The following is a 72,089-nucleotide window of genomic DNA, read 5'->3' on the forward strand; positions in this document are numbered from 1 at the left end:
AAGCAGAGAAAAAGGGATTTCAGCGCCGAACAGAATGTCATCATCCGGGCGAAAGTTGAGAAGCTTTTGGAGGTCGGCCATATACGCGAGGTTCAGTTCCCGAGCTGGTTGGTGAACGTAGTATTAGTCTCCAAGCCGGGCAACAAGTGGAGAGTGTGCATAGATTTTCGGGATCTCAACAAAGCTTGTCCGAAAGACTTTTATCCTCTGCCGCGAATCGATCAGCTGGTGGACTCCACCGCAGGCTGCGAGCTGATATGTATGCTCGACGCTTACCAAGGCTATCATCAGGTGCCGCTCGCCCGTGAAGATCAAGAAAAAGTCAGCTTCGTTACAGCCGATGACACCTATTGCTATAATGTGATGTCGTTCGGATTGAAGAACGCAGGAGCCACATATCAGCGGCTGATGAACAAAGTGTTCAAGGAGCAGATCGGGCGAAATCTGGAAGTATACGTGGACGACATTCTTATCAAGTCCGTTCGAGCGGCCAATCTCTTCGAAGACATGGAGGAAACTTTCCGAACGCTACGGAAATATGGAGTCAAGCTAAACCCCCAGAAGTGTCTGTTCGGAGCAAGAGGAGGGTGTTTCTTGGGTTACATAGTGACCGAGCGGGGTATCGAAGCAAGTCCCAGCAAGGTGAAAGCTTTACAAGATATGCCGCCTCCAAGAAATCTGAGGGAAGTGCAGCGTCTGACCGGTCAGATAACTGCTCTGTCCAGATTCATCTCCAAGACCGCCGATCGGAGCCTGCCCTTTTTCAAAATATTGCGCAAGGCCACTAAATTTCACTAGGACGAAGAATACGATCGGGCGTTCGAAGAACTGAAGGCATATCTGAATTCTCTGCCTGTGCTAGCCAAGCCAGCCGTAGATGAGCCTCTTTGTATCTATTTATCTTCAAATGAGCAAGCAGTCGACTCGGCATTAGTGAGGGCGAGCGGAGAAGAGCCTGTATATTTTTTGAGCCATATTTTAAAAGATGCTGAATCTCGCTACACTGGGCTCGAGAAGTTAGCCTTCACTCTAGTCCTTGCCGCTCGACGCCTTCATCCATACTTCCTGGCGCATACCATCATTGTCAAAACTAATAGCCTGCTCGGACGAGTATTATTGAATCCAGAAGCGTCCGGACGGCTTATTAAGTGGACAATGGAGTTGAGTGAATTTGACATTCAATATCAACCCCGCTCGGCAATCAAAGCGCAGTCCTTAGTAGATTTTGTAACTGAGGCGCAGAATTCGGAGCCGGAAGCTATGTGGAAAATATTTGTGGACGGATCATCCACTCGGCTCGGAAGCGGGATTGGACTACTGCTGCTCTCTCCCTAAGAAGAAAAGATGCACTTATCCGTTCGGCTGGATTATAGAGCTACAAACAATGAAGCTGAGTATGAAGCCCTCATAGCCGGCTTGCAGGCAGCTCGGCATGTGGGAGCCGGACGGGTGACTATACATTCAGATTCTCAGTTGGCTGCTCAGCAGCTCTCTGGTACTTTTGAGATTAACAACGCTCGGCTCAAACTCTATGCTGAAGCCTTTGAGAAGCTCAGAGCCAATTTCAGAGAGGTTATCATCCAAAAGATACCCCGAGCGGAAAATCAAGCGGCCGATGAGTTAGCCAAACTTGCAAGTGCAATAACGCCGTTCGTCACCCAGTCGCCAATCGAACAAGTGTCTTTGGTGGCGCACGTCGACCGGATGGAAGCCCTCACATTCCCAAGTGATTGGAGGACACCCATCATGGAGTTTCTCCGCTCGGGAGCTACGCCATCCGATCACCATGAAGCCTAACTTCTCAGGAGAAGGGCCGGTCGGTTCACACTTATTGGAGATCAACTCTACAAGAAGGCTTTCTCCCGTCCGCTGTTGAAATGCGTGAGCTCGGAAGATGCGGCGTACATCCTCCAAGAAGTGCACCAAGGATCATGCGGAGGACATCCGGGCGGGCGATCATTGGCTAAAAAGATACTGCTGGCCGAATACTTCTGGCCAACCCTGCAAACAGACGTCGCTCGGATCGTCGCGACGTGCCTTTCTTGCCAGAAGTATCATAATTTCTCACACCAACCGACAGAAGAAATGAAAGCAGCCACTGTGTCCTATCCCTTCGACCAATGGGGAATGGATATTGTGAGTTCATTCCCTATGGCGACCGGGCAACGGAAATTTTTACTAGTGGCAGTCGATTATTTTTCCAAATGGGTGGAGGCCGAGCCACTAGCCAAGATCACCGAGCAGATGGTCAAGAAGTTCATCTGGCAGAACATCATCTATCGGTTCGGCATCCCCCGTCGACTTATTTCCGACAACGGACGGCAGTTCACAGGAAAATTGCTTGAAGATTGGTGCAAAAGCTACGGCATCGAACAACACTTCACGTCCGTGGCATATCCCCAAAGCAATGGTCAAGCTGAAGTAGCCAATCGGGAAATTCTTCGCATTTTGCGGGCTTGGCTCGACCATATGGGAGGTAGCTGGGTGGATGAAGTGTCAGGCGTCTTATGGGCCATCCGAATGACACCGAAGGAAGGAACTGGCGTCACGCCCTTCCATCTGGTGTATGGCGGCGAAGCGGTTATTCCTGTCGAAGTTGGCGGCGAGTCCGCTCGGATCCAGAATTATGATGATGACAACGCCGAACGGAGGAACATGGAGCTGGATTTGGTCGAAGAAGAAAGAGCCAAGGCGTCCGTCCGGCTGATGGCGTACCGTCAACGGATGAAGCAAAACTACAACCGGCGCGTAATACCCAGATCATTTCAGGTCGGCGACCTTGTCTAGAAGAAAGTCAAGTCAGTCGGCGATGTCGGCAAGCTGGAAGCTCCTTGGGCGGGCCCCTTCAAGGTTATCGAAAAGCTCCGCTCGGGCGCTTATTATTTGGAGGATGAAGACGGGCGCTAGCTGGACCAACCTTGGAGCGCGAATCATCTCCAGCCTTATCGAGCTGGGTGAAAGGTGCACTGATGTAACTCATTTTTGTGTATATTCTAGTCGGCCATGTCCTTGTAATGCAGGAAGCAAAAATGATTTAAAGGATGGCTAATGTGTTCGCCGAGCGGCTGTGTTAAAGTTAGCCTTTAAGGCTGTCGAGCTCCGACGTTAAAAATCGAGAGACGAGCCGGCGTCTATAAACCCTCCGAGCGGAAGACCATCGAGCTCCGACGTTAAAAATCGAGAGACGAGCCGGCGTCTATAAACCCTCCGAGCGGAAGACCGTCGAGCTCCGACGTTAAAAATCGAGAGACGAGCCGGCGTCTATAAACCCTCCGAGCGAAAGACCGTCGAGCTCCGACGTTAAAAATCGAGAGACGAGCCGGCGTCTATAAACCCTCCGAGCGGAAGACCGTCGAGCTCCGACGTTAAAAATCGAAAGATGAGCCGACGTCTATAAACCCTCCGAGCGGAAGACCGTCTAGCTCCGACGTTAAAAATCGAGAGACGAGCCGACATCTATAAACCCTCCGAGCGGAAGACCGTCGAGCTCCGACGTTAAAAATCGAGAGACGAGCCGGCGTCTATAAATCTGGCGAGCGGAAGACCGTCGAGCCCCGATGGTAAAAATCGACGTTAAAAGGCGGGCAACCGGAGCCTATAAAGCCGCAGGACGGGTAGCTCTCTGCGTGGTCCTACTCGGTTGTAAAGGCCGACCTCAGATCGGGCATGCCGATGAGGCAAGAATAAAGAAAGCGTGGGGCCGAGCGGCTCCTTTATCAAATGTACTTGGGACGCGAGAAAACTGTGACCGAGACGAAAGTAAAGATGAGACGCTGGTCGAACAAACAAATAACAAAAGGAGACAATCCACTTACGCCGAGCGGCAGACAGACAAAAGTTATAATATTCGCCCCGAACGGCAGGCATACAAAAGATTACACAGAGAAATTACATAAACCCCTCATTCACTATCATCAAAGTTAAAGAGAGAGTCGGGGATGGAGCCCATCATGGCCGCCAAATCTTCGGGTGGGACGGACAGCTCGGCAGGTATGTGGCCTTTGGTCTTCAGATATTCCACTGCCACTTTGATCGCCTCTTCAAAAGTTAAGGACAGCTTGTCGCTAAACTTTTCGCCAAATTCATCCGAGCGGACGAATGCTTTGCGCGCTTCCGCCGACCGACCGGGCTCCCCATCTTGATATTCTTTAAGAGTGGCTCCGGAAGCGTCAAGGGCCGCCTGAAGATCTTTCAAAGCCCCTTCCGCTTTAACCTGGTCGGCCGAGCGGCCCTCCCGTTCAGTCTTGAGCAAGGCGTCTAATTCCTTCACTCGCTGCTCTAGCCCCCGGTTCTCTACCTTCATCATATCCATGTCGTCGATGGCTTGGCGCTTCCGGGTGGTCGCAGTCTTTATCTCCTTGTCCCGCTGCCTGACCAAAGCCTCGAGTCGAGCCACTTCGCTCGACAAGCTGGAGGACTTACCCCGTTCAACTTCCAGCAGCTTTTTGGCCTTCTCCAGAGCGGTCGTTGACTGTCTGCTTTCTCCCACTGCTTTGAGCTTTTTCAGCTCATCCTCCGATTCGGCTAGGCGATTGCTGATAGCAATCTGCTCCACCCAATTCTGCAAATGAACAGGAGCAAGTTAGAAACTAAATCCAAACAACTAACAAGGCAAAGAACATACCCCGGTCGCCTGTTGTAAATTGCTGTCGCCTAGCTGACCGGGAGTCATCATTGCAATTCGGAGCCGAGCATCCTCCCAGGCATTGGCAAGAGGACCCGTGAGGGTGATCTGCTGCTCGGGGACCACGGGCCGATCAGCAGCCGCCATATATTCCTCCGACGGAAGGCGCAGGACAGTTTTTATCAATCTCGGGCCGCTCGGATCGCCTTGGGACAAAGCCGCTTTACCAGACGGCTCACCGCTTGAGGAAGGAAGGTTGCCCAATCGCCTAAGGTGACGCATGGTTCGAGGAGGACTAGAGGGTGGCACCTCAGAGGTAGCCCTAGGAGAGCCGCGCGGTGTGGGGGTACTCTCTATAGAGACCGTCCCGGACAGCACTGGAGCTTCATCGCCCCGCTCGGACTGCGGTTTATCAGATGGAGTTGGTTGAGAGGCTGGCTCTGGCCGTCTGCATTTCCGAGCTGCCAGGGGAACTTCGTCGGCCGAACGACCCTCTACCTCGACTTGAGTAGAGGGCTCTATATCGCCCGCAGCCTCGTCTAGAGAGGCAGAAGCGTCTAAGGCTTCGGGGACACTCTGAGTCCCCTCACCCTCTCCGCTAGCCGGACCAGCTGAGGCCAAGCTCCGCTCGGCGACCTCCCTATTCTTGGTCGCCTCGATCTCAGCAGCTCGCAGTTTCAGCCGCTCGGTAGCCTTTGCGCGCCACATAACTTCGGCTGCAGAAACAAAGAATAAATCAGTTAGAACAAAAGAAACGGGAAGATAAGAGAACTTACTCATGCTGCAAGGCAGATCGGCTGGGATAGAAGACAAGCCGAATATATACAGTACTCCCGGAAGGAGCAGCTTGTCGATGTGATAGCGCTGGCCGACCAGCCGGTCGGCTGCATGAAGGTAGGCCGGATCGCCCCTAAACTTGCCGAGCTCCAGTTGCGCTGGCATCGCCGTCTGCCATTTGATACGGAAGGCCGGTGGCTCGGGGAAACGCACGTAGAAAAAATGCTCCTTCCAGTGTTTGTTAGAGCTCGGCATCTTATCAAAAAGGACAAAACCTATCCTAGATTGGAAAACGAAAATACCCCACTCGGCTTGCTTAGGGTAGTAGAAGTAGTGGAACACTTTGGGGTCCAACGGGATATTGTTCAGGTTAAACAGAACTACCACCCCGCTCAGCAGCCTGATTGAATTCGGAACTAGCTGGCCGAGCGGGATGCGAAAGTAGTTGTAAACTTGCAAGAAAAACTTATGGGGTGGAAAGCGTAGCCCGGCCAAAAATTGGTCTTGGAAGAAAAGAACGGTGCCTGGCGGCGGTTCATGAGGCCGGTTGGCGGGAGTGGCTAATACTATGTGGTGGTCGGCAGGGATTTTATAGGTCCGAGCGAGGCGCAGCGCGTCCTCCTCGTCAAACCGGCTCTCCATGGTCGTGTACCAAAGACCGGGAGCGCCGGCGGTCAGCTGTGAGGTACTAGTCATGGTATAAAGCAAGGAACGAACGCGGAATGAAAGGAAAAGGAAATAAAGCAAGGAAAGAAGGGGGCAGAATGATAGAGACAACTAACAGGAAGAAAAGGAGGGAGGAAGCGAGGAAAAGAAAGACTTACGAGCAAAAGGATGGTCGCAAGGGGCCTCGAGGTCGCCGGAGAAGAAAGAGCAGCGGGGCGTCGGGGATCGATAAAGCAGAAATACGGCGGAGAAGAGAGGTCCCGAGCTTTATAACGTCGGCTTCGAGCAGCCTCCACCGTCCGATTCAGGTCGTAAAGAACGAGGCCATCATCCAGCCGTTCATTTCAAATGGCGGCTGTCCCATCGGACATAACGCCACCACCATACGCTGACAGAAGCGAGATCGCCACGTGTCAGCAGGACACGGGTCGCATTTAATGAGCGCCCCTTACTGGACGCAGCGCACGTGATTGGCAGTAGGGGAGAGGATTCTGCATGGATTCCAAGGGAGTACAAGGCACAGGCAAGACACCGCCGAACGGATGAGCATCCCTAAGCCTGGCCGAGCGGACTAATGCAGCGGCCGTTACTCAGTCTGATCGGCAGTCCAGTCAGTCAGACTTCGCCTCCTTTGACTAGACTTGAGGGGGAGGCAAATGATCCGGTGGTTAGAACAGGGGACCCCCATTTTTGAGGGGTCAACGTCACGTGGAAGTCAAAGGGCCAGGTGGCCGACTGGAGAAGGGCGGACCGGTCGGCCGACCGGAGAAGGATGGGCCTACCTCCCGGCCGGTCGACCGGTGAATAATCGATGGCAAAAGGCGCCCCGACAGGGGTCGGGGTTCCAGCGCTCGATTGAACAGTAACGAAGGGCCGAGTGGAAGTCATGCTCGGCCGTAGACATAAAGTAACATACTGCTAGCAGTCCCCACATAGCACCTTACCGAGGATCTCCCCAGCATACCGATGCATATGGAGGGCCGGACGTGACGTGAGTGTCGGCCGGCCGGACGTGAGATGAGTGCCGGCTGGCCGGACCGGCCGGACGGGAGATGAGTGCCGGCCAGCCGGACGCCCCGGCATGGAATAGGGAGAGAAGGAACATCTTATGACAGCTGTCAAGTCTTATGACTAGGCCATACTCCAAATCTGGCGCTAAGGTGTTCTGCTGTTCCATCGAAGATGTGCCGGGACTATAGCAGTATGGTGTCAGGTAAGCTTTCTGACAAACACATACCGAGGTATGGGCTAAGGACACGTATTTGCCTCGGTAGGTGTGCGTGAGCTCTTTCACCGCTCTATATAAAGAGCCTTATACTTCGCCGGAGGTACGCGTTCTACAATTTTGGGAGCCACTTCTTCACTGTTAGCTTGCCTGACTTGAGCGTCGGAGAGTCGCCGCTGGGAACCCCTTCCCGGCCCGACTTCTGTGCAGGTTCGTTGGAGATTCGTACGATCAGCCGACTATCTACGTCAGCGACTCGGAGAGCGCCACGTGCCCAGCGTCCGTTGATTCAACTTTCAGACAGGATCAAATCCCTTTGTGGATGGCTGTAAAAGGAAAGTTTTAAAATTAAAATCTCTCTTTTAAATTCTTTAGAGGATGACTATAAAAGGAAAGATTTTAAAATTAAAACATCTCTTTTAAATCCATTTTATGGATGGCTATAAAAGGAAAGTTTTAAAATTAAAATATCTCTTTTAAATCTTTTGGAGGATGGCTATACAAGGAAAGTTTTAAAATTAAAATCTCTCTTTTAAATCCTTTAGAGGATGACTATAAAAGGAAAGATTTTAAAATTAAAACATCTCTTTTAAATCCCTTTTATGGATGGCTATAAAAGGAAAGTTTTAAAATTAAAATATCTCTTTTAAATCTTTTGGAGGATGGCTATACAAGGAAAGATTTTAAAATTAAAACATCTCTTTTAAATCCCTTTTGTGGATGGCTATAAAAGGAAAATTTTAAAAATTAAAATCTCTCTTTTAAATCCTTTTGGAGGATGGCTATAAAAGGAAAGATTTTAAAATTAAAATACCTTTAATTCCTTATGGTCGGCCCCTTACTTGGGCACCAAGCAAGGCTTGGCCGGCCACCTATTGGGCTCCAAGCAAACCTTGGCCGGCCCTTGCTTGGGCACCAAGCAAGGATGTGGCCGGCTCATTACTTGGGTAAGAAGTGGATTTGTTTGGATATGAGGCTTTATACATAGAGGCTACAACATGGACTTGAATGGTGCATTAGTCTCCCTGTGTTTAATGAGTGCATATTACATCAATCCCATATTACATTATGGGCTCCTTCTTATCATGAGTGCATTAGTCTCCCTGTGTTTAAGATATCGAATGTCCATTAATTAAATGAGTTACTGACAACTCACTTAATTAATATCTAGCTCTAAGAGTAGTATCACTCAACTTCATTATCATGCTGGACTAAGTCCACCTACAGGGTTTACATGATAATCCTTATAAGCTCCTCAAGGGGACATCATCAACCTAGATAACTAGGACACAATTTCCTTCTATAATCAATAATACACCATATAAATAATATTATTTCCCAACTTATCGGACCTATTGATTTAACGAATAAATCTCATCCATTGATAAATTAAAGAAATAAATACTAAGTATATGTGCTTGTTATTATACCGAGATTAAGAGTATGCACATCTATAATAACAGAGGTTCTGTTCTTTTATGTAGTCAGTATAAAAAGAAACAACCTCAAATGGTCCTGCTCAATACACACATAGTGTACTAGTTAATTTTATAGTCAAGACAAACTAATATCAAATTGCACTACAACCATTCCAATGGTTTGTCTCAATCCATTTTGGTTGTGAGCTACTATTTATAATTTATAAGGAACTGATAACATGATCTTCTGTGTGACACCACACACCATGTTATCTACAATATAAATTAAATGGACAACTGCATTTAACTAAATGCAGACATTTAATCAATGTGATTCTTATTACAAAATAAATGTTCATACAAAAAGCTAGGTTTTTAGTATACATCCTAACAATCTTCCACTTATACTAAAAGACTATGCTGTCATATATGCTGTCATACATCTGATTCTCATCCCCTCAATATACCCATCAAAAGCTCTCGCTAGAAGGGCCTTAGTGAAAGGATCTTCCAGGTTATCTTCTGATGCAATCTTGGCGACAACAACTTCTCCTCGTTTCACGATGTCTCGTATCAGGTGGTACTTACGCTCAATGTGTTTACTTGCCTTATGGGCTCATGGTTCCTTCGAGTTTGCTATTGTATCACTATTATCACAATAAATTGTGATAATTTTGGGCAAACCAGGAATCACATCTAAGTCCATTAAGAAGTTTCTGAGCCATACAACTTCTTTGGCTACCTCAGAGGGTGCCACATACTCAGCTTCCATGGTGGAGTTCGAAACGTATTTCTGCTTAACACTCCTCCATGTTATGACTCCACCTCCCAAAGTAAACATATACCCTGAGGTTGACTTACTATTGTCCCTATCTAATTGGAAGTTTGAATCCGTATAACCCACAGAGAGCAAATCATCTGCCTGGTAAACCAACATATAATCTCTAGTTCTTCTCAGGTACTTTAATATATGCTTAACGACAGTCCAATGTCCCTGTCCTGGGTTACTTTGATATATGCTAACCATGCCCACGATAAAACATATATTTGGTCTCGTACATACATTGCATACATTAGGCTTCCTACTGTCGAAGCATAAGGAACCAACTTCATTTCCTCTATCTCCTTTGGTGTCTTAGGAGACATCTCTATAGATAAAGGTACTCGATGCCAAAAAGGTAGAAGACCTTTCTTGGAGTTTTACATGCTAAAACGAGCAAGGATAGTATCGATGTATGAAGCTTGGGATAAGTACAACATTCTTTTCTTGCAATCCATTATTACTTTGATCCCAAAAATATGTCCACATTTTCCCAAATCCTTCATATCAAACTGCTTAGACAACCATACCCTTACGTATGACAACACTTTGACATTGTTGCCAATGAGCAAAATGTCATCTACGTATAGTACAAGAAATACCACCACATTTCTGTCACTCTTCTTGTATACACAAGACTCATCTGGACACTGAATAAATCCATAAGACTGTCATTAAACCAGATGTTTCAAGATCTCGAAACTTGCTTCAGTCCATAGATAGATCGATTGAGCTTACATACAAGATGCTCTTTGCCCTTCGCAATGAATCCTTCTAGTTGCATCATATGGATATTTTCTTCAAGACTTCCATTAAGGAAAGTTGTCTTGACATCCATTTTCCAAATCTCATAATCCATATGAGTGGCAATAGATAAAAGAATCCGGATAGACTTAAGCATGGCTACCGGCGAAAAGGTTTCCTCATAATTGATTCCCTCTTTCTGAGTATACCCTTTTGCAACAAGCCTTACGTTGAAGGTTTCCACCTTCCCGTCTGTCCATCTTTTTCTTTTGTAGATCCATTTACATCCAATGGCTTTTACACCATTTTGTGATTCTACAAGCTCCTAGACCTGATTAGAGTACATAGATTCTATTTCAGAGTTCATTGCACTTTGCCAAGATGCTGCATCTTTATCTTGGAGTGCTTCATCATATGTCCAGAGATCAGGTTCATGTTCACCAGGGATCAAGTCCAAAGATTCTCTCAAAAATATGAATCTATCAGGTTGCCTAACGACCCTCCCACTACGACGAGGCACTACATGTAATTGTGCATCATTTGTGACACGTGTTGCAGTTTCTTGTGGTATCTCATCTTGTACCATTGGTACTAAAGTAGACGTGTCTTCTCTTATTTCCTTAAGAATAATTTTACTCATGAGCTTGTTGTTCATTACATAGTCCTCTTTTAAAAATCGGGCATTAGTGCTAACAATGACCTTCTGATCTTTAGGACTATAAAATAAACCACATTTCGTTCCTTTAGGATAACCCACAAATAAGCGAATTTCTGTACATGATTCCAATTTATCAGCGTCTCCCTTCAGCACATGTGTTGGACTACCCCAAATCCAAATATGTTTCAGACTAGGCTTACGCTCATTCCATAATTCTGTGGGAGTAAAAGTTACTGACTTAGAAGGTACCAAGTTTAGAATGTATACTGTCATTTCCAGAGCATATCCCCAAAATGAATTTGGTAATTCTGAATAACTCATCATTGATCTAACCATTTCTATAAGAGTCATATTCCTTCGTTCTGCCACACCATTCTGTTGGGGTGAACCAGGTGCAGACAGTTGAGATTGAATCCCGGCCTCTGATAAGTAACTCTTAAACTCTCCTAAGAGGTACTCGCCACCACGATCAGACCGTAGTGTCTTGATACCTTTACCATGACATTTCTCCACATCAGCCTTATATTCTTTGAACTTATCAAAGCACTCAGACTTGCGGCGCATCAAGTAAATGTACCCGTATCTCGAATAGTTGTCTATAAAAGAGACAAAATATTCGAAACCACCTCTTACTTGGATAGTCATAGGTCCACACAAATTAGAATGAACCAGTTCTAACACATCTTTGGCTCTATACCCCTTGGCCTTAAAAGGTCTTTTGGTCATTTTTTCTTCCAAGCAAGATTCGCAGGTTGAAAAATTTTCCACCACTAATGAACCCAAAGGTCCATCGGCTATTAGCCTTTGAATCATACTCAAGTTAATATGACCAAGCCTTAGATGCCAAAGATATGTTTGGTTTATTTTTGAAGGTTGCTTTCTTTTATTAGAATTAGAAGATGTGTTATTAATTTCCATTTGTTGTATCATGGGAGTTATTGGATTTAGAGTATACAAATTGCCAACCAATGTACCAGAACAGATAACTACCCTATTTTTCTTGATAACTACTTTGTCATCAAAAGAAATAGAATATCCATCCATAAATAGTTTAAAAACTGAAATCAAGTTCTTTCTAAAACATGGTATGTAAAGACAATTTCTCAAAATCAATGTTTTATTTCAATCAAAAGATAAATAAACATCTCCCACTGCAACAGCCGCCACTTTCGTAGCATTGCCCATGTAGACAGTGATCTCCCCTTCATGTAGTCGTCGGGCTTCCTGGAACCTCTGCAATGAATTGTAGACATGATCAGTGGCTCCCGTATCTACACACTAGTTACTGGTAGATAACACCGCTAAACATGTTTCGACAACTAATGAATAAGATACACCTTCATTGTTCTCGTTTCTGTGAGGACAGTCCATCAAATGAGCCATCATCTTGAGGATACGATCCCTTACGGGTGCCCCCTCAATCATGGTGGTCATCATTAAGTTTCTCATGACCTCCTGCCTGGTAGCCCGATTTTGGTGTTCGAAGAGTTCCTTGAGATTGAGTATCATGTCATAGGCAGTGGGTAAGGCCTGATGCTGATGTTGTAGCACATTTGACAGAGAAGCCAAAATGTGACACCGCACCATCTCATCTACCTTGTCCCATTTCCTATGATACTCAATCTCCTCTTCACTATAATCCTTATCAGACCCGCTAGGACAGACCTCAAGAAGTACGAACTTGTATTTCTCAACAGTTAAGACAATATCCAAGTTTTGTTTCTAATCAATGTAATTGGAACGAGTAAGTTTATTTTCTTTCAATATAATAGTAAGAGGATTGAAAACCATTTGAAATCCTAAGAATCACAAAATATTTAGTCAAAACTTTAGAATTTAAAATAATATTGATTCCTCAAACAATATCATTTAAATTCACTAACACCTCAAAACACCGTGAATTTTGTATGCCACGATAGTGTGGACGTATACAAATTCAAACATTTGTAAGAGGGGGTTTTACCCATTAATTTTATTATCTTATCAACCTAACTTTATGACAAATAAAATTAATAGTTGGTTTTTCTTCGATCACACAAATAATAGCAGTGACTCCGATGGAGAGGATACTATTAAATGCGCCTAATTGTATACCATTACTTAATACTTAGTCCATTAAATAGGATTGTGCCCCTTCAGATGGAGAAGATCACACAAACCTAAATAATTTTCTATAATCATCCATAAAAGAAGTTTGATCTAGTGATCTGCAAACAAACTCATCCAATGTGGAGGAAGGCACTCAAAGCCAATGCGCAAGTTTGAATGCATAACTTACAAACCAGTAATGGAGACCGTGGAATTTAAATAATTCCTCTCCTACTTAGTTATTTAAAACGAGGAATTTTAACATGCGTACACACACACAGCACATATAAACCATATAAAAGGCAATAAATATGAAAAATAATTTTCCAACTATTATGGCCACATCCATAGCTGTCTTCCGTATGCCGCTAACCTTAGCCGCCGCCAAAAGGTTTATGTTATCGCGTCTACCTTGCTTCCTTTTTCCACTGCGCCTCTGGTCCTCAAATAACACCAAACCTCGCAAGGATACAGTCCGAGACAAAAATAAAATTTTACATTTATCGATCCTATATTCCACGAAGGAATGTACATGTAATTTAGATCGAACAGAATGTAAAATCCTAAAACTAATACAGCTCCTGCTGTATTTAATAATTACAATCATGCACACAGATAAAATGCCCTCGACATACCCGAGGGTCCAATCACACACAAAGATAATAGGGTCATAATAGTTGGAATTAGAATGCCTACAACCACAAAGTTAATCTATTTGCACATCATACTATTATCCTGCAAAATTTATATATGAAAAGTGCATAATTTAACTAAAAACCAAACATACAGAGGCAGAAAACTAGCTCTGATACTAATTGTTGGGTTCTACTTGGAATTCCGTTCTGTTTCCCTTGTTCAAAAATTTGTACAAGAACAGAACTTTTCTTAACATCCCATGTGCTCTACAGAAGTTAAACTTGGATTGCAAACGAAACTTAACATTTTTAATCCAAGTTGTTCTTCAGAAGTTAAACTTGGATTGAAAACGGAACTTAACATTTTTACTCCAAGTTCAACTCATGTATTCTTCAGAAGTTAAACCATATTACAGAAGTTGATTAAATATCTATTTCAAAGATTGGCTTCCAGATTAAACATAGCGAAACACTCGGCCTTCTTGGGTATGAGATCTGTTAGGATCTTGGATGGCTAGAGGGGGGTGAATAGCCTCTTCAAAAGCTAAAACTTAAAGATAAAACTCACACGAGTGGTTAGCGCAGCGGAAAACAAGTTAAGAACAGAATAAGAATAAGAGAAGAAACAAAGCAAATCACAGTGACTCAAGTGTTTACGAGGTTCGGGGATAACTTGCCCCTACTCCTCGGTGTCCGTAAGGTGGACAAGCCGATCTTCGGTAGATCAACCCCGGTGAACACCCGGCTATGAACTTTCTCCTTCTCGGTGGAGTGACCTCTCAACAAAATCTCAACAGGTATGTAGAATATAGCACAAGACTTACTGAGCTTGGTGACTTAGGAGAATGAAAATTAAGCTTACAGTCACGCGAAGGTCAGTGAAACAGAGAGCAAGTCGAGACAGCCGCTTCTCAGCCCCGAGCGTCAAAGCTTTTTCACCGATCGACAGAGAGTGTTTTTTTTCTTCCCAAAGAAACCCTCTCTTCAACCAGCCTTTTATGTCTCTTCCATCTCTGCCTTTCGCCCGCAACGGATCCCTGCCAAACTGCAGCAAATCTCTGCATCCAGCCATAGCATCGCCAATCACGCTTCTTTCTCATCTGATCATCTGAGCTCACACCAATGGAATTCTGGTCTTCACTGGTGTCTCTGAGCTCCACCCAATCACCATGAGTTGAGCTGATCGATGCCAGATCACCGCCAGATCGCAGCCACGACTTTGCTGCTTTAACAGGTTTACAGTGGAACATAGCAAAAGTCTCTCTGGTATCCTCTACTAATGAAGCTCAATTTGAAATCAACCAATTGCAAATTACCAGTAACCTGCACCTCAAAATCTTGCAGCAGATGGTTAGAAATATTTAGGCAAAAGCAACTTTGAATCAGAAAGAATCAGAGAAAGTGCATGCAAAACAGACTATAGTATGGATCGGTCTGCAGACCGATCCATACGTTCAAATCTCTTTTTCGATCGTTAATGATCGGTCTGCGGACCGATCAGGAACTAACCTGATCGGTCCTCAGACCGATCAGGTGTCGCGCGCACAAGCCTGATCGGTCTCCGGACCGATCAGGCATCAATCTGACCGGTCCCGAGACCGGTCAGTATCGATACAGTAGCATTCGCAGTATTCTACTGAGTTCTCACTGATCGGTCGGCGGACCGATCAGTAACAACACAGTATGCTACTGAGTGTTTACTGATCGGTCCGTAGACCGATCAGGACACACTTAGTGTCATGGATCGGTCTGCCGACCGATCACCAGTGCCACTTGTGCCACTGGATCGGTCATCAGACCGATCCAAGGCTGTGATTTAAGAGGCAAGCTTCCAAGCTTGCTACCCTTAATCCTGACAGTCCAGAGACCGAGCTACCGAGCTCTTCTCCGACTATACATGCCAAGTTTCCATACTTGGACTTCCCAACACCAGATGTCCGATCACCCTTGATCCATCTGGATTTTCCCTTGCCTGGCTTCACTCACCAGGACTTTCCAATTGCCTGGCTTCACTCACCAGGACTTTCCAATTGCCTGGCTTCACTCACCAGGACTTTCCAATTGCCTGGCTTCACTCACCAGGACTTTTCCAATTGCCTGGCTTCACTCTCCCGGACTTTTCCCATTGCCTGGCCTCCCTCCCCCGGACTTCTCCAATTGCCTGGCTTCACTCACCAGGACTTCTCCCGTGCCAAGCTCCTTGCTCGGACTTTTCCCAATCAGATTAATCAGGTCAACCAAGTCAACCCTGATTTGTCTGAGTCAATTCAATATCTGATTGAAACTTAAATCAGTGTCAACATCAAAACAACATCCAGGTCAGACTGTATCAACAATCTCCCCCTTTTTGTTGTTTGACAACACGATTTAAGTTTAGATCAGAAATGCTTTCATATCCATAATTTTAGGGAAATCGGGACCCTCCCCCTAAGACGGATATATCTCAAATATCTTCTCCCCCTTTTTCATATTGAGTTTACAATTCGTCTCTAAACTTCAAATACTCTCTCCCCCTTTGTCAAACACCGAAAAGGTATATATAAAAAATATGAGGACTGACAAACACCTCCCCCTTAAACCCATATCATAATCCACAAAAAGAAGTAAGATATGATAGAACTCAAGCAATGTCATATACATAGCATGAAAAAGATATCATAGGAGTACAAAACGCATGAAAATAAACATAATGTCTAAAATAGCAACCATCCAGGACAGGCAATCAACATCGTATCTAGAACAAAGTAGCACAATCAACAATCAATCACATAATCAAAATCAACTCGCATCCTCATCATGAGGAGCAGTGTCATCAGCAACAGGATAAGAGAATCCCTGAGGGGGCACGCCGCTGCCTGAAGATGGATCGTCTGTAGAAGGCTGAGGTGGTGGGTGGATGGCCATCCATCCTAGAAATGCCTGATGTGTCGCCAACTGCTGTCTCTGTAGAGTATCGAAGCGCTGATCAATCTGGAGGCGCAGGCCATCGAACTCTGCAGCCACCATCTCCTCGTGGCGGTCAAACCGGCTCTCCAGCTCAGCGATCTGCCAGCGCAGATCTGGATCCTCCTCGCCATATGCAGCAGCAGGAGGACGAGCAACCTGTCGTGGAAGTGGTAGCTCACCCAGTGCCCTCCCATCCTTCCACCTAACCGTCCCATCCTGACTTAGGATTCCGGACTTGGAAAATGCACGTTTCCCAAGTCGACAATCCTGCCTGACCATCTTCACTATCCTCCCCCTAGAGACGTCAATACCCATGGACTCGAGCCAATCAGTAATTATATGCCCAAAAGGCATATAGATGTTGTCGCCGCTCGGTTCGCTATGGGAAATGATAGACATATAGACACTCGACATAATATCAAAATCTAGACGTCGACGTAACCCATAAAGCATCAGACAGTGATATGGTCGAATTTCTGCCAACGGTTTAGAGGTGATAGGTAGAAGACATTGTGTGACAATTTTGAAAAGAATGTAGTCAGGAGCAGAGAGTCTAAGGGCTGCAAATGTAGGAAAGTCGTCATCTAACTCATCTAAACCATCCAGTCTCGGATGACCAAAGAAGTACTCATAGATTGAGTCAGAAGAGACATTAAGAGGATGAGGTACGGGTTCAGGCAAAACAGGATAGATGGAGAACACCGTCCCCGAACACAAACGACAACCTAAATACCCAAAGAAGGCAATTATGTCGAGATCAATGTTTTGCTTAGCCACTCTTGTTCTATAACTACCATCAGGAGTCGGATGAAGGTTGTTATAGAATTCAGATACAAGATCGAAGTTGATGTCCCTTTCTAGAAAAACCAAAGAATCGAGCTTGTAGTAGGCAATGGTTTCTAAAATAGAGGGACAAGATTCCTGCATGAACTTCTTATCAACAGATCGACAAGGGAGTAATTTGAAAGTCCTGTCCTTAAAGTTTTTCTCAAACTGTTGGTTCGGGAATCTCCCCGAACTGGATGGTTGAGGTCGGGAAGAGGTAGGAACCTTAGATTTGGACTTATCCGACTTAGAGGTACCCTCCCCTGTAGATTTCTTCCTAAGGATGGGAAATGGGACATGACCGGGGTACACATGGGAGCACAAGACCACAACAGATGAGTATCGACCCAAAAACGCAAATGCAGTGAGAACTAAATTAAAAAAAAAAAAATGCTCAGGATGAATAGAATGGGAAGAGGAAGTTACCTTGGAGGCATTACTTCGTTCGTCGGAGAAAGAAACGAGGGTCGGCCGGCGCTGGGAAGAAGAAACGAGAGAAGCGGAGAGGTAGGGTTCGCGTGAGACGCCAAAGAATGGGAGGTTTTAAGAGGGTAGGTGACCAACCCGATCGGACGGCCGTCCGATCAGGAGAAGGATTGAACGATCAGATCCTTGGATCGGAGATAGCGGATCGGTCCCTGGACCGATCAGGCATCCTTCAGATCGGTCTCCGGACCGTTCAAAACGCGAACAGAACCTATCGAAATTTCCTGATCGGTCGGCAGACCGATCAGGAAACCTCCTGATCGGTCCGCAAACTCTCTGTTCGATATCTGAACGGTCTGCAGACCGTTCAGATATGATTGTCGCAAGAGAGCCCCTGACCGGACTGTGGACCGATCAGGGAGTCTCCTGACCGGTCCAGCGACCGATCAGTGTCTGATACTTCAGACTTCTGATATCTGAAACTCGTATCAAAAGTCCTAAATTTTGTTCCAACAACTTCCTAGGATCCTAGAAGCCCATAGATTATAGTTAGTGATATCAGATGGATAATTCCTAATGATTTGCTCTCAAGAATTGAACTCATTCAAGGCTTAGAAATTCAAAATTTAAACCTTCTCGATTCTTAGCTTCAAAATCAGTGAATCTCCACAAACTTAGGAAATTGCTGAAACTACAATCTGTAGTGAAGCAAAGTCCCAAAACTGACATAGGCTACCTATAACCTATTCCAAAATTCGTCCTCTCTATGATTAGTTTCAAGTTTGTCAAAATAAGTCTTAGTTCCTAATACTTCTTTATCAACTTGTCCTAACATCAATCAAAGTCATGAAATGTATCAAGCAAAAAGTATCAACCAAACACATTAACTATGTTAGACAATTTCTAGACAAAAGTCCAACCAAGATTCCTTGGTTGGAATGTATGAGTAAGATCTAGGAACCAAATACACATGAATTGTGTAATGGTGTTCCCCAAACTCAATTAATGTCTCTTCAACCTAATTATTCAAGGGATGCATGATACATTTTGAATAATTTGGTTGATCCTAGCATCTCACCCCATTTCTAGCAAACAAAAACATTTTGTTAAACCTTATAGTGTATGTGAGATGTTCCCAAGTTGCCCAAATTTTTGTCCCAATTACTCTTGTCATCTTAATAGTCCTTATTGATCATGGTGAAACTCTAATGACCTAAGGAGCCAAACACATTCCCAACTCCCTCCTTAAATGACTAAATTCATTTTCCGGAAGGGGTTTGGTGAAAATATCAGCTAGGTTTGACTTTGACTCAACATATGTGAGTGCAATGTCTCCCCTAGCTACATGATCTCTAATGAAGTGATGACGCACTTCAATGTGTTTTGTCCTTGAATGATGGACTGGATTTTTAGTTAGGTTAATCGTGCTAATGTTATCACATAGCACTTGTACACCCTTGTAAGAAAATCCATAATCCTCTAAGGTGTGTATCATCCACAACAATTGCGATACACTCTCTCCCATGGCAATATATTCAGCCTCGGTGGAGAGAGCAACACAATGTTGCTTCCGACTTGACCAACTAACTAAAGATGACCCTAAAAATTGGCAACCCCCACTCGTACTTTTCCGATCCAATTTGCACCCAGCATAATCGGAATCGGTGTAACCTATCAAGTCAAAAGACTCGGTACGAGGATACCAAAGACCTACTCTTATTGTGCCCTTAAGATATCTCAAAATTCTTTTAACTGCAATTAAATGAGATTCCTTTGCACAGACTTGATACCTAGCGCACATGCCCACAGCAAAAAGTATATCGGGTCTACTGGCTGTGAGATATAGAAGACTACCGATCATGCTTCTATATTGCGTTAGATCAATTGGTTTTCCACTCTCATCATTGTCAAGGCGAGTGTTTGTCGCCATTGGAGTGGACACTTCCTTAGAGTCACTCATATTGAATTTTCTGAGCATCTCTTGAGTGTATTTTGCTTGATGGACATAAATACCATCTCTAGTTTGTTTGATTTCGAGTCCAAGGAAGAAAGTCAATTCTCCCACTAGACTCATCTCAAACTCACTCTCCATGTGAGTGATGAACTCATTTAAATAGCCCTTGTTGTTTGAGCCACAAATTATGTCATCGACATATACTTGGGCTACAAAAATATTTTCACCATCTCTACGTAGAAATAGTGTTGGGTCTATTTGTCCTCTAACAAAGCCCTTCTCTAGTAGATATGTTGACAACCTTTCGTACCAAGCTCGTGGTGCTTGTTTAAGCCCATAAAGTGCTTTCTTGAGCTTGTACACGTGATTTGGAGATTCGGTATTCACAAATCCCGGTGGTTGTTCAACATAAACTTCTTCCTTAATGAGACCATTTAAGAAGGCCGATTTTACATCCATTTGATAGAGCTTGAAACCTCTATGTGCAGCAAAAGCTAGCATTAAGCGAATGGACTCTAATCGGGCCACTGGAGCATATGTCTCATCATAATCAAGGCCTTCAACTTGACTATAGCCCTTGGCTACAAGTCTTGCCTTGTTTCTAACTACCTCTCCCTTTTGGTTCAATTTGTTCTTGAAGACCCATTTGGTTCCAATAATGGTGGTCTTCTTAGGTCTGGGAACCAAGTCCCATACTTGGCTCCTTTCAAATTGACCTAATTCGTCTTGCATAGCTATGATCCACTCAGGATCATGCAATGCCTCATCAATTAATCTAGGTTCAATTTCTGAGATCAAGGCGACCTCATTGGACTCATTTCTAAAGAATGACCTAGTCCTAACCCCTTGATGGATGTCTCCCACAATCTGGTCTTGGGGGTGACTAGTGTCTAACCTAGACCGCCTTGGTGCTGATGGTGCCTCATGAGTGGTCTCACTTGGCACAGACAAGGACTCAATATCAGACAATGGATCCACCTGAGTTCTTTGTTGTCCTTGCTCATCATTATCAGAGTCAATTTCGACTCTTTCGATGTTTTGGTCATTCAAACTTCGCCTTCTAAGTTCGAATTGAATTTGTTCTACATCCCTTGATTGATCATTTAAATTAGGGATTTCTTCAAAAGCTACATCAGAGGACTCTTCAATCAATTTAGTCCTACTGTTGTAGACTCGATAGGCTTTGCTGGTGAGTGAATACCCGACCAGTATCCCTTCATCAGCCTTAGCCGTGAACTTCCCAAGATGATCCTTTGTGTTCAAGATAAACACCTTACAACCAAACACCCTAAGATGTTTAATTGTAGGTGGTTTCCCAAACCAAAGTTCATGAGGGGTCTTTCCTAAAAATCTGTGTATTAGGACTCGATTTTGCACATAGCAAGTTGTACTCACAGCTTCGGCCCATAAGTAGCTCGGCAAAGAGTACTCATGAAGCATGCTTCGTGCAGCCTCTGTAGGACTCGGTTCTTTCTCTCCACAACCCCATTTTTTTGTGGGGTCCTTGGAGTAGAGAACTCATGTCTATAACCCTTCTCTTGACAAAACTCTAAAAACCTATGGTTTTGGAATTCACCACCATGATCACTCCTAATGGTTTTAATTGTGGTTGATTTTTCATTTTCCGTTCTTCTACAAAAAGAAATGAAAATATCTATGGTTTGGTCCTTATGTTTCAAAAAGAAGGTCCAAGTATATCTAGTGAAATCATCAATAATCACAAGACAATATCTACTTCCATTCAAAGATATTACACTACTGCAATCAAATAGGTCCATGTGCAATAAGTCTAACGGAGTAGAAGTACTTACAATGCTTTTACCTTTATGAACCGCTTTTGTTTGCTTACCCTTTTGACATGCATCACATAGTTTGTTCTTTTGATATTTGATGCTTGGTAAGCCTCGCACTAATCCTTTGTTTGCTAGCTTCCGGATGTTCTTCATGTTTACATGTGCCAACCTTCTATGCCATAGCCAAGACTCTTCTTCTTTTGACATGAAACACTTAATCAAAGCATTAGTAGCACTTTTAAATGATACTTGATAAATATTGTCTACCCTTGTGCCTACTAGTACTGTGTCAAGTGTGTCAATGTTTTTAACCAAACATTGACTTGAATGAAATTCAATTGTGTAACCCGTATCACACAATTGACTGACACTTAGGAGATTAAAAGTCATTCCCTTGACTAGAAGGACATTCTTGATATGAAGGCATTCGGATATATGAATGTCTCCAACTCCTATTACCTTAAGACTACCATTGTTACCAAAGGACACATTACCTCTACTTTTGTTTTGAAGAGAAGCAAATAGAGATTTGTCCCCGGTCATGTGCTTGGAGCATCCACTATCAACAAACCAAGTTGATAGGTGCTCCCCCTCGATCAATGCCTACAAGATACGAAAGATAGATGTTTTAGGTACCCAAATCTTGGGACCTAATGCATCTACAAGAAGTGACCTAGGAACCCATGCTTTGGTCATACCCTTCCTAGTTCCATGAACCCTAGAATCATTTGATCTATGGTATTGGGTCCTAGACACTAATGAGATAAAACTCGATTCTTTGGGTTGATAACCTATCCCGGCTTTGTTGTAGACTGCCCTTTGGGCATTTAAGATCATGTCTAATGTCTTAGAGCTAGTTGAGAATTTCTCAAGCATTTTCTTGAGCTTCTCAACCTCACTCTTCAAAGCCTTGTTCTCATCTTCAAGAAGCTCTAGATGAAGGTCATCAACCTCATCTTCCCTAAGAGCCTTTAGCATTTCTACTTCTTCTTTTAACAATTTATTTTCTGTTTTCGACTTTTTAAGCAATGTAGATAAATGAGTAATAGTCTTATAACATTTTTCTACATGAGAAGAGGTTACCTCTTCATCATCCGAGGATGATGAGGCCGCGTTTGAAGCATCACTTGAGTTGCCATCGCTTCCGGAGTCCTCCCTTGCCATGAGTGCTAAATGGCGAGTGCTCTTCTCCTTCTTCTCTTCTTCCTCGGATGAGCTTGAAGATGACTCATCCCAAGTGGCCTTAAGGGCCTTCTTCTTTTTGCTTCTTTCTTCTTTCTTCTTGGCTCGTTCTTCCTTCTTCTTGGCTCGTTCTTCCTTCTTGAGCTTAGGACACTCACTTCGGTAGTGCCCTTTCTTACTACATTCATAGCACGTAACGTTAGATTTATCTATGTTCGGATCATTAGGTTTACCTTTGTATCTTCGGCTTCTTCTCATGATCCTCCTCACGAAATTCGCCATTTCGCTTGATGACGATGATTCGCCTTCGTCATCGGACTCGGAGGAAGAGGTGGATGAGGAGATCTCCTTTTCTTTCTTCTTTTCCTTCTTCCTTCTCCCATCCTTGCTCCTTTCTCCTGCAACAAGAGCAATACCTTTCTCCTTTTGGCCTTTGTTAGCAAGTTCATGTAATTCCATTTCACAGAAAAATTCATCTAACTTGACAATTGAAAGATCCTTGGATACCTTGTAGGCATCTACCATAGATGACCACAAGGCATTCCTAGGAAAAGCTTTAAGTGCATACCTTACAAGATCGCGGTTTTCTACATGTTCATCTATGGAATGGAGACCGTTAATGATCTCTTTAAACCTACCATGAAGTTCACTTACATTCTCATTTTCCTTCATGGTGAGGTTCTGGAGTTGGTTGAGGAACAAGTCTCTCTTGGCAATTCGAGAGTCCCGAGTTCCTTCTTGAAGCTCAATGAGCTTGTTCCATAGATCTCTTGCACTAGTAAAAGGACCTACCTTGACTAGTTGGTCCTTGGCGATTCCACATTGCAAGGTGACCATGGCCTTGGCATCGGCTTGTGCTTTGCGGAGTTGTTCGGTAGACCACCTTGACGATTCGAGCTCCTTACCTTCCTCATCTCTTGGTGGTGTGTAGCCTTCCTTGACTGAGAACCACATGGCAATGTCCGTCTTTAGGTAATACTCCATGCGTCCCTTCCAGTACTGGAAATCTGCCCCTTCAAAGTAAGGTGGTCGATTTGTGCTAAAACCTTCCCTCATGGCCATCTCTTTGCTCTTAGGTTGTTAAGCCGGATGAAGAGCTCCAAGCTCTGATACCACTTGTTAGGATCTTGGATGGCTAGAGGGGGGTGAATAGCCTCTTCAAAAGCTAAAACTTAAAGATAAAACTCACACGAGTGGTTAGCGCAGCGGAAAACAAGTTAAGAACAGAATAAGAATAAGAGAAGAAACAAAGCAAATCACAGTGACTCAAGTGTTTACGAGGTTCGGGGATAACTTGCCCCTACTCCTCGGTGTCCGTAAGGTGGACAAGCCGATCTTCGGTAGATCAACCCCGGTGAACACCCGGCTATGAACTTTCTCCTTCTCGGTGGAGTGACCTCTCAACAAAATCTCAACAGGTATGTAGAATATAGCACAAGACTTACTGAGCTTGGTGACTTAGGAGAATGAAAATTAAGCTTACAGTCACGCGAAGGTCAGTGAAACAGAGAGCAAGTCGAGACAGCCGCTTCTCAGCCCCGAGCGTCAAAGCTTTTTCACCGATCGACAGAGAGTGTTTTTCTTTTTCTTCCCAAAGAAACTTCTTATTAACCCTCTCTTCAACCAGCCTTTTATGTCTCTGCCATCTCTGCCTTTCGCTCGCAACGGATCCCTGCCAAACTGCAGCAAATCTCTGCATCCAGCCATAGCATCGCCAATCACGCTTCTTTCTCATCTGATCATCTGAGCTCACACCAATGGAATTCTGGTCTTCACTGGTGTCTCTGAGCTCCACCCAATCACCATGAGTTGAGCTGATCGATGCCAGATCACCGCCAGATCGCAGCCACGATTTTGCTGCTTTAACAGGTTTACAGTGGAACATAGCAAAAGTCTCTCTGGTATCCTCTACTAATGAAGCTCAATTTGAAATCAACCAATTGCAAATTACCAGTAACCTGCACCTCAAAATCTTGCAGCAGATGGTTAGAAATATTTAGGCAAAAGCAACTTTGAATCAGAAAGAATCAGAGAAAGTGCATGCAAAACAGACTATAGTATGGATCGGTCTGCAGACCGATCCATACGTTCAAATCTCTTTTTCGATCGTTACTGATCGGTCTGCGGACCGATCAGGAACTAACCTGATCGGTCCTCAGACCGATCAGGTGTCGCGCGCACAAGCCTGATCGGTCTCCGGACCGATCAGGCATCAATCTGACCGGTCCCGAGACCGGTCAGTATCGATACAGTAGCATACTGAGTATTCTACTGAGTTCTCACTGATCGGTCGGCGGACCGATCAGTAACAACACAGTATGCTACTGAGTGTTTACTGATCGGTCCGTAGACCGATCAGGACACACTTAGTGTCATGGATCGGTCTGCCGACCGATCACCCGTGCCACTTGTGCCACTGGATCGGTCATCAGACCGATCCAAGGCTGTGATTTAAGAGGCAAGCTTCCAAGCTTGCTACCCTTAATCCTGACAGTCCAGAGACCGAGCTACCGAGCTCTTCTCCGACTATACATGCCAAGTTTCCATACTTGGACTTCCCAACACCAGATGTCCGATCACCCTTGATCCATCTGGATTTTCCCTTGCCTGGCTTCACTCACCAGGACTTTCCAATTGCCTGGCTTCACTCACCAGGACTTTCCAATTGCCTGGCTTCACTCACCAGGACTTTCCAATTGCCTGGCTTCACTCACCAGGACTTTCCAATTGCCTGGCTTCACTCACCAGGACTTTTCCAATTGCCTGGCTTCACTCACCAGGACTTCTCCCGTGCCAAGCTCCTTGCTCGGACTTTTCCCAATCAGATTAATCAGGTCAACCAAGTCAACCCTGATTTGTCTGAGTCAATTCAATATCTGATTGAAACTTAAATCAGTGTCAACATCAAAACAACATCCAGGTCAGACTGTATCAACAAGATCATCCACCACTTCCTAGACAAAGCGTTTCAAAGAAATTGAATATTTAAACTTCTTATAGTAACCTTAGGTTTAACTATAGAGACCACAATAGAAATACAAAATTGAAACACAAAATCGATAGCCTCTTGTGTTGGTATTTCAGGATCCATACAAAGAACATAAACTAATTATGCAGCGGAAACAAATAATTAGTTATACCTTTCTTTGTATCTTAAAGACCTCTTGATCTTCTGCTGTATTCCTCTCCTCCTTTTGGACGTCATGTGGACGACGATCTTCCAAGACAACACCACCCGAACCACTTCTTTTCCTCCATGAATTTCGGCCACCAAAGGGATGTTAGAATAGGGAGTCTCCTTGTCTTCTTCTTCTCCTCTAAGCAGGGGTAGCTGCTCGGCCAAGATTCTAGCTATAGTCTTCTGACTCTTCTCCTTTATTTGGCGTCCGCCAACCGACTCGAGCGTTGGCTATCTGTCATATCCCCCTGAGTCAAAGGTGGAGTCAGACCGGAACCCTCTTCTCCAGGTCGACCATATGATAATATTCGAACGTTGACCACCTTGACTTAGACCTCCATCATGATAACTAACTCTGCTGGGTGGACCCTTCTTTATCATCGCATCACCAATGAATATTTTTATATTCCATGTTTTAAGTGTAAGATTTTATAATATTTATTGTTATCTGACTGAAAACTCTTGCATATTTAATTACATATCTAAACTCTCGTAGAAATGAAACGATTTTTATCGATACATTTTAATCAGACCTGTAATATAAACTCTTAAATATTTAATATCCTATCCAAATTCTCATAAAAATATAACCATCTTTATTAAGACGACCTTATGTTCCTTCCAAAAACCATCCTAACAATAGTACAATACATTTATTTATTGAATATTTACCTGAACTAACAACCTAACACGAGTGGCCGAACTGGCCTGTACATAAAAAATACCCGCACGAAGTCCTATCAAAATTCAGAGAGAGTCTATTAAAAAATAACTTACACAATATCATGTATTATAGAAATAACTTACAAAATATTATTATAGTCTTCAAACTATTCCAACTGGTTCAAATTTAACGTGCTTAACATATTACCCAAAGAGTGATGTAACAAGGCAGCCAACGAGCATTACAGCGAGAAAGGAAAACAAAGCAAACCAAAAATCCAGAACAGACTCATTTATAAAATCCAGAGCATCTAAAAGCACTTCCGATGAACAATAGCAGGGCCAGATTCTTCATACTCTGCCTTCGAAATCCACATCTGCGACAAAGAACAAATATCATTTGGCTAAAGATGATATTGTGGAAAAAGGTGCCATAATAAGTTGACCAGAGCTTACCTGCTGGAATGTACTCAGTGAGGCCAAGATAGAACCACCAATCCAGACACTGTACTTCCTCTCAGGAGGAGCTACAACCTTTATTTTCATGCTGCTCGGGGCCAATGCAGTGATCTCCTTGCTCATTCGATCAGCAATGCCAGGGAACATAGTTGAACCACCACTAAGAACGATATTACCGTACAAATCTCGACGAATATCGACATCACACTTCATGATGGACTGGTATGTCGTCTCGTGGATACCTGGGGATTCCATTCCAATGATAGAAGGCTGGAAGAGCACCTCTGGGCAGCGGAATCGTTCTGCTCCGATGGTGATGACCTGCCCATCAGGTAGCTCGTAGGTCTTCTCGACTGATGAGCTTGTCTTGGAAGCCTCTAGTTCTTGCTCATAGTCAAGTGCCACATAGGCAAGCTTCTCCTTGATGTCACGGACAATTTCTCGCTCGGCACTAGTTGTGAAGGAGTATCCACGTTCAGTTAGAATTTTCATGAGGGAATCTGTCAGGTCTCTTCCAGCAAGGTCAAGACGTAGGATAGCATGCGGAAGCGCATAACCTTCATAGATCGGAACAGTATGACTAACCCCATCACCAGAATCCAACACAATACCTGAGGAGAGACAACATCAAAGCTTAATTTAACCCAAGATCTTGCCTTACAACATTGCTAACAGACACACTGTTACCACATATACAAGTTTGTTGATATAGAAAGATTTCACAATAACAGCACTGCTGCAGTAAGGATTTCTACAATTTTTCAAAAGAATAAGGAAAATGTTTTGACAGAGTGGTAAAAGTATGACTGCTTGGATAGCTAAATTTTTCCTGTGAACATAAATCAATTGCAAAGAATAAGGAAATAGAAATTAGCTAAGGTTTGATCATCAAAAATGTACTTTGGCATTTCATAAAATATTTAGCCAAAATTATTAGGATCCTATCATATATTTGAGTAACTGTATCCAATACCCTGTGTAGGGTTTGGTGCTGTATCCTATTTTTGAGTAAGATGAGCAATTTATGGTAAATAAATAAAGTAAATGAACTACTGTATCTTGTAGAGAGCTTATGTGAAAAATTACCTGTGGTTCGTCCACTAGCATAGAGAGAGAGGACAGCTTGGATAGCAACATACATGGCAGGGACATCAAAAGTTTCGAACATGATTTGCGTCATTTTCTCCCTGTTCGCTTTAGGATTCAAAGGGGCTTCTGTGAGAAGAATTGGATGTTCTTCCGGCGCGACACGAAGCTCATTGTAAAAGGTATGATGCCAGATCTTCTCCATGTCGTCCCAATTACTAACAATTCCATGTTCAATTGGGTACTTCAAAGTCAGAATACCTCGTTTAGATTGGGCCTCATCTCCTACATAAGCATCTTTCTGTCCCATCCCAACCATCACACCAGTGTGCCGAGGTCGTCCAACAATACTAGGAAAAACAGCCCTCGGAGCATCATCGCCGGCAAACCCAGCCTATTGCAATGAAGATAATGAATTCCATTCTAGAAATAAAATACCAACTGAATAAAAAAAATAATAATCAGATGAAAATATCCCTAACCTTCACCATTCCCGTTCCATTATCACAAACAAGAGGTTGAATGTCTTCATCAGCCATTGTTTAATTGAACTGTACATGTTATGAAGAAACTCTTATCAAATGAAAATTAGGCAGAGCTACTTGAAATATCTATATATATCTATATATATAAATTTGATATGTTACGGACCTTCTGCTGTGGATTCGTCCGAACTTAGACTCGGGACGCTTGATGTTGATCCAAGTGCCCGTGCCGTGCGCGACATAACACAAGCGCTTGGATTCATTCAGTATTTTTTTAAAAAAATTTTTGTTTTATTTTGGGGTATATTATATGTATTTAAGGTTCAAGATTTTAGGATTTAGAAGTTGAGTTATAATAAATTTGAGCCAATAAAATTTTTCTCTAGGGTTCAGACTTCTCTCTTAGTTTATAGTGTTCAAGATTAAAAATTTTAGATACTCACGAGGTATATTATATGTATTAAGCGTTTAAGATTTTAGAATTTAGAGGTTGTGTTATATTGAATTTAAAGCTAATAAGATTTTCCCTTTAGGATTCAGGGACACACCCTTCTTAAGTTATAGCGTTAAAGATAAAAAATTTTAAGAGCTTATGGGGTATAATATATATATTTAGAATGTTTCGGGTTTAAGATTTAAGATTTTTTTTATTTTAAAATTTTTTTAAAAATAATAAAAGAAAAGAATAGAGACACTTGGATTAAAAATTAAAAATAAAAACCGAATCGAGGCGCCTGGATTAATTCAATGCGCCTCAAACAACTTGTCACGGACCGTTCCACAACGAACATATATATATATAAGAGAAAGAATCGGCAGACTTACATTTTGACTGCTTTAGGTGCATATTGAAATCACCTAGAGCATCTAATATTCAATAATAGGAAACAACTATAGGTCTCATGACAGGGGGAAACTAAGAATGTATGGCTATTGGCTAGATATCTTAAATAACTACCATATTGTGGAACTTCAGCTCTAATTCATTGTTCTGTCAACAAAATGCCAATAATTTGATTACATTCTAACACCAAATCATATTAAACCCAGAAGGATCCTTTTTGCTCCATATATTCAAAGATAAAAGATTTTATTTTGATGTTGTCTCCTCACGATCCATATGCTACCCTGTGCTAGTCTGTTAGAGAGCCTACTGTATTAAGAGAACTATGCATGTGAGGTTCTTAGATAATACATACCAAGTCAAACAAATATAGATCAAACAAAAACTTTGTGCAGCATAGCGTAGAATGAATCAAAGAAACACACACACACACACACAAAAACAGTGAACAAAACAGCGCCGAGAGAAAACCAAAAGAGAACAATCTATAGGTAAATGACAAGAATCCTCCTTTCACTGTTAACTGAACTAGATCCAGAAAGTTCACAATATCTATCAGTATTTTCCACTACTACCAGTCAATAGAGCGAATTCAGCATCTGCAAAGCCATCATATATCAATAAAAGTCAATAAACAAAAAAGGTCTTTCCACAAAAATTACTGCTTCAAATACATCACTTCTTGATCCAGCCATCACAAGTTTGTGTTGACGCTAGGCAGACTATAGAAACCAAAGAAAGAAACCCTAGACAAGTATGAAGGAAAGGAAGATTTTATCCCAAACTATCCACCGATCAAAAAAAAAAAAATCAGAAACTGTATTTTCAAGCAAAGCATCCAAATAGAAAAAAAAAACAAGATCGACAAAATACCAGAGAGAGTAAATAAGAGTTTCTTACGTATCGCAGAGATCGAAGGAGATGGAAGAACGTGGAAGACCGATCGTGGCAGAACCAGGGAGGAGAGCAAAGATGCAGGAATGAGGAAAGAAACGGCAGGTTTCAGCTATTTATTTAAAAAAACGTTTTTTTATTTTATTATATTTTTAAAAAAACAAACAAATGGAAAGTCCCGAGGACGGTGGCAATCGAGGTCTCGATTCCCTGACCCATTAAATGTACAAAACAGGGGAAAATAGCCGTTACATGTGGGTCCTTAAGAAAATCACCCAATGGAAACCAGAACTTCTATGTTTCCTGTTCGAACAGACTGGCAATGCCCAAGTCTATAAAGGGCAAAAATTAAAGAGCCCAGCTTTTAAATCTTCTAAAGGATCCGCTCCAATCTAGGTTGCAACTGGCAACCAATCGCCAACGTTAACGTAAGAAACAAGTGGGTCCGAAAGCAAAGCGTCCAATAGCAGTAACAATAAGATGAGTGGAATCCACGTGTAGATTAGTGGATTCAAATTGTCGTATCGATTACTTTAAGCGAGATGGCTGGCAGTGACGGCAAAAGAGGAAGGCGGCAGATGCGTGTAAGTTTTTTTTTTTAAAAAAAATGATGTGATCATTTTTAAATATATTACATATAATTGAATTATTTAAAATAATTCAATCAAATATATATTAATTAAAATAAAAAAACAATATTATATTTTATCCAATGCAAAATTAAATGATATTAGTTCTCTCCCGGCAAACAAAGTCTTATAAAGCATTTAAGGTTCGGGCTACAGTGCCACATATATTCAGATTATCTATATATTTAGATTTTGAATTCTAATATTTATAAGAATATTTCTTTTAAATAGGGAGAAGATACAATAAAGGATATTAGATTGACCGTCATATGTATTTTCTAATTTATCTTAATATTTGATAAAAATCTTTTATAAAATCAGACTCATCACTTAGAATATTCAATGAAATTAATTAGAATTATATTTTTTTATAAAACATTTAGTGCCTTACTAAAGATAATAGCAATTAAAAAATACTATTGGGATGTCTTTGTTTCACCGTAATCAAGTAATTAAGGTGAGAAAAATAAAATATTATTTAATATTATTTAATTAAATTTAAGTATCTTCTCTTTATCTGATTTATCATTATATTAAGTGTAGTCGTGGCAGGGGAAATCTCTTAGTCTATATTATTATGAATTAGGGGATGTCCTAGAGACTTCTTGATTCATCATGCTATTGCTCTAGGTTTGCATATAAGTATATTGATTTTAGTAAAAGGTGTTTTAGATGGACGTAGTTCTAAGTTACTGTCAGATAAAAAGGATTTTGATTATAGTTTTCCTTGTGACAAGCTAGGGCACGATGGTACTTGTGATATTTCTGCTTATGATGCATTTTATGTTGATCTATTTCATCAATTCCTTCTTGATTTCTTTCATCGTTGTAAACAGATTTATTGATAATTTTTTCTTTTTTGTTGAAAGTTATGCATTGACCTTCAAAATACTAACCATACATAGTAGGGTATACATGTATATTTTTTTAATGAAAAATTTCATAAAATAATTGATTTGTATATTAATCAAGTATTTATTCTTTTGAATATCTGTCAACTATCTTTCTTTAATTCTAGTCTTTTATCATCATAGGCTAGAACTGTAGAACCCTTGGCGGCTGACTAGAGGGAAGTGAATAACCCTGCAAAGAAAAATGAACCTTCCTCGAACTTTATAGCTTTATAAGAATCAACATTTGCATAAAAGAAATAAGAGACTAAATAAAGAAAGGAAGAGGCACAAAAAAATTTACTGGGTTACAACCAGGGAGGTTGTCAATGCAAGGAAGATGAAAAACTTATTAATATTTCCTTCAAGCGGAGAAACTTCTTACATCAGTTGAAGCACTCAATTACAGAACAAGACTGAAAAGAAATCAATTACAAGTGTTCTATTTAAGCTTTTTGGACCAGGGCTATATTTATAGTCCTGGTCGGAGTGTCTGGAAGAGTTCCAGGCGCCTGAGGGATAAACTTTTATCCCCGTCATAACAAAACGCGCTACATCGCTTTCCAGATAAAATTCTGCTCCAGGTATGCGGAGGGTTCCGAGCAGCAGGAGTCTGAGCACCCGAATTCAGAAAGTCAACATTTTATTGACTTTTTGTCTCGGTCTTCCACTCCAATTCCGCTCACATTGGTCTGGGTCTTCCGCTCTGGCTCCGCTCGCTAGGATGATTTCGGCCAGATGGAATAGGGCTCACCCGTACTCAACTTCCGACCTTTGAGCAATGTTCCACTCCAGCTTCTCGTGTCACGCCCCAGAGGAGTCTCTGTCCGAAGAAATTTCGGCAGCATCTCCCCTGTACGGCGGACAATCTGAAACTTTTCTACAAGCACTATATACCTCAGCCACATGCGGCTGGAATAATAACAATAAAAGAAAACAAACACCACGCAGTTAATAATAAAGCAGCCCACTCGGCTGTACCAAAACCAAAACACAAAACTGCTAGCCGGCTAGGCTTACACAACCATTAACAAATACAAAACACCACATAACAACATCAACTCTCCAAAAATAAAACCAAAGTACAGAGCTAAACAAAACTGATACATAAAACAAACAAAACATACGTGAATCCGATAAGTCCTCTGATGTGACGTGGGGACCAGCAGACAGGATACTCCAAGCGACACCAAAACCAAACCTGGTACCTGAAAAAAAATAGTATCAACGGGGGTGAGTTCAACAACTCAGCGAATACCAATGGACATGAGTAGTAAGATATATCTAACAGCAACAATCATGGAATACAGCTTCCTAATCATATATAGGGAATACGCAAAACTGAAAGGTAACTGACGAAGCTGTACTCACCAGGAACTCCTATTCCGACAAAAAGGTCGTCAAACCGAAAGTGTCAATAATCCTGTATGCAGGTCAAAAGTATGTATCCAACCAAAATGCAGCAATCAAATGCAGCAAACACAATCATAAAAATATAAATGCATCAATGCATATGATGCTAATGATGCGTCCTGGTCACCCCTGACGCCAGTCAGTCATCTCGCACACAAATGGTGAGACCGAGTGGGTAGGGCTGTGACAACCGTGCACTCTGTCGTCACTACTCCTGATGAATGACCGAGTGGACGGGATGCTGTCGGAGTACTCCTGTCCTGTGACCCCAAATCATAAATGGGGGAGCTCAATGCTCTCATCTCCCGGTACACGATGACGGGGAGGTATCTCTGCCGGCTACCACGCTGAGTCACCTGACCAACGGAGCCAAACAGAGTCCACCGTCTGCTGGCTACTACGCTGCTACACTAAATGCCAGCGGAGCCAAACAGAGCGGAACTGTCTGCCGGCTACCACGCTGAGTCCTCAGACCAACGGAGCCAAACAGCAGAACCGCCACACACCTGCCTGATATACCACTAAACCATGAGTGGGGGTGTGTGCAGTACATGTAACTGGCGATGGGCTCAACCATAGTGGAGCCGACAATCGCACAGCATGCAATCATGATGCATGTCACTATGCATAACAAAAACTGATCAATATAACCATATCCATAAATACAAAATGGGTACTGTAAAAGCGATGGTCACATACCAAAATCTCTAGTACACAGGTCAGATAAAATATCAAAAACTCTATGTCCTGAACATAATAAGTATGGAATATCCTGATCAGCATAGAAAAATCCATATATACATAATATGGGTACCACAGTATCAGTAAGCCAAATCCACGGATCTAGGGTATACAGGTCCTCTATGATAGAACAACCTAGATCCTAAACATATCCCCCTTCCATAGCATATGTACCATCAATATGCACAGATCAAAGAATCAAAGTCTAGGTACACGAATCATATATGATATACAAATAGAGATACACAAGCCAGGTATGGCATAAAAACCTAGGTATCATAAAATCTAGATACACATGCCAGAAATAAAATCCAGTACCTAGTCCTAACCTTAGTAGAGCATGGTATGTCACTTACTCTAGGAACTAAAGTACTCATGGCAATAATCACGAGGTATAAACATGGATACCTAGCAAGCAACTAAACAGAACATGCTATGGATATCAAACTAACATACCAAAGACAAACATGATTATTGCTTGTAGCTATAAAATACTATGCATATCCAAATGACAATATCATAAAAGATAAGTCAAGAGGTACCCGCCTCCAATCGAAAAGTCCAATCCGGTCCAAATACGACGTCGAGATATTCGTCTCGCGTCAAAGTCCTGTGTCCAATAAATAAATATTTTATTTAACTACACTCAAATGCATAACCAAATAAAAATCCTTGAGGCTCAATTAGGGTAAAACCCTAATAAATCTAACCATCTAGTAATCCAATTTATCCATAATTCGATACATAACCATACCTCAAGCTCAGCCAAAACGTGTACTGCCTGAAGGAGGTCCTGTCGAATCCAAGGTGCTGCTGGATCAAAGAGCAACCCACAACACAAAAATCTTGCTGAAATCTTTCCTCACCGATATCAACCGAATCAAGCAAGAAGTCACTAATCAAGCAACCACCTTCTAGTCTCTGCCAAACAGCCCAAGCACACCTCACTGATAAAAAAAAAATAAAATCCCTCTAGAACCAGTCGGTGGAAATCATAGATCAAACAACAACCTAACTCACCTTGCTGTCACCTTCACCGTGATCAAACCATCCAAACCTAAACAATATAGGTGTGTCGATCTGCCGTGAAAAGAGACCTTCCTGCCACAGTGTCGGATCAAGGCAGAATCAACAATTCCAGACACCAACAAACCCTATAAAGATCAGCTACCCAATCATAGACAGTGTTGGGGTACAAGCTAGAGAGGATCAAGTGAAAACAACTCAAGAACCTACCCTTGTCATCAACACATGTTTCCGATCCCTGGCGATCTAAAGCATGGTGACTGCGGCTAGGGCACAGAAGGTGGCCGTTGTGCTGCCAAATCATTGCAAAGAGGCTAGGGCATGATCTCCGCGATAGAAAGGCTTCGCAGCTCCGACGATAGCCGACGACATCGTTGATCAAAGAAGAACCGGATATCAGCAGATGGAAGAGGCGTTCGGCTTTGGGCAGAGAAGGCGTCGGGAAGGAAGAAGTCGGCTAGGTCACTCGAGATGGAGGAAGAGGAGAAGGAAATAATTGGTCGATGGTGGCTCAAAAGTCTCGCCGGCGGCAAAACTCTAGGGCTCAGCACAAGAAGGGGAAGAGAAGGAAGGGTTGCAAAAACCCTCAGCCACAGCTTTTATATCGCAGGAGGAGAACCGGCGGGGAAGGGCGGCGGCGACGCGTCGGTGGGCAGCGTCGGCACCTTAAGGTACGGGTCGGTTGAAGAAAGGGGGTGCGGCATGCGGGGGAAAAGAAAATGGGAAAAAGAAAAGAAAAATGGGAAAAGGAAATATAAATTAAAACTTTTCCTCATTAAAACAGGGTCGCCTAAACAGGCTTTTCCGGACCCCATTTTTGTCCCTGTTAACTCGTTCATACGAGCTCCGAAAAATTCTCAGAAAATTCCTAAAAATTTCGAAAAATTCCCCTATCGTTGTTCGCCATTTTTAGGTATTTTACATTCTCCCCCACTAATAAAATTTGGTCCCCAAATTTCGTTATCTACCATCAGCAAATACTAACAACAAGTAACGAGTATAAATGCTGAACGGTAAATAAAATCACATATCCCAAATGAAAAATGGGGTATCGAGCTCGGATAGTATCATCGAGCTCCCAAGTAACCTCCTCGTCCAAATGATATTGTCATCCGACTTTAACCAGTCGGATAGTCTTGTTCCGCAACTGACGCTCTTCCCGGTCTAGAATTCGTACCGGAACCTCCTCATAGGTGACGTCAGGCTGAATAGGAACTGAGATATCTGCCAACAAATCTGTCGAGTCGGATATATACCACACATGGAATACATCGTGAACACCTGACAGGAACGATGATAGTATCAAACGATAAGCTACCGCTCCAATCCTCTCCAAGATCTGGAAAGGTCCAATGTATCGCGGAGCTAGCTTACCTCGGGCCAAATCTCTTTACTCCTTTCGTGAGTGAATCTCGCAGAAATACATGATCGCCAATAGAGAACGCTAGGGGTCTGCGTCTCCGATCAACATAACACTTCTGGCGATCCTGCGCCTCTAACATTCTCCGTCTGATAATACGGACCAACTCTTCGTTCTGCTAAGCTCTATGAGGTCCCAACAACTGGGCCTCCCCAACCTCATCCTAGAGGTTTGGTGTCCGACAAGGTCTACCATATAATGCCTCAAACGGTGCCATCTAGACAGGCGAATGAAAACTGTTGTTGTAGGCAAACTCTACCAATGGCAAATGGTTCTCCCAACTGCCTCCAAAATCTAATACACAAGACTTCAGCAAGTCCTCTAGAGTCTGAATGGTCCGCTCTAACTGTCCATCGGTCTGCGGATGGAAAGTTATATTGAAACAGTACTGAATGTCCAAGGCCTGCTGCAGACTCTGCTAGAATCGAGACGTAAACCGAGGGTCTCTATCCGAAATGATAGTCAAAGGGACACCATATAATCTGATGATCTCCCGGCAATATAGATCTGTCAATCGATCCAGGGAATCAGTCTTTCAGATCGCTAAGAAATACTCGGATTTGGTTAATTGGTCAACGATTACCCAAATCGCGTCATGACCTCGTCATGTCCTCCGCAAACTCACTACAAAGTCCAAAGTAATATGTTCTCATTTCCACTCGGGAATAGAAATCCACTGAAATAAATCGACAGGTCTCTGGTGCTCTGCCTTCACTTGCTGACAGACAAGACATCTAGCTACAAAATCCACGATGTCTCCCTTTATGTCGTTCCACCAATAGAAACACCTCAAATTCTAGGTACATACGGTACCGCCAGGATGGACAGCAAATCATGAGCGATGAGCCTCCAGAAGTAACTTCTATAAGACCGGATGAGACTGAAATACACAAAATCTATCTCGAAAGTGTATAACACCCTCCTCGTCTCGTGTGAACTCGGTCTGCTGCCCGGAAGCTATCTAGCTGCAAATAAACTGCAAATACTGATTAGCAGCCTAGGGCTCTCGGATCCTCGTCCTGATCGACGACTAAGCAGCCATGGTAACAAGAATACCTTGCTCTGTCTGTAGCCACAACTCGATGGCAAGCCAAAGTCACTCTAGACTTCCGGCTAAGTGCGTCGACAACCACATTAGCTTTTCCTGGGTGATAGCTAATGGTACAATCAAAATCCTTCAGGAACTCCATCCATCTCCTCTGTCGGAGATTAGGTTCCTTCTAAGTAAAATAGATATTTGAGACTCTTATGGTCAGTGAGAATCTCAAATGTAACGTCATATAAATAATGTCACCAAATCTTCATGGCAAAAATAATGGCGACTAGCTCCAGATCATGTACAGGGTAGTTCTTCTCATGCTCCTTCAACCGACGAGAAGCATATGAGACTACTCTATCGTACTGCATCAGAACAGCGCTCAAACCCTGAATAGATGCGTCGGTGTAGAGGACATATCCGTCCTCTCTAGAAGGTAAAAACCAAAATCGGAGCCGACACTAGTCTCCGCTTCAGCTCCTGGAAGCTGGTCTTGAAATCCTCAGTCCAAGTGAACTTCACGCCTTTCCTGGTCAGGCGTGTAAGTAGCATAATTATACGAAAGAAACCCTCGACGAAAGGTCTGTAATATCCTGCCAGTCCCAAAAGACTGCGGATCTCCTACACTGATTTCGACTGTTCCCAACGGTAACAACCTCTATCTCCTGTGGAACCACGGTACACTCCTACTGGTGACCGTGTGTCCCAAACATCATCACAAAAGGCAATCCAAATCAGCACTACTGATAATCACATCTAGATATTCTCGTCGAATCATCTCTAGATCTATGCAAAGGTGATGCACGTGTCTCACCTCGGATCCGTAATAAATCACAACATCGTCAACAAAGACAATGGGCACAGATCCAAACATCCTGGGAATACTAAAATCATCGAGTCCATGATAACATCTAGGGCACCACAAGCACTAATGGTAAAACCAAGACACATAATGTCCGTATCACAGACATTCCTAACCATAAGATCCTCAACAACAAATCAGGAATCTGATCACCAACGATATATAATCACCAAAGAATAGAACCTCGAGTGTGAGAGCAATGCTCTATCACACGAAATACCACATATGTGAGAGCAACGCTCTACCACAAACAATCCGTAATATGTGGGAGCAACGCTCCACCACAAACAAACAATAATATGTGAAAATCCAGAATATGTGGAAGCTACGCTCTACCACAAACGATCCATAACATGTGGGAGCTACGCTCTACCACAACAATACAAAAGTGCCCAAAGTACCTAACTATCTAGCTAGAGACTACACAAGATCTCTCTACCACAGATCACTGCGGGTAGCCTAGGGTATAACCCACCCAATAAGCAAATCAAATCCATAGTCAACTCTATCATCCTCCTAGTGGGTCGGTCACCTACTAATGGGAGAATTAGTTGACAGGGTAAAACAACCAATATCATAATGTAGACATTTAACCTTCTACATTCAACATAGGTATAATCATCATGATTCTACCAACCATACATCTGGCACACGTGCACACACAACATAAGTATGATCGACATACTCCTCCAATTAGTACACACCAAAAATACTCACATCATAGGTATAAATCACCGTGATACCTCCAACAATGTATACCGAACCCGTGCGCATATATCATCGTAGGTAAAATCAACAATACCACTCAAACAATACTCACATGACAAATATACACATATGCCAAGAGTATAATCAACATATACTTCCAATAAGGCATACTAAAACCCCGGTGCATTCACAAATCACACATAATCAACAAGATACCTCAAATATGTCAATCAGGCACGTACAACTAACTAAATAGCTATAATCCACAAGAAATCTACAATAACCATATCTAGATGGGAATATCTCACTATTCACAAATGAACTATCCATCATAGAACTTCTTCCACTCATATCAATCATATACATACTTCATAGATATGCAAAATCAGCATATTTAATCCAATCTACCACATAAACCCTATGCCATCTTTTAAGTTATCCAATTAGGTACATACAGTCTAAAATTACAGTACCCATGGAATAGGATACATCGATCCTCTATCGACTGACCAAATCATCAATAGTATATGGCTAGTTCAACCCTTTCCCACATCAGTATAAGCTAGGTACTCGTTGTGCTCAAGTTATCCAACTAAGCACGAATAACCCAAGATTCAAACATCTAAAAGTAAAGTAGGTCAATCCCCTACTGATCGGATCAACAAAACTAATCGGTCATCTACTAACTAATCAAGAACCAATAAAACCTCTACAAGCGTCTAGGGTAAATCAACCCACGACTAACCCAAGTCAATATGTGTAAATCAGTTTTCTATTGACCGATCTAACCAGAGTACAATGATCATCTACCGACGAAAACTAACTAAAGTATATCGGTATTCTACTGACTAGTCAACATGAATATGAAGGTACTATCTACTACACACTAATAACAACAGAGGCTGGTATGTGCCTCCATCTCCTAACCAATTAGTAGTAACTAAAGCTAATACTACTAATGGTAAAATATGAAAAATCAACAGAGACTATATACCTTAATCTCTATTAAGGTCGATCAAGATCAGTGACTATCCCATCACATATAATATGGCTACAACATCAGACAGATACCAGATACAAAGTGTCATAACTATCACAGTCAACAATGTATACACTAACTAAATAATAGGATAACAGTATACCAACATACCTTCTATAGCTTGGAGATGTCCTGCTGCTGCCAGGTCCCGAAAAGTCACATCGAGAAAACCAAAACACAAAATCCGAAACACCGAAAAAATAAGACACGTAAGTCGATCTCTGATACCAAATAAATTGATATCAGATAAATCTCGAAAGTCCAGAACACATAGCAAGTATCGTATACCTGCTCTGATACCACTAAATTGTCACGCCCCAGAGGAGTCTCTGTCCGAAGAAATTTCGGCAGCATCTCCCCTGTACGGCGGACAATCTGAAACTTTTCTACAAGCACTATATACCTCAGCCACATGCGGCTGGAATAATAACAATAAAAGAAAACAAACACCATGCAGTTAATAATAAAGCAGCCCACTCGGCTGTACAAAAACTAAAACACAAAACTGCTAGCCGGCTAGGCTTACACAACCATTAACAAATACAAAACACCACATAACAACATCAACTCTCCAAAAATAAAACCAAAGTACAGAGCTAAACAAAACTGGTACATAAAACAAACAAAACATACGTGAATCCGATAAGTCCTCTGATGTGACGTGGGGTCCAGCAGACAGGATACTCCAAGCGACACCAAAACCAAACCTGGTACCTGAAAAAAAATAGTATCAACGGGGGTGAGTTCAACAACTCAGCGAATACCAATGGACATGAGTAGTAAGATATATCTAACAGCAACAATCATGGAATACAGCTTCCTAATCATATATAGGGAATACGCAAAATTGAAAGGTAACTGAGGAAACTGTACTCACCAGGAACTCCTATCCCGACAAAAAGGTCGTCAAACCGAAAGTGTCAATAATCCTGTATGCAGGTCAAAAGTATGTATCCAACCAAAATGCAGCAATCAAATGCAGCAAACACAATCATAAAAATATAAATGCATCAATGCATATGATGCTAATGATGCGTCCTGGTCACCCCTGACGCCAGTCAGTCATCTCGCACACAAATGGTGAGACCGAGTGGGTAGGGCTGTGACAACCGTGCACTCTGTCGTCACTACTCCTGATGAATGACCGAGTGGACGGGATGCTGTCGGAGTACTCCTGTCCTGTGACCCCAAATCATAAATGGGGGAGCTCAATGCTCTCATCTCCCGGTACACGATGACGGGGAGGTATCTCTGCCGGCTACCACGCTGAGTCACCTGACCAACGGAGCCAAACAGAGTCCACCGTCTGCCGGCTACTACGCTGCTACACTAAATGCCAGCGGAGCCAAACAGAGCGGAACTGTCTGCCGGCTACCACGCTGAGTCCTCAGACCAACGGAGCCAAACAGCAGAACCGCCACACACCTGCCTGATATACCACTAAACCATGAGTGGGGGTGTGTGCAGTACATGTAACTGGCGATGGGCTCAACCATAGTGGAGCCGACAATCGCACAGCATGCAATCATGATGCATGTCACTATGCATAACAAAAACTGATCAATATAACCATATCCATAAATACAAAATGGGTACTGTAAAAGCGATGGTCACATACCAAAATCTCTAGTACACAGGTCAGATAAAATATCAAAAACTCTATGTCCTGAACATAATAAGTATGGAATATCCTGATCAGCATAGAAAAATTCATATATACATAATATGGGTACCACAGTATCAGTAAGCCAAATCCACGGATCTAGGGTATACAGGTCCTCTATGATAGAACAACCTAGATCCTAAACATATCCCCCTTCCATAGCATATGTACCATCAATATGCACAGATCAAAGAATCAAAGTCTAGGTACACGAATCATATATGATATACAAATAGAGATACACAAGCCAGGTATGGCATAAAAACCTAGGTATCATAAAATCTAGATACACATGCCAGAAATAAAATCCAGTACCTAGTCCTAACCTCAGTAGAGCATGGTATGTCACTTACTCTAGGAACTAAAGTACTCATGACAATAATCACGAGGTATAAACATGGATACCTAGCAAGCAACTAAACAGAACATGCTATGAATATCAAACTAACATACCAAAGACAAACATGATTATTGCTTGTAGCTATAAAATACTATGCATATCCAAATGACAATATCATAAAAGATAAGTCAAGAGGTACCCGCCTCCAATCGAAAAGTCCAATCCGGTCCAAATACGACGTCGAGATATTCGTCTCGCGTCAAAGTCCTGTGTCCAATAAATAAATATTTTATTTAACTACACTCAAATGCATAACCAAATAAAAATCCTTGAGGCTCAATTAGGGTAAAACCCTAATAAATCTAACCATCTAGTAATCCAATTTATCCATAATTCGATACATAACCATACCTCAAGCTCAGCCAAAACGTGTACTGCCTGAAGGAGGTCCTGTCGAATCCAAGGTGCTGCTGGATCAAAGAGCAACCCACAACACAAAAATCTTGCTGAAATCTTTCCTTATCGATATCAACCGAATCAAGCAAGAAGTCACTAATCAAGCAACCACCTTCTAGTCTCTGCCAAACAGCCCAAGCACACCTCACTGATCAAAAAAAAATAAAATCCCTCTGGAACCAGTCGGTGGAAATCATAGATCAAACAACAACCTAACTCACCTTGCTGTCACCTTCACCGTGATCAAACCATCCAAACCTAACCAATATAGGTGTGTCGATCTGCCGTGAAAAGAGACCTTCCTGCCACAGTGTCGGATCAAGGCAGAATCAACAATTCCAGACACCAACAAACCCTATAAAGATCAGCTACCCAATCATAGACAGTGTTGGGGTACAAGCTAGAGAGGATCAAGTGAAAACAACTCAAGAACCTACCCTTGTCATCAACACATGTTTCCGATCCCTGGCGATCTAAAGCATGGTGACTGCGGCTAGGGCACAGAAGGTGGCCGTTGTGCTGCCAAATCATTGCAAAGAGGCTAGGGCATGATCTCCGCGATAGAAAGGCTTCGCAGCTCCGACGATAGCCGACGACATCGTTGATCAAAGAAGAACCGGATATCAGCAGATGGAAGAGGCGTTCGGCTTTGGGCAGAGAAGGCGTCGGGAAGGAAGAAGTCGGCTAGGTCACTCGAGATGGAGGAAGAGGAGAAGGAAATAATTGGTCGATGGTGGCTCAAAAGTCTCACCAGCGGCAAAACTCTAGGGCTCAGCACAAGAAGGGGAAGAGAAGGAAGGGTTGCAAAAACCCTCAGCCACAGCTTTTATATCGCAGGAGGAGAATCGGCGGGGAAGGGCGGCGGCGATGCATCGGTGGGCAGCGTCGGCACCTTAGGGTACGGGTCGGTTGAAGAAAGGGGGTGCGGCATGCGGGGGAAAAGAAAATGGGAAAAAGAAAAGAAAAATGGGAAAAGGAAATATAAATTAAAACTTTTCCTCATTAAAACAGGGTCGCCTAAACAGGCTTTTCCGGACCCCATTTTTGTCCCTGTTAACTCGTTCATACGAGCTCCGAAAAATTCCCAGAAAATTCCTAAAAATTCCGAAAAATTCCCCTATCGTTGTTCGCCATTTTTAGGTATTTTACATCTCGTCCCTCAGAAACACTACGCGCCTCCTTCTCATCCATCTGCGTACTCTTCTGTGGCACCTCGTCTCTCGGATGCACTGAGCCAGTCGGCTTTCTCCCGTGTCATCTTTCTTGTTAGCTGCTTCTTTCGCTCGACTTCCTGTACTCCTAAGTTCCTATACACTTAGACACAAAGGTTAAATATGTTGGGCCAGTTAGGCTGGCAAGAGGGGGTGAATTGCCTAAAAAAGAAAATAAAAACCTTTCCCGTTCCTTTCAACTCTAATTAAAACCAACTATAATAATAAATGAAAATAACAACATAAAGATGAGGCGCTAGATTTACTTGGTTACAAACTAGTTGGTTGTTAATCCAAGACTAATGAAATCACTAAAAGAAAATATCCTTCGTTGAAGGCAGAGAAGCCTCTTACACTCGTTGAAAAACTTAGACAGTTGCTAGGAAATGATTACTAGAGTTGTTACTTATTTCCTAGGTTCAAGGGTCTTTTTATAGTCCCTGGAAAATCTTATCCAGAGTTGGAAGGTGCCTTCAATAAGGTGGAATGTGCCTCCAGCGAGGTGCCAAGGGATAAAGCTTTATCCCTTGACAACGATAACATCTGTCTGGTCGAAGGCACCTTCCATAAGGCTAGAAGGTGCCTTTGTACTGTTCATCGAAGGCGCATTCCAGCCATGGAAGGCGCCTTCCATAGCGAGGCACGGAGGCACCTTCAATTCCCTTTGAAGGCTCCTCCAGCAGCATCTTTAGTATACTTTTGCTCTCCTATTGCTCTGATTGCCTAGGTGATGCCGACCAATTGAAATAGGGCTCACCTGAACCTAATTTTCGGCCTTCTCCTCGAGCAGGCTTCCACTCCGGCTTCTCGTCCCTTGGAACGTCACACACATCCTTCTCATCCACCGGTGTACTCTTCTACAGCACCTCGCCCCTCAAATGCGTCGAGCCCGTCAACTCCCTTCCTGTGCCATCCTTCTCGCTAGCTGCGTCTTCCACTCGACTTCTTGTGTTCCTAAGCTCCTGTACATTTAGACACAAGGATCAAAACATAACAATGTTGGTTGCTATGTGGAATATCATACCGGTTCCTCTGTACAAAAATTTTGTACAAGTCATGAACCTTTACTAACAACCTATTGTGTTCTTTAGAAATTAAATTAGGAATTGCAAACGAAACTTAACATTATTGATTCCAAATTTAACTTATCTGTTTTTAAAGGTTTAGACTTGGATCGCAAACGATACTTAACATTATTGATTCAAATCCACCCATGTTACAAATTCAATTAAATATTAATTTCAGAAATCGACTTCCAGGTTAAACATGGCGAGACACTAGACCTTCTTGGGTATGAGAGCATCCACCACTTCCTAGACAAAGTCTTTCAATAAAATATAATATTTAATTCTCTTATATAACCCTAGGTTTAACCAAAAGGAACAATCGAATCACAAATTCGAAAAATAAAAAAAAACACAAACTCGAATCACAAATTCGAAAACTAGAATCATATGCCTCTTGTGTTTGGTATTTCAAAACCTATACAAAAAAAACTAGTATGACGCGGAATAAAATTACTAGTTATACCTTTCTTTGTAAACAACAACCTCTTGATCTTCTATCGTATTCCTCTTCTTATCTCAGATATTGTGTGGGCAACGATCTACCAAGATGAGAACCACCAAGACAACTTCCTTCTTGCAAGTTTCGGCCACCAACTTTCAAGCTCCAAGGGATGCAAGAGCAAAGCTTCCTTTCTCTCCTTCTTCTTCTAGTAAGAACCGACCACCAACAAGAGCTCCAAGAGAGGGATGCACCGGCCACTAAAGAAGAAGAGAAAGAGAAGAGAATAAGGTCGGGCACACACCAAGGAAGAGAAGAGAAACAATAGAAGACATGTTGTAAGGTGAGGCACCTTTACCCTCTCTTTTATATTCCTTGGTCTTGGCAAATAAGGAAATTTAATTATAAGTAAAATTCTCTTATTTTCTTTGCCATTGGTTAATATGGAAAATTTAATTAAAAATTCCTTTTAACCCTTTACATGGTCGACCCCTTCACATGCTCCAAATAAGGCAAGTTTTAAACACAAAATTAAAACTTCCTTATTTGTTTCCGAAAATTTTTAAAAAAATTTCTCTATTAATTTTCCCTTCATGGTTGGTTATAAAAGGAAATTTGATAAATTAAAATCTCTCTATTAAAACATGTGGATGATTTCCAAAAAGGAAAGTTATCTTTAAAATTAAAATCTTCCTCTCAATCTACAAATAAGGAAAAATATCAACTCTTTTCTTAATCTTTTGTAGAAACTATAATAGGAAAGATTTAATTTTAAAACTCTCTTTTAAATCATTAAGATAGTTACAAAAAGGAAAGTTTTATCAAAAATTAAAATCTTCCTTTTAACTACAAATAAGGAAAGTTATCAAACCTTTCACTTAATCTTTTGTAGAAAGCTATAAAAGGAAAGATTTAAATTTTAAACTCTCTTTTAAAATCATGGTATCCACATAAGAAAATATTTTTAAAAAATAAAATCCTTTTAATTTTTATATGGCCGGCCACACCAAGCTTGGATTCCAAGTTAGGGTCGGCCACCTTTACTTGGCTTAACCTTTTGCATGGCTGGCCCAAGCTTGGACTCCAAGCTTGCTTGGCCGACCACCTAAGGTTGGGTAAGAAGGTGGGTATAGGTGGGTATAACACTTTATAAATAAGAGGCTACGATAGAGATCGAGAAAAGGAATTGGTTTTGGTCTCCCGATGAAATTAAGCTTCCCGTGTTCGCCCCGAACACCCAACTTAATTTCATCAATAATAATTCATACCACTAAAGAATTATTATTGAACTACCGCACCAATCCCAAATTACATTTTGGGCTCCTTCTTATTATGAGTGTGTTAGTCTCCCTATATTTAAGATATAGAATGCCCACTAATTAAATAAGTTACTAACAACTCACTTAATTAATATCTAGCTCCAAGAGTAGTACCACTCAACTTCATTATCTTGTCGGACTAAGTCCACCTGCAAGGTTTACATGACAATCCTTATGAGCTCCTCTTGAGGTATCATCAACCTAGATTACTAGGACACAGTTTCCTTCTATAATCAACAACACACACTATAAATAATATCATTTTCCAACTTATCGGGCCTCTTGATTTATCGAATTAAATCTCACCCATTGATAAGTCAAAGAAATAAATACTAGATATATGTGCTTGTTATTATATCAGGATTAAGAGCACACACTTCCATAATAACAAAGGTCTTGTTCTTTTATTCAGTCAGTATAAAAAGAACTTACCTTAAATGGTCCAGTTCAATACACTCTGAGTGTACTAGTGTAATTTTATAGTTAAGATAAACTAATATCAAATTACACTATGACTATTCCAATGGTTTGTTCTTTTCCAGCTTAGTCATGAGCTACTATTTATAATTTATAAGAAATTGATAACATGATCTTCTGTGTGTGACACCACACACCATGTTATCTACAATATAAATTAATTGAACAACTACACTTAGCATTTAAATGTAGATATTTGACCAATATGATTCTTTATTTTAAAATAAAATGTTTACAAAAGGCTAGGCTTTTAGTATACATTCTAACAAATAGGACCTAACTTTACTTGGTTGATCACATCAAAAGTACCACTGCGTTCCAACAATCTCACCTTTTTGATGTGCATCAACCGAAGTTCAAGTTAGGGAAAAACAAATAAACCAAATTGTAAGTTGTAATGAAATTGCATGAATAATATTATAAAAGAAGTTAAAATAACATTATAATGTTACAATTGAGTTAGTAAAATTTAAATTTCAAATTTGAAACGTCTTAACTCCCCCTAAACTTGTACATTTCCTCCCCCTTTGATCACATAAAAAAATAGAAGATAAAAATTAGAATATTTTGAAATTAATTTTTAGGGGTGCTTAAAAAATAGTAAACATAATGTTTAATAATTTTTTTAAAATTTTCATAAAGTCATACTTTGTATTTTGACAAAATAAAAGAGTTAACAAAAACATTTTGTCAATTGTAAAAATTTGACTAATATTTTAAAAAATATAACTTTAAAAGATTATAATAGTAAATCATTTTAGTCAATTAAATATTTATTTCAATAATAGGCTTCCAAGCTGTGGTGAGACACTAAGTTTTCTTGGATATTGGAGCAACAACCACTTTCTTAGACAAAGCCTTTAAAGAAATTAATATTCAATTTCCTTTCTGATATTTTAACTCTTTTAAAATTAAGAGAATTTTAGTCTAAGTATGATTTTTGGAACCCAATATAAGTTCCTACCTACTGGATTAATCAGAAATTTTGGAGATACATAATTTTTAGGAATATTCCTAATTTATCCCTGGTGATGTCTAATATACCAGTTTAATTTACTATACTTTCTAAATTTTAGTTTTTGACAATTATTCAAATTCAAACATGTATGGTCATTGTTCAAACTTTTGATTTGAGTTTTTAACTTATCATTTTCTAATTTTAACTTATCAAACAACTCCAATGGGCATGCTTTTGCTAGTTGTTTTCCAAATCAGTTTTCTCTTTTTCTAATTTTATCAAATCCTTGGAAAGAAATTTAATGAAATTAAACAATTACTTGGGAGATAGTGCACGTACCTCACTTACCTCATGTTCTGATGCTCCCCCTTCATCATAGCTTTCCTCTGATGATCCTCCCCATTCTTCAATGTTTATCTCTGAGCTAGTTTCGTCTTCTGCTTGATGGTTTGCTATTAGGGCTAGTCCGGAGAAGGCCTCGACCTTGGTCTAAGAGGATGATGATTCATCCCATGTGGCCTCCAAGTTCTTGTGCTTTAATATGTTGCCCTTGACTTTCTCCTTCTTCTTGAATTTAGGGCATTCATCCTTGATGTGTCCTTATTCGTTTCAATTGTAACATTGGACCTTCCTTTTATTTCATTAATCCTTTTTCATCTGTGATTTAAATTTATTAGATCGAATAAACTTATTAAATTTTCTTACCATTAGGGCTACTTCGACTTCATCGATTGATGCTTCAAAGTCTTAATATTCTGTTCTTGCCTTTAGGGCAATGTCCTGACTCGGTCCCTTTCTTTGTCCTGCACACCGAGGTTCGTGTAATTCGAAAATGAAAAAGAAATTTTCTAAAGTACTTATCTCAAGATCTTGGGATATATAGTAGGAGTCTACTATGGATGCCCATTCCGATATTCTTGGGAACGCATTTAATATATACCTTTGTGCGTCCTGATTAGTTATTGATTCTTCGAGGTTTGTTAATATGGTGATAAGCTCCTTGATTCTTCCATGTAGATGTGCTACCGACTCTCCTTCATCCATCCGGAGGTTTGTCAGTTGGTTCCGGAGTAGGTTCCATCTCGCAAGCTTTGTTTTGGAAGTTCCTTCATGTTAGAGTTTATACTACAAGTCTAGCTTTTTGTATAAATATATAAGAATCACATTGGTCAAATGTCTACATTTATGCTAAGTGTAGTTATCCATTTAATTTATATTGAAGATAACATGGTGTAAGGAGACACACAGAAGTTCATGTTATCAGTTCCTTATAAATTATAAATAGTTGCTCACAACCAAGATGGAATGGGACAAACCATTGGAGTGGTTGTAGTGTAATTAGGTATTAGTTTATCTTGACTAATAAATTACACTAGTACACTATGAGTGTATTGAGCTGGACCATTTGAGGTAGTATCTTTTTATACTGACTATATAAAAGAACAATACCTCTGTTATTATGGAAGTGTGTACTCTTAATCATGATATAATAACAAGCACGTATACTTAATATTTATTTCTTTGATTTATCAAAGGATGCGATTTAGCTCGTTAAATCAATAGGCCTGATAAATTGGGAAATGACATTATTTATATGGTGTGTTGTTGATTATAGAATGAAATTGTGTCCTAGTAATCTAGGTTGATGATGTCCCCTTGAGGAGCTCATAAGGATTGTCATGTAAACCCTACAGGTGGATCTAGTCCGGCATGATAATAAAGTTAAGTGGTACTACTCTTGGAGCTAGATGTTAATTAAGTAAGTTGTCAATAACTCATTTAATTAATGGACATTCGATATCTTAAATACAGGGAGACTAACACACTCATGATAAGAAGGAGCCCATATAGTAATATGGGATTGGTGCGGTAGTGCAATAATAACTCTTTAGTGGAATGAGATATTATTGATGAACTTGAATTGAGTGTTCGGGGCGAACACGGGAAGCTCAAGCTCATCGGGAGACCAAAACCAATTCCTCCTCTCAGTCCCTATTGTAACCTTTTATTTATAAAGTTTTATATCCACCAAACCCAACTTCTTACCCACCTTTAAGTGGCCGGCCAAGCCTAGCTTGCAGCCCAAGCTAGGGCCGACCAAACCAAGGTTAGATGGGTTCAAGTTGTGGCTGACCCTAGCTTAGAGCACAAGCAAGGGTGGCTGACCACATTCACATTGAAAGAGAATTTTAAAATTATAAATATTTTCTTTTATAGCTTTCTACAAAAGATTAAGAGAAAGGTTTGGTATCTTTCCTTATTTATAGTTAAAAGGAAGATTTTAATTTTTTGATAAATTTCTTATATGGAAGCCATGGTTTTAAAGAGAGTTTTAAAATTATAAATCTTTCCTTTTCTAGCTTTCTACAAAGGATTAAGAGAAAGATTTGATATCTTTTCTTATTTATAGTTTAAAGGAAGACTTTAATTTTTTATAAAACTTTCCTTTTTGTAACCATTCACATGTTTTAAAAGAAAGATTTTAATTTATAAAACTTTCCTTTTATAACCAACCATGTAGGAATTTAAAGAAAGAATTTTTTTAATTAAAATTTCTTACCGGAAACAATTAAGGAAGTTTTAATTTTTGTTTAAAACTTTCCTTGTTTGGAGGACAAGGTAGGGGCCGACCATTAAAGGTTTATAAGGAAGTTTTAATTAAATTTTCCTTCTTAGACATTGGAAAGGAATATAAGGAAGTTTTAATTATGTTTAAAACTTTCCTTATTTGCCAAGACCAAGGAATATAAAAGATATGGTAGAGGTGCCTCACCTCACAACAACACATCTATTATTCCTCTCCTCTCTTTTCTTTGGTGGAGGCCGACCCTCTTCTCTTCTTCCTTGGAGGTCGGCGACATCACATCTCTTGGAGCTTTTGGTGGCCCAATCTTGCTTGAGGAAGAAGGAGAGAAAGGATGCTTTGTTTCCTAGCATCCCTTGGAGCTTGGTGGTGGTAGCCGAAACTTGGAAGGAAGAAGAAGGCTTGGGTAGATTCTCGTCTTGGTAGATCGTCGCCCACACGATGTCCGAGATAAGAAGAGGAATACAATAGAAGATCAAGAGGTCTATAAACTACATAAGGTATAACTAGTTATTAGTTTCCGCATCATAACTAGTGCATCCTTTTGCATAGATCTTGTAAAACCAAACACAAGAGGTTATTGATTTAATTATCATTTTTGTTATCGATTTTCGTTTTGATTTCATGTTTCGATAATGTGTTTCTATTGAGGTCTCTATTGTTAAACCTTGTTTACTGTGAGAAGTTTAAATATCCGATTTCTTTGAAATGTTTTGTCTAGGCGGTGGTGGATGATCTCATACCCAAGAAGGCCTAGTGCATCGCCACGTTTGACCTGGAAGCCGATCCTTGAAATAGATATTTGATCAACTTTTGTAATATGGTTTAACTTAAGAAGATCATATCAGTTGAACTTGAAATAAGAATGTTAAGTTTCGTTCCCAATTCAAGTTTAACTTCTAAAGGGAAAATTTGGATTAATAATATTAAGCATCGTTTGTAATCCAAATTTAACTTTAGTAGAACACATGGGTAGCTAGGATAGTTCTATGCTTGTACAAATTTTTGTACAGGGGAACTAGGACTAAATTCCGAGTAGCAACCAACAATTTGTATCAGAGCTAGGTTTTAACCTCTGTGTATTTGGTTTTAGTTTAATTATGCACATGTCATACATATTTTAGGCAGGATATTAGTAGGATGTGCAAATAGATTAACTCTGTGGTTGCAGACTCCAACTATTATGACCTATTGTGATTGTGTGTGATTGGATCCTCGGACATGTCGAGGGTATTTTATGTGTGTGCATGATTGTACTTATTAAATATAGCAGGAGCTGTATTAGTTTTAGGATTTTATATTTTTGTTTGATTTAGACTTTATGTACATTCCTTTGAGGAATATAGGATCGATATATGTAAAATTCTATTTTGTCGCGGATCATATCCTTGCGAGGCATGGTGCTATTTGAGGACCAAAGGTGCAGCGAAAAAGGAAGCTCGATGGACATGACGACATGAGCCCTAGGGCTGGTGGCCAGTTTTGACGACTACTAGGGCTGGCAATACACGGAGGACAGTGATGAAAAATGCCATAATAGTTGGAAATTATTCCATATTTATTACTTTTATTTGCTGTGATATGTGTGCTGTGTTTGTATGCTTGTTTGCATGATAAAAATCCTCATCTTAAAAAACTAAGTGGGAGAGAGATTAGTAAATAAATTCTACGGTCTCCATTACTGGTTTGTAAGTGATGCAAACAAACTTGCGTGTTGGCTCTGAGTGCCTCCCTCCACAACGGATGAGTTTGTTTACGGATCACTAGATCAGACTTCCTTTATGGATGGTTATAGAAAATTATTTAGGAGCATGTGATCTTTTCCAACTGAAGGGGCACAATCCTATTTAATGGACTAAGTATCAAGTAATGGTATACACTTAGGCGCATTTAATAGTATCCTCCCCAACGGAGTCACTGCTATTATTTGTGTGACCAAAGGAATACCAACTATTAATTTGTCATAAAGCTAGGTAAATCCCCCTCCTACAAATGTTTGAATTTGTATACGTCCACACTAACGTGACATACAAAATTCATGGTGTTTGAGGTAATTTTATTTGTCATAAAGTTAGGTTGACAAAATAAAATGGGTAAAACCTCCTCTTACAAACAATTGAATTTGTATACGTCCACACTAACGTGACATACAAAATTCATGGTGTTTGAGGTAATTTAAGGTTGACAAAATAATTAATGGGTAAGACCCTCCTCTTACAAATGTCTGAATTTGTATACGTCCACACTAACGTGGCATATAAAATTAACGGTGTTTGAGGTGTTGGTGAATTTAAATTATATTATTTTGAGAAATCAATATTATTTTAAATTTTGAAGTTTTGACCAAATATTTGATCGAAGACAGACCAACTATTAATTTTATTTGTCATAAAGATAGGTTGACAAGATAATAAAATTAATGGATAAAATCTCCTCTTAATGTTTAAATTTGTATATGTCCACACTAACGTGACATACAAAATTCACAGGAATTTTAAGGTGTTGGTCTTGACAAAATATTTTTGTGATTCTTAGGATTTCAAATGTTTTTCAATCCCCTAGCTGTTATACTATAAAATAGACTTAGTAGTCCCAATTATAATGATTGAAAACAAAAACTTGGACACTAAGGTGGGCTGTCCTCTCAGAACTGAGAACAATAAAGGTATATTTTATTCATTAGTTGTTGAAACATATTTAGTGGTGTTATCTACCGATACCTGGTGTGTAGATATGGGAGCCACTGATCATGTCTGCAATTCATTGCAAAGGTTCCAGGAAACCCGACAATTATATGAAGGGGAAATCACCGTCTACATGGGCACTGCTGCAAAAGTAGCAGTTATTGAAGTAGGAGATGTTTATCCTAAGGAAGGCTCTGAGGATCAGTCTATAGATAGAGTGGTCAATCGATGAATTGGTTCAGTCGATAGAACCTCTTATCAATTGATGGATCGAGACTTATAAAAGAAGCACTTAATCTATAAGCCAGACACAGCTCCTGCTTTTCAATTTTCTACTATGCTCATTCTATATTCGTGCAAGCTTCAATTACTACGACGCCAAGAGGCTTCAGACAACCTATGCTTCATCTTCTATACGTTGTTGTTGGTATATTTATTTTACTTGCACATTATATTCATACTTGTACTATTTTATCATTTAGTGGATTGACCAATGAAAGTGATTAAAGATCATGCCCCTTGGAGTAGGAGTCGATTGGGCTCTGAACCAACTTTATTCCTCTATGCACTCAAGTTTTAGTGAAAGAAAAGAAAAGTTTAAAAGCATCGAGATTCACCCCCTCTCGATCTCTTACGATCTAACAATTAGTATCAAAGCAAGACTGCTCAAAAAAGACTTAACCGTCTTTCTAGTAATTTTTCTTTTCTTTAGACTAACTTTTTATTTATTGTTATTCTTTATACAACACTACTAATCCCAAGACAAAATCTTGGAAATCTTGGTTAATTTTCTTTCTATATTAGAATGGCAAGCTCTCACCAAGAAAATTACAACATCGTTCGTCCACCCGTCTTCAATGGAGAAGATTTTAGCTACTGGAAAAGGAGGATGGAATGCTTTTTAAAGTTCGACATTGACATGTGGTTTAGCATCAAAAAGGGATGCAAACCACCAATAAAAAAAATGGAGAACCACTAGATCTAAAACCAATCAAGTCATCTTGCAAAGCCATGAATCCATATCCATTTTAGAAGAACCAAAAGAGGTAAATTTATTCTTAGAATTTCAAATGCACAAAGTTATTAAATGTTTATTTAAGAAATTAACTAAATCTGAGGTTTCAAATGATTTACTACTTAAGGAAGTCAACCACCTTAAGGAGCAAGTCAACTTGAATCCCTCAACTGATCATGTTCAAGAGGGAACTTCAACTCAAGCAAAAAAACTTAGAGGAAAATTTCAACTTGAAAGGTCAAGTAGAAGGACTCAAGAAAATATTGGAAAAGTTCAACTTGGGATCCAAGTATTTAAATATGATGCTTGGATCTCACGAGTTGTGTACAATAAATCTGGACTTGAATATGAAGCTAACTCAAACAACAAACCTTATATGTCTTTATTAAGTCAAAATGTTAGAAACCTAGTCCAAGAATAGGTTCCAAATGTAGGAGTTATTGTAATTAATTGCACAAAACAATTAAATACTTACAATGATCTCCCGCAGATTTGCAATCGACGTCAGCAAGACTCGTTGTTGGAAGAACGATCACAGGATCGGAAGGCTCTCTACAATTTCACGAACTAAATCTCACCGCCTCAGATGCTCTTCCCTCTCTCTTCTTCTCACGCCTTTTTTTTCGTACCCCTTAATGATCCTTGGACGCACTATTTATAAAGGGAAATGACCTAGGGGCATAATGAATTTTTCCATTAAGAGTAGTGGAGAACGTGGGCATGTTCCCACATTCTCACTTTTCCCATTTCCTACATCTCCCACTCGTCCAAGGTAAGTCACTAAGACTAGTTCATTCAGATAAGTCTCAAAGACTAGTTAGTTACAAAGACCTAATAAGTCACACAGACTATTTGAGAGTTTGGCTACAAAGACCTAATAAATCACATAGACTATTTGAGAGTTTGGTCACAAAGACTATATAAGAACATCTAATCCATACTTAGAGAAAATGGTTCGTGTGACAGCAAGCACACTGAGCGATAGTTGCTAAGAAGATTGTTACACCTTTACTTATCCTCTCTTTGAGCGATCAATGCTAATAAAGTTGTTACACTTTACTTAACTGCTCAAATAAATTAGAGACATATTTTGCATGGCACATAGCCTCTTTCTTGGTAGCACATAGCCTTTATCTAGGATCCATCCAATCTTCAAGTGGCACACAACCATTATCTTGGAGATATCCATGTCTTGCTATTTACCCAGATTAAATAATTTTCATTTACATCAATATGAACATCTCTAATCCCTTATAATGACCATTATGTCAAGAGCATGTTCCATATCTAATATTCACATTCATTTCTATACATGACAGAAATGACCAGTGAATAATATCAAAAGATGTAAATATATTTAATCTTCCTTTTTATCTAGAATCTATTCATTTTAATTAGTCACTTTTATAGTTATGCTCCATAGATCGAATCATACATAGCCATAGGATACACGCTAAAGTAGCAGATACTGATTAAAATTTCAAGTAAACAGCTAAATAGTCACTAAGGTAAAAAAATGAGATTAACTTATAATCTCAAAGTTTTCACAAAGTAGAGAAACAAGGATTCATTCTCCTACTACCTTTATTATCGCAATAGCACATGTGATATGAATCACATATTGCGATGTTATTCTCTTTACTAAAAAGAGTGCATGTTGTCTTCAAATTTAACATCATACAGATTTTGATCTAGACATACCTAATGTCTAATCCTGAATTCAACATATGAATTCTAATATAGCCTTCAACAGGTTCAGTAAATGGTGGGTTCATTTACTTCGATCATTATTAATACAAAAATGATCTCATCTTGACACAATTATCAAGGCGACCTCAACTTATGGATCTGTCTCTAATTTCATCTACGTAAGTTGTTCCATAAGTAACGGTCTTACTCCCTATTTGTACTTAGCAAACAGAGATGATTGTCCATGTGAGTGGACCAATCTCCACCTACCAACATGCTCACCGAGATCTTATATGAATGTAACAAATACAACATATACACTGAATAAATTATGAAAAATGACACAATCAAATCACAAAGTCTAATTGTTATTTCAATATTGTTACATTTTACGAAGTCCCAAAGACTTTACATGTTCTTTAAATGACTCTTTAGTCATTGGCTTAGTAACGATATGTAAGCATAACACGTGTAGGGACATACTCAAGAATTACTTTTCTTTTAGCCACAATATCCCTCACAAAATTATATTTAATTTCTATATGCTTGCCTTTGCTGTGATATTTGGGATCCTTGGAAAAAGCTATTGCAGCTTGACTGTCACAGTAGACAGTTACTGGACTCCCACTATCTTCAGTAATTTTTAGATTCTTCAAGAACCTTCTCAACCAGACTGTTTCTTGCACAGCCGCTGAACATGCTACATATTCAGCTTCCATAGTCGACAAAGCTACACAAGCTTGTTTCTTGCTATTCCAGGAGATGACGCTACCATTTAGTAAGAATGCATAGCCTGATGTGGGTTTTCTATCATCCAGGTCTCCAGCCCAATTTGCATCTGAATAACCTTTAAGACTCATATCTGATCCTTGAAAATAGAGATAATAATTTGTTGTCACCTTCAGATATCTGAATATCTTTTTACCGCCTTCCAGTGTCTCGATCCTGGGTTTGACTAGAAGCAACTGACAAAGCCCACAACATAGCTGATATCGGGACGTGTACACAACATAGTGTACATCAAACTACCAATAGCACTGGCATATGATTTTTTATTTATCTCAGCTATTTCCTCTGGAGTTTTAGGACACATACTCTTTCTCAAAATATTATCTTTCACAATAGGTGTATGTTCTACGTTGCAATTTGAAATGTTGAAATGATGTAACATCTTATTTATATAAGACTCTTGTGACAGACCCAAAAGTATTTTAGGACGATCTCTTATGATTCTCACTCCTAAGATGTATTCAACTTCTCTCATATCCGTTGTATCAAATTGTGATGACAACTACTTCTTGACTTCATTCACATATCCTATGTCATTCCCAGTTATCAGCATATCATCAACATATAATGATAAAATGACATACTTTCCTTTTTCCCTTTTCAAGAAAACACAATGATCCTCATTGATCATCTCAAACCCATAATATAAAATAACTTTGTTAAATCTTATGTTTCATTGTCTTGACGCTTGCTTTAGGTCATATATAGACTTTCTAAGTCTACATACTTTTTGCTCTTGGCCTTCAACAATGAAACCTTCTGGCTGAACCGTATAGATTTCTTCGTCAAGATTACTATTAAGGAAAGCGGTTTTTACATCCATTTGATGTAATTCCAAGTCATAATGTGCCACAAAAGCTAAAATAGCTCGTATTGACACAAATTTTATTACGGGAGAAAATGTCTCTTTAAAGTCAATACCCTCCATTTGGGTATATCCTTTTGCAACTAAACGAGCTTTGTATCTGTTAATCGATCCATCAACTTTCCTTTTTATTTTGAGAATCCACTTATTCCCAATATCCCTTCGGCCCAGAGGAAGATCGATTAAGTCCCAAACATGATTCTGAATCATGAACTCCATCTCTTCAACCATTGCAGCTTTCCATTTTTCTCTAACTCTACATCCTAATGCTTTCTCAATAGATTAAGGTTCATCGTCGTCAATTGGAAGTGTAATCAATGACTTATTCTTAATATCAAACCTCTTCTTAGGTTTGATCTTATGAACACTTCTCCATAAGTTAGGTTGTTGAGAAGTCAACTAATGACTCGGCATATCACTCACACTCGGTTGACTAGACTCAGGTGTTCCTTTAGACACCTCTCTTGTTGATAATATTTCATCCTCCTCAAATAGAGGAATATTTTTGTCAACATCACCTCTGATTGGGAACTCTGTTTCAAAAAAAGTTGCATCTCTCGAATCTATTTTGGAGATGGTTCCATCTAGTTGCTCACCTATGAAAGCATAACCTTTGGAGGTCTCATGATATCTTATAAAGATACATTTCTTACCTCTAGGTCCCAGATTTCTATACTTATGAGAACTATCATGAACATAAGCAGCTGACCCCTAGGGTCTCAGATTACTTAAATCTAGTTTTTTGCCTGTCTAACGTTCATATGGGGTAGATGGAACTAACTTTGAAGGCACTTTGTTAAGGATATATACTACAGTTAATAATGCATCTCCCCAATAGGAGATTGGTAAATTAGCTTGCACCATCATAAACCTAACCATTTCAAGAAGAGTCCTATTTCTTCTTTCAGCTACCCCATTTTACTGTGGAGTTACAGGGATTGTCAGTTGTCTTATAATCCATCTATCATTACATATTGTCTTGAACATATCAGACAAATATTCCCCTCCATGGTCAGTGCATAAAGTCTTAACTTTATGTTTCATTTGATTCTCAACTTTGTTCATATAATAAATGAAGTAATCCAATGCTTCAAATTTGTGAGAAATCAAATACACATGACCGAACCAAGAGAAATCATCAATAAATGTAATGAAATAAGAAGCTCCATGTCAAGCCTTTACATTCATCGGACCACAAATATCCGAATGAATTAACTGCAATATTGATTCAGATCTAATAGTCTTACCAAATAGTTTCCTAGTTGCTTTTCCAACAAGACAATGCTCATATATAGACAGTTGAATCTTAGCCCGAGTGCCTAATAGACCCTCTCTAGCCAACCGATTCATACGTTCTTATCCTATGTGTCCTAATCTAGCATGCCAAACCTCATCAGTTATATTTGCATCACTAGTTAGAGCAATGTTTGAAAAACAACCATCAATAGCATAATTAGAATATGATTCTACATCAAGAACCATAAAACTATTTATTAAAAAACCATGTCCGATTGACACTGAGTCAATCTTTAGTTCAACACATCGATTGTAAAATTAATACAATACCCTAAATCAAGAAGATATGTAATAGAAACAAGATTCCGTCGAATTTTAGGAGCATATAGGACATCATGTAGAAACAAAACTCTACCACCACGGAGGTTGAGTTTGCAAGTGCCGACTCCTTTGACTTCAACTATTGCATTGTTTCCCACATAGATCCACTTGTTGCCAGCTGGTACCCGATGGTACTCAACAAATGTAACTCATTCCCGAGCTACATGGTTGGTTGCTCCCGAATCTATAATCCACAAAGGATAAGAATCAGCTAACAACACTGAACTAGCAACAAAATACTCTTGAAAAGAAGACACACTTAGATTTACCTTTTTCGGCTCAGTGCACTCCCGAGCAAAGTGACCCTTCTTCCTGCAGTTAAAACAAGTCAACTTGTTTTTAGGTTTCTTTCCAATCTTATTTACTATCTTCTTGATTGGGCCCTGTCCCACAGCAACAATTTCCCTCTTCTTTCCCTTCCCTTTCTTGAACTATTTCTTTTTCATGGATCCAGATGATCCAGTAGAACCTACAGCCATATAGGCTTGTCCAGAAATCCTTGCGGATTCAACTCTCTCCGTCTCCAATTCTACATGGCGTAAGACATCAGTGAAAGTCTTGATACTCTCACTGTGAGTTAGGGGCTGCTTCATGGTTTCCCAAGAATCTGGAAGTGAACGAATAATTACTTGAACCTATTGTTCATCGGTCAACTCATGACCAGCAGTTTTAAGCTCCTAAATCATGTTCAACATCTCCCTGAGGTGTTGAACCATTGATACATTTGGATGCTTCTTGTAGCTATCAAACTTGATTGTCAGTTGTCGAAGCTTGCTCAGACTTACTCCATTGTATTTTTCTTTAAGGGATACCCAGACTGCATGAGCCAAAAGATATGACTCATACTCAAAAGCTAGGTCGTCTACCATTGAACTAATCAATATTCCCTTCACAGTGGAGTCCTTTTTCTTCCATGCCTTAAAGACATCAAGATCTCGTCTGCGTTGTGCAGAAGGACCATCTACAGGTTCTATCATAACCTGATTTACAGCCTCTAGAACTTCTTGTTCCTCAAGTATATATTATATCCTGAGGTGTCAGATCTTATAGTTATCCCTATTAAGTTTTTCACCTTTGTTAAGTTCATCTATAATATTTTTGGTTGTCATAATCTATCATAAATAAATACATTATTTAGTATTCAGTATAATTCATATACATGCAATTTATGATTGACTCAATATTAATTTGAGTTGGTTTACAAAATCAAGTGGCAACAATATTTTCACTCATCATTCCTATGACTAATCAAATCAATATTGATCAATTCTATTATATACATTCCAACTAATGAACTAATCATTTATAAAATCATAATTTCTTTAATTAAATGAACTGATCATTTAATAAATCATGATTTCTTTAATTAAATGAACTGATCATTTAATAAATCATGATTTCTTTAATTAAACGAACTAATCATTTAATATATCATGAACTAATCATGCATCATGTCAAGTAAACAACATAAATAAAATGAATATATCATTAATATAAAATTATGCTTCATTTTGTTAATATATAACCAATTGACATGAACGAAATGGACTAAAATTATTCACACATAATGAAAATAATAATAACAGAACTCTAGTAAACTAGATAGGCTACTCCCACTCCCACTAGGACAGACACTAGTGCAGTGGCTAATATTATCCCTTTCAGCCTGAACTCATTTAGGGTAATCTCAGGCAGGACAACTCCAGGATTCTCTATAGCATTCTTAATTGGATCCTCTTCTGGATCCTCCTCAATCATTTCTGGGTCCTCTTCAAACTCTTCCAAATCCTCTTCAGTCATATGGTGAAGCAGTTTCTCACATAATACTGAATATGTGACGCGTCCTTGATGATGCCCCCAAATATAGTTTGTTATCATCCTAGGATTTTCTGGCAATGAACGCATCAAACCCCAGATCCTATAACTGTCCCGGACTAGAAACTCTTCTCGCTCAAGTTTTCAAAATAGATCATCAAGTCGTCCAATGTGTTCGTCGACTCCATAAGTAGAGTTATACTCTATCTCCTGAATATCCCCCGTGAGCTGATTTCGTCGCACTTCGCGACGAGTTAATGTGGTAATCGTCCGTGCCATCTGAAAAATTGAAATTAAATAAGTCAGTACAAAATTGACTAACCAGTACAAAATCGGCTTAATTCAATTTATACAGACATAGTACTAACATAATAAATCAAGAAAAACAAATCTTCTTGATTTTCAGGAGTCTAAGTCGACTGACCCATTAGATCTATTGATTAGAAATCCAGATCCTAAGCTCGTTCCATTGTCCTTAATTAGAACTAATCTAATTGGATAGGGATTTTTTTACCTATGTTCTGTTACTGTTTGATCTAAGTCTATTTCTACCAATTTCAGACTTATTGATCAAACTCAGGTTCGTTTGATCAAACCAATATCCATTGGTTTAAGTCTGACTGATTAGAATAAATCTAATCATTTGATCAAATTTGGCCCATTAGAATAAATCTGATCATTTGATCATATTTGGTCGAAGTCCAATTAATCAACCCAAATTAATTTGGGTTTAGATTAAATTGGTACAATCAAACCAACTAATAATTTGATTGGATCAAAATTAGTCTAGTCCGTTTTTCATAAAAGATGAATTAATTGAACTCAATATTCAATTACTTACAACATGCATGTAATAATAATGCTAAGCATGCATTGGTAAAATTCTACAGTAAGCATGCATGGGTTTTCAACGGAGCATATTCTATTTCATATATATATATTTTTAAATGAAACTTATCCATAAAAAAAACATGAATCACCATGAAGCATTGTGCTTCGTCTTAGCAATTTTTTTCCACTACACTTTACCCACGTTGTGCACTCCATGCGTTGCATGCCGCACACCACGCAATTGCAACGAGACTCGGTCGCTGGCGATGCCAGCCTCCTGCCTACCTATAGAGGTAGTTTTCGGTCCTTTCCGACATCTGAATCAAGTCATTCTCAGCCTGATGAGGTTGCCGACGGTGGTTCTACCCGTCCCAGCCACCAACACATAGCCAGCTAGTTGAGACACCATCTCCGGCCACAGAATGCTGTTGCTGGCATATCCCCAAGGCTTGAGCCCTGATCGAATGGAAATCACGACCTTTGTGGTGATTTTGGCACAGTTTGATGCCAAACATCAGTGTTGACACAGGTGGCGACTCATTCGCTGACTTACGACCTTATCACTAGTCTCCTCCTGTGGTGATGTAGTCATCGACGCTCCTTTGTAGTGACCAAACTATCGACCACAGGAGCACGAAGATTTCTGGCCGAAAGTCACCTTCATGACTCGTTGCGGTGTGTTTAACGACGAGGAATAAAATATAATTCCTAATGCTCTGATACCAATGTAGGAATTATATTGTAATTAATTGCACAAAAGAATTAAATACTTACAGCGATCTCCCGTAGATTTACAATCGACGTCGGCAAGACTCACTGTCGGAAGAATGATCACAGGATCGGAAGGCTCTCTGCAATTCCATGAACCAAATCTCACCGCCTCAGATGCTCTTCCCTCTCTCGTCTTCTCACACCTTTTTTGCATACCCCTTAATGATCCTTGGACATACTATTTATAAAGGGAAATGACCTAGAGGCATAATAGACTTTTCCATTAAGAATAGTGGGGAACGTGGGCATGTTCCCACGTTCCCACTTTCCCCATTTCCTACACCAAAAGCTTCTCTAATGAAATAAGTAGGACCAAACCAATATTATATACCTAAAAATAGCATTCATTACTTAAATATAAAATATAAAATATAAAATATATAATTCAGGGGAGGTGGCAAACTAGTTATCACCTCAATAACTTAACCTACCCATCTGGGTATTTAGGACTAGAAATATTAGGAAAATTTTTAACTTAGTTCTAGAAAAGACTGGGATTATAGTAGGTTTGGGAAGCTAATTCGAAAGCATGTCTAGGATAATCATGTGTTCAACCTGGTGCAATTGGCTTAGTGAAGCTAATTGCAGTTATCCCTATCTAGCCTAAACTAATTAGACTAAGACTTAGTATTAAGTTCTTTAGGTAAGACTATTTTGAGAAATATTCAGAAAGTGGTCCACCGTGATACTTAAGAATGTCATATGTCTCGCCACTAATTGTAAATTTATTCTTGTGAAGCTTACTTGATGGATCCAAAGCTAAGTCTGAAGCCAACATTAATTAAAATTATCCCTTGAAAATTAATTAAATTGATTAAAATTAAATTAAAATCTTAAATTAATTTTTTTAAAAAACTTAAATTAAATTAAGGATTAATTAAAAAAATAAACATAATAAATTAAAATAAAACTTAAATTGAGATTAAATTAAAACTTTGAATTTAAACTTAAACTTAAATTAAATTAAGTTAAAATTAAACCTAAATTTAAATCAATCAAACTTAACCTTAATTTAATTAATCTTAAAATAGCTAAACTTAATCTAAATTAAAATTTAAACATAATTTTAAGACTAAAATTAAACTAAGATTAATTAAACTTAAAATCAATTAAAATTTAAACTTAATTAAATCTAAATTTAAATTAAACTAAAACATTAAAGGCAAAACTTTCATTAAACTTGGACTTAAACTTAAACTCAAACTAATTAAAACTTAATCTTAAAATTAATTAATCTTAAATTAAATCAAAATTAAAATTAAATTAAAACTAAAATTAAAATTAAAAAACTTTAACTTGAACTTAAAATAAAAATGTTAAACTCTTTATCAACAACATAAGACAAAAGTTAGGCATGTGTGCTGGAATAGATTTATTTTGCTTAATGGTTTTAAAACTATATTTTTATAAAAATTAATCCCAAATTGACTTGGAATTAGACTATGATAGAACGTTAGTATTCATGATCCCAAAGATTTAGAAGCCTTGTCATCTCACAAACACTTAGGATTTATTTGATTGTGTATTGCTGAACATATATTTTGGTGTGATATGTATAGAATATACCCCAGGTTTTCTGATGTAGATCAAATGTATCAACATAAACCAAAAGGGTTTTTTATTTGAATAAAGATTAACCACGTTGTAGCTAACTTCTTAAAAAACTTAATGATTTCTCTTTATCATTTGAGTTAAAAAAGAAGTTAGACAATTAATATGATATTTTCAAAAATATTATCTTTCAAAAACTATGTTTAAAATTATTTTTCTAAAAATCATGTTTTTCTGTCGACAGAATCAATTTTTTGGTTGACATAACTAATTTTTCGGTTAATTGAAGTAGAATTACTCCTGATAATAATTTATCCATCGACAGAACAACTCCTATTTGTTGATGGAACACAAAAATCAAAGCATGAATTTGAGCGTTGACACGACTATTAAATTGATTTGTCGATGGAACGACCCTTATCGGTTGACGAAACACTAAAAAAGATTATAAATTCCCCTCGTGAAACCCCGATTTCAATGGATCAGTTGACGGATCCCATTGATCCATTGACAAAACAACGAATATTTCCTCTCCTCTCTCTTGCTTCGAAATCCGATGAGCCCAAGTCTTTAGAAGCCCTTGAAACCTTCAACCTCCTCTCAAAGATCACCATGCCTCGGTAACATGAACGTAAATATTTTTCTATCATTTTCCTACAATTTCTTTACCAAAGTTTATCAATTCTTGTAATAAAAAAGATTGTAAAAAGCCCAAACTCAGGCTAGTTCCTCAAATATCATCATAGACCCTAAGTTTTTAACTGAAGACTTACGTCACTTTTTCACCCTGAAAAATTTTAGTCTGGTTGCCATTAGATACTTAGACATCTCATTCTACACATAACCATGTCTTGAAGTAATTAATATCATCAATCATTATCAATTACAATTATTAATGGGTTGTCAACATTTTGCCAATCCTAAACTTTCTTCTCACTTTTATCATAATCTATGTGAAATTGAAGCATTCACATTTAAAACAAAGAGTTGCGAGTATAGACATACTTGTTACTCTTGACTCTATTAATTAGTTTTTACGTACAAGATTATCAAGTAGTCACTTTTATTGCTTTCCCAACTACATAGACCCTTTACCTAAGTCCTATTCGGCCCCGGCCCCCAATTTGATTTATGCTAAGTTTTTTTAGGATCCTAGTATATCTCCTATACAATCCATCAATCTTAGTCTTAGAGACAATGTTTTCCATAAAGCAATTGTCTCTTGTATTCTGCCTATAGGATCTAGGGACCAATCAGTAATTCGATAGTTCATCTATTTCTAATGTATATCCTTCAAAAATGGTTAGATCTTGACATAGGTTTATGGGTGTTCAAAGCCATCATTTATTACTCCAAGTGTAGTTTGTCTAGGTGTAGTTCGTCTGGGACTGTCCATATGGTATATTGTCACCTTCTCACCTCCTATATTGGAGTAACTGTTGGGTTCTTCGAGCCGCGAAAATCGTTTTTTCGCGTCGCGGAAACCCCGAAGGACCCAAAGCCATAGATTCGTGCAAAGATTCGTATAAAAATTCGAAAAACTATTTCTTGTACGAGTTCAAAAACTGATCTACTACTTAGATCTATGAGGAAAAAGTGTTTACCCTTGATGCGCGCCCTACGCGAATCCCGCTCTTCCAAGGTGTTGCCGGATCTCAAGACCGTCAAGCGCCGGTCCTCTAGAAGTATCCACACGGACAACTTAGGTGGAGAAAACCTCACACAAAGGTGTGCTAGCACCTTGGTAAGGTTCGGCCAAGTAAGGAGGAGAGGGAGAGGGAGAGCTTGAGAGGAAGGAGGAAGAAGATGCCACACATGAATGAAAAATCAAAATTCTCATTCACAAAACAAGTGGCCGGCCACTTTCAAAATTCACATTAATTGCATTAATTGCAATTAATATGAAACCATTAAGAGAGTGGCTTTGTAACTTCCATGAGGTGGCACCCATGATGATGTGGAACATCATTATTGGTCCACCTAATGCCAACTCACCAATGAAGTGGCAAAATGTCAAGTCAAAATTGACCTTTGGTCTTCCTTCTCAAGTCAAGTCAAACTTGACTCAATCTCTATCATGGTGGATCTAATCCAATCATTTGATTCAAGCCAACTTAATATAATGAATCTAATTCATTAAATTAAATTGATTCAATGAGTCAAAATCTAAATTAGACTCATTTAACACATGAATCAACTTGAGTCGAACTCAAGTTAGCCCAATTAGGATTACTCTTAATCCAATTTGATTCATCAAATGAATCTAATCCTCTTGATTCATCATATGAACCTAATCTCCACCTAATTGTCCTAAGTGTGTGACCCTATAGGTTCTTGTAACGTTGGCAATGCCCTAAACCCATTTAGGAGCATAAGTAATGAGCGGTATCTAGCAACACATCATTACTACCCAAGTTACAAGAATGTCGAGATCCGACATCACCTTGTGACTACCAATTGTGACTACTCACAAAATAATGACAAGTGTCCTTCTATCCTAGACATCTAGATTGATCAATATGAGGCATAGACCGTGTCATCCTCTAATCAATCTAAATCTTGAACTCCAAGTAGACTCACTCGATCAAATGAGCTCAACATCTAATGTTGACTCATTTGGGCATGGCCATGCACTTAGTGGTCTCACTCTATCAAGAATACCGATGTCGCTCCCGTCATATGGGAGGGATAGATCCCATCTACATCACTCACATCCCTCTACATAATTCGTTATATACCCAGTAATCGCCTTTATAGTCCACCCAGTTACGGGTGACGTTTGACGAAACTAAAGTACATAACTCCTTATGTAGGGATCCATGGTGACTTCAGGTCTAAGGACTAATAGTCATACTAATAGACACATGAGAAAGTATATGACACTCATATAACGATCCATGATACTTTCTCATGGCGGGTCATTCAGTATACATTCTCTAATGCATACCCATGTGTCAACTTGATATCTCTATATCCATGACTTGTGAGATCAAGTCATCGAGCTGACCTACATGCTAGTCTTATTGTATTAACATTGTCACTGAATGCTAATACTTGACTAGGAATGATTTATAGTAGTGGTACCTATATCATCTCACTATCGATTCAACTAATCGATTGATATAGGTATGAACCTTCTACTCAAGGACGCTATTATACTTAGTCTATTTGGCACTAATATAAATAAGTATAATAACCAAACAAATGCCTTTATTAATATACAAGAATATGATATACATGAGTCCATACAATCATCAAATGATTGGCTCTAGGGCTCTAACTAACAATCTCCCACTAGCACTAGAGCCAATCAGTATAGGCTCTAAGGCCTAAAGACCTAGTGTGACCATCATGCTTCCTCTGTGCCAAAGCCTTGGTCAAGGGATCTGCGATGTTAGCCTCTGTAGGTACTCTGCAAATCTTCACATCTCCTCTATCGATAATCTCTCGAATGAGATGGAAGCGCCGTAGTATATGCTTGGTCCGCTGGTGTGAGCGAGGTTCCTTCGCCTGTGCTATAGCTCCATTGTTGTCACAATAGAGCTCAACTGGGTCAGCGATGCTAGGAACCACCCCAAGTTCAGTAATGAACTTGCGGATCCAAACTGCCTGCCTCCGATGCAGCAATATACTCGGCTTCTGTTGTAGAATCAGCTACTGTATCCTGCTTCGAACTCTTCCAGCTGACAGCACCATCATTAATGCAAAATACGAACCCTGACTGCGATCGGTAATCATCCTGATCAGTTTGAAAGCTGGCATCACTGTAACCCTTTACAGTTAGCTCATCACTGCCTCCATATATCAAGAAATATTCTTTAGTCCTTCATAAGTACTTAAGAATATTCTTGACCGCTATTCAGTGACTTTCACCTGGATCTGACTGGTATCTGCTCGTCATGCTCAAAGCATACGAGACATCAGGTCGAGTACACAGCATGGCGTACATGATCGATCCTATGGCTGAGGCATAAGGGATCTGATCCATGCGGTCTCTCTCCTCTCTAGAAGAGGGACCTTGAGTCTTCGAAAGACTCACGCCATGTGACATCGGCAGAAATCCCTTCTTGGAGTTCTACATAGCAAACCGAAGGAGTACCTTGTCAATATATGTACTCTGACTTAGGACAAGCAATCTCTTGGATCTATCTCTATAGATCTGTATTCCTAGAATGCGGGATGCCTCACCTAAGTCCTTCATTGAGAAGCAACTCCCAAGACAGGTCTTGACAGACTGAAGCATAGGGATGTCCTTCCCAATGAGTAGTATGTCATCCACATATAATATGAGGAAGACAACTATGTCCCCTACAACCTTCTTATAGACACAAGGCTCATCTTCGTTCTTGATGAAACCAAACTATTTGATCGCATCATCAAATCGAAGATTCCACGAGAAGCTTGCTTTAGTCCATAAATGGACCTATGCGACTTACTCTGCTAGTATCTTGTGGATCTACAAAACCCTCGGGTTGTGTCATGTACACATCCTCGGTAGGTTTCCATTCGAAGCGGTTTTGACATCCATCCGCCATATCTCATAGTCATGGTAGGTCGCAATAGCAAGCATGATCCGAATGGACTTAAACATCGCCATCGGAGAAAAGGTTTCATCATAGTCAATACCATGAATCGCTTGAAACCTTTAGCTACCAAGCGACCCTTATAGATAAGTCCATCCATGTCAGTCTTTCTCTTAAAGACCCACTTGCACGCAATGGGTTTTACCCCTTCTGGTGGATCAACCAAAGTCCATACTTGGTTGGTGTACATGGATTCTATCTCGGATCTCATGGCTTCTAGCCATTTCTCAGAATCTGGTCTCATCACAGCTTCTTGATAGGTGGTAGGCTCCTCCTCTATGAGCACAATGTCATCATGGTCGGACAAGAGAAATGAGTATCTCTCGGCTGACGACGTCTATCGGACCTGCGAAGAGGTATGTCTACTTGAATCGGTTGTTGTTCCTCAACTCCTTGTGGAACAACATCATCCACAACACTTGTGGTTCCGGTTCAATTTCCATCGAGGCATCGGTGCTATTGTTCGCATCTTGAACTTCTTCAAGATCGAGCATCCCCACTAGTCTTTCTAGAAACAAAATCCCTTTCTAGAAAGACCCGATCTTTGCCACAACTACCTTGACTGGGAATGTATAAATAATATCCCTTAGTTTCCTTGGGATATCCGATGAAATAGCACTTGTCGATTTGAGTCCTAACTTGTACGAGACTTGGCGTCGAACGTAAGCCTCACAACCCCAAATCCTCATGAAAGACACTGGTCTCCCGGTCCATATCCTATATGGTGTCTTTATCACGGCCTTTGATGGAACTCGGTTGAGTATGAAAGCTGCCGTGTCTAGAGCATATCCCCATAGATATGTCGGAAGATCTGTGTGACTCATCATAGATCGTACCATATCTAATAAGGTACGATTCCTCCTTTCGGATACACCATTCCACTGTGGTGTTCCAGGAGGAGTGAGTTGGGATAGAATCCCACACTCAGCTAAATAGTCACGAAACTCATGGCTTAAGTATTCTCCACCTCGATCGGATCGAAGTATCTTAATACTCTTGCCAAGCTGGTTCTGTACTTCATTCTTGAATTCTTTGAACTTTTCAAAGGATTCAGACTTATGTGTCATCAAGTACACATAACCGTATCTACTGAAATCATCAGTAAATGTGATGAAGTACCTATAACCGCCTCTAGCAGCAACATTGAAAGGGCCACATACATCACTATGTATGAGTCCTAACAAATCAGTTGCTCTCTCGCTATGCCCACTAAAGGGCGTCTTGGTCATCTTGCCTCGTAGGCATGACTCGCATATCTCATATGATTCTAAATCAAATGAGTCCAGCAAACCATCCTTATGGAGCTGGGATAAGCGCTTGTCATTTATATGACCTAAGCGACAGTGCCAGAGGTATGTTTGGTTCATGTCATTTGACTTGAACCTCTTGGTACTAATGTTATAGATAGGGCTCTCAAGATCTAGAATATAGAGTCCGTTTATTAGTGGTGCACTACAATAGAACATATCTTTCAAATAGACAGAACAACATTTGTCTTTTATTATAAAAGAGTATCCTTTCTTGTCTAAACAAGAAACTGAAACTATGTTCTTAGTAAGAGCAGCACATAACAACAATCATCTAAATCTAGTACAAGCCCGGAGGGCAGAGATAGATACCTACAGCAATAGCAAGAACCCGTGCTCCATTGCCTACTCGTAGGTCCACCTCGCCCTTTGCCAATGCTCTGCTATTTCTCAGCGCCTGCACATCAGTACAAATGTGAGAAGCACATCCAGTATCTAATACCCATGATGTAGAAATAGATAGATTGACTTCTATGACATATATACCTGAAGTGGAAGTCTCACTTCGCTTCTTCTTAAGATCTTCCAAGTATACCTGCGGTTCCTCTTCCAGTGGAAGCAGGTAGCATCCTTGGCGACCCCTCCTTTAGGCTTCAGTGCCTTGCCTTTGCCCTTGGCTTGGGACTTTCCTTTGCCTTTGGGCTTGCCTTTGCCCTTATGCTTTTGGACCATCAGAATGGGCTTAACCTTCTTAAGGTTAATCTCAGTAGTTCGTAACATACTAAGGAGCTCGGGCAGTGGCTTGTCAATCTCGTTCATGTTATAGTTGAGAACGAATTGACTATAGCTATCCGGCAAGGACTGCAAGATCAAGTCAGTGGCTAGCTCTTGGCCAAGTGGGAACCCTAGTCTTTGTAGGTTCTCTATGTACCCAATCATCTTGAGTACATAAGGACCTACAGGAGCCCCGTCTGACATCTTGCACTGAAACAGTGCCTTCGAGATCTCAAATCTCTCATGCCTCGCTTGTCCCTGATATAGTTGGCGAAGATGCTCAACCATATCAAAAGCGCCCATCAACTCATGTTGCTTCTGAAGCTCTGAGTTCATGGTCGCGAGCATTAGACAGGACACATCTAATGCGTCGTCTTGATGCTTCTTGTAAGCATCTTTGTCGGCTCGCGGGGCATTGGCAGGAGGAGCCTCCGGAATGGGCTGCTCCAGAACGTACAGCTTACGCTCCTGGGTGAGAACTATTCTCATGTTCCTGTACTAGTCCAGGAAATTCGCTCCGTTGAGCTTGTCCTTCTCAAGGACAGATCGCAGGGAGAAGGAATTCGTGTTCGACGTCATGGTTATCTACAACAGAAAATTTGCAGAAATAAATATCATATTCTTTAAAAATCATTTAATTAGGCCTTTTAATTAAATGATGCTCCCACTGAATTCTATAATTCTTGTGGGACAAGATCCACATCATACTAACCCTTGAGTTAGCTTTGGCTAATACGCCCAAGGCTTAGTATGATCGGTAGGTAACGATTACCAATTACATCTCTATGCAACTCTTGTTTATAGAATCAATATCCGCATTTATATTAAAACTCGAGTTAGCTTTGGCTAATACGCCCGAGAGTTAATATAGATGTGATATTGATCTATCTTTCCAACTATTGGAAGAATGCCTATAGTTGACTCGATCCAACCGAGTAACTATGAATACTCAATCTAATTGAGTTTTTTATTTACCCATGCGTTGATAGATGGGACCAAGATTGTCCCTCCGTACCCTACCAAGATAATATGTATTGCTCTGCTTTGGCAGATTCAACAATACATGTGATCGAGGTAGTGATAGGTATCACGGCACGGTTAGGCATTTTAGAGTTGGTTCGATCTAGATCTAATCTAATCGAGAAGAATGCATCTTGTGCACGACTTAGATCTAATCTAATCGCAAGGGT

At 40.2% G+C, this 72,089-nt stretch overlaps 1 protein-coding gene and 2 long non-coding RNA genes across 4 annotated transcripts; all 3 read right to left on the bottom strand.

Moving 5' to 3' along the window:
* Positions 1-26,720: 26,720 nt before the first annotated feature.
* On the bottom strand, positions 26,721-30,530 carry LOC122023770 (actin-2-like). Of its 2 annotated transcripts, none has more exons than XM_042582087.1 (5): positions 30,397-30,530; positions 28,650-28,718; positions 28,168-28,561; positions 27,079-27,692; positions 26,721-26,999 (listed from the first exon to the last, which is right to left on the bottom strand). In XM_042582087.1, exons 2-5 carry the CDS (start codon positions 28,704-28,706, stop codon positions 26,934-26,936), a joined length of 1,131 nt encoding a protein of 376 aa, XP_042438021.1. In that variant the 5' UTR covers positions 28,707-28,718; positions 30,397-30,530; the 3' UTR covers positions 26,721-26,933. The 2 variants fall into 2 exon arrangements, with proteins under 2 accessions (XP_042438021.1, XP_042438011.1); XM_042582077.1 differs by lacking the exon at positions 30,397-30,530 and adding an exon at positions 28,819-30,322.
* A 4,086-nt stretch (positions 30,531-34,616) lies between these two features.
* On the bottom strand, positions 34,617-35,865 carry LOC122002637. The gene is made up of 3 exons (XR_006117688.1): positions 35,300-35,865; positions 34,818-35,217; positions 34,617-34,673 (listed from the first exon to the last, which is right to left on the bottom strand). It is a non-coding gene; the product is annotated as an uncharacterized LOC122002637 (long non-coding RNA).
* Positions 35,866-42,367: 6,502 nt separating this feature from the next.
* LOC122002640 lies at positions 42,368-43,522 on the bottom strand. Its single transcript, XR_006117689.1, has 4 exons — positions 43,051-43,522; positions 42,835-42,968; positions 42,569-42,735; positions 42,368-42,424 (listed from the first exon to the last, which is right to left on the bottom strand). It is a non-coding gene; the product is annotated as an uncharacterized LOC122002640 (long non-coding RNA).
* Between the last annotated feature and the right edge of the window lie 28,567 nt (positions 43,523-72,089).

The sequence above is a fragment of the Zingiber officinale genome, chromosome 1A (assembly GCF_018446385.1).
Source record: "Zingiber officinale cultivar Zhangliang chromosome 1A, Zo_v1.1, whole genome shotgun sequence".
NCBI lineage: Eukaryota > Viridiplantae > Streptophyta > Magnoliopsida > Zingiberales > Zingiberaceae > Zingiber > Zingiber officinale.

Coding starts and splice junctions, on each gene's coding strand:
- LOC122023770 (XM_042582087.1), bottom strand. CDS start 28,706: ATGGCTGATGAAGACATTCAACCTCTTGTTTGTGATAATGGAACGGGA. Junction 28,562..28,649: donor ATGGAACGGGAATGGTGAAG/GTTAGGGATATT, acceptor TCATTGCAATAG/GCTGGGTTTGCCGGCGATGA. Junction 27,693..28,167: donor TGCTAGTGGACGAACCACAG/GTAATTTTTCAC, acceptor GTCTCTCCTCAG/GTATTGTGTTGGATTCTGGT.